The sequence below is a fragment of the Falco punctatus genome (assembly GCF_963210335.1).
Source record: "Falco punctatus genome assembly, chromosome: 3".
Taxonomy (NCBI): domain Eukaryota; kingdom Metazoa; phylum Chordata; class Aves; order Falconiformes; family Falconidae; genus Falco; species Falco punctatus.
Window position 1 is genome coordinate 90,461,984 of NC_137582.1, and position 71,631 is coordinate 90,533,614.

Here is a 71,631-nt window from a genome sequence, read left to right on the forward strand (position 1 = left end):
GATCATCTTTAAAAGGGCAGATACTGCTTAGGGATAAATCAGTCTACTTGAGCACCTAAGAGCGTTGTCTCACATTATCTCATTGGCAAAGTTCCTGAAGCTGTATTTTTAATCTGCAATTAATTGCACACTGTGGAGCAATTCTGCCATGCTTCTCAGGCTAAAGCTTTGAGGTGGCCAAGGAGAGATGAGCCAGTGGGAAGCAAGCTATTAGCCCTTGCCTACCGGGTTTTATAGCCAACAAGTAAACCACTACTATTCTGATGACATTGCACAGCAGGTTAAGTGTGTATTCTTCAGATACGCTGCTAAGGTTTTCTTGACCTGCAGGCCTCTTTATGGTGAACAAATATTTTGGCATACGACAAAACAAGAGAACTGACAGTGCTAGAAGGTGTACTAAGTGTATATGTCTTTGCAGCTGCAATGGCAGATGGCGCTTGGTCAGGGTTTGGCTAACCAGAGGCAACGAGGTGCAGCTGTGTTTCTCACTTCTGTCGTTAAACGCCCTCCTTTGCTCAATGCTTTCACAGTGCTTTCATCCCCTCCCTGGGGAAATGTGCCTAAATATTAGGTCCATTTCACAGATGGGAGACAGGAAGACAGACAGGAGAGGGTTAATCCACAGCCAACTCGCCCTTCCCTTCCTTCCCGTGCATGCTCCTCTGAGGCACCATCTTCACCTCCCCCTGCTCTGCCAGGCCTACGTATATTACTTTACCTCTTAGACATTTTATGGGGCTTCCAAATAACTGTTCCCACTCCTGAGCATCTTTCCAGCTTACATATCCTTCTCCCTCAAGCCCTGTTCTCCATTAAAGATCCCTTCCTCTGGAAACTTTTTAATTTCCTTGTTCATGTCCCCTCCAGTTGCTGCCTCCAGCCATCAGTCCTGAAGATGGAACTGCCAAAGAGATTACACCCACTGGGAATAAATACCTAAATGCTGAGGCTTAGCCATGTTTGTTTCAATTTCTACACCTTGAAAAAAAGCGCAGTGATTTCCCGTCAGTCCTCCAGAAGAGGGTTAAGATTAGGTAAACAATGTTTGAAAAGCACTTTGCAGATGGGGGAAAAAAGGCCAAGCATTTCCAGAGATCTAGTGAGGGGAAACCTTTTGTTAACTGCATGTCTCAAATCAGTTTCAACATTTCCCCGCCCCCCCCCCCTCCCCCCCCCCCCTTATAGTTGCAAGCTTATTTAAAAGAAAAAGAAGTGTTCACTTTTTTTGGCACTTGCAGTTTGAAATTCATGTTTCTGTGACATTCCTTTGGCTTTTCCCATGTTCATTTCTATGCTCTCTTAAGTGCTTAAAAAACATGAGCTCCTAAGACAATAGAATTTTTAAATAGTCAGAGTCTGATGTCCATAGGAACTGAGGGAGCTGGGAACCCCTTGGATTCATTAGATACTGGATTTAAGCTACATATGCAAGCTAGATGTTTGCATTTCAAAGATTTTTTGTTTATATAAGTATTTAAATAGGGTGTTCAGGACTGAAGAAGGGTGATCCCCAGAGATCCTTTAAAATGGCAAAGGAAGAGAAAGAAAAAATCGGGCAAAATGTTGCAAGAGCGGAAGGGATGGCTCAGGCTGGAGGGACTTGCAACTGGTTTCTGACACTGACTAGTAACTAAATTGGTAAAAAGTTAAACTCTTGACATGATTTAAAATGCAGGCACAGCACATCCTTTCCCAAGGAGCAGGAGTGCCTTTTTAGGGACCCTGCAAAAGGTTGCAACAGTAATTCATTTGATTTAACTGATTTTGCTACTTTTTCTCTGGGAGGTGATAAAGCTGGTTGTCAAGATAGATAAGAATGCTGCATTGTGGACTGTGTGCTCACAATGTTTTCCAATTTAAGCCTTCTATCATCAGGGCTTTTTCATCATCTTCAGGCAAACTCAAAGTGTTACAGTTTGCTATTCTTTTAGTATCTCAAAGTACACCAGGCATATAGAAAGCAACATGTGTCCCTGACTAAAGGAGGATTTCCTAATTACTATTTTATTATGTATCTTATTACTTTCTAGATGCTTCAGTCAATGCCTTGGCCACTGCACAAATACAGAGGAAGACTTTGTCATGGTAAAATGAGTTTATCACTAAAATGGATAATCAGGTCTAGCATAGAAGAAAAGGGAGTTCTTGAATAGAGACCTGAGGGAAACATGGTAGTCCACACTGGTCCCACGCCAGCCAGCTCTGGAAGCATCTTCTCTGCCCATCTTGGTGGCACCCCAGGCTCCATTCACGTTGTCCTTGAGGCAGCCTGACTTCTACAGGTGATGTCTTCGCTTGCAGCAGGCAATATTAGGACCTCTTCAGAAAAGACACTGAGCAACCTTGTTTGGGCAACGTTGCAAAAGTGGAAAGTATGGCTCAAGGTGGAGGGACTTAGAGATTTGGCACGTGTCACAGCAAGAAAACATCATTTGGCTAAGAGCAGTTTTATTAACGGAATGACGTTCAAAGGTCATCAAAAGGCATCTGAATCTCATTGATATCCAGTGGCAAGTATTTAAGGAGGAAGAGCAGTTGTGAATAAAATGGCACAGAGAGGAGAAAAAATGGGATTAAGCATTAGTCAGTAAATCTGGAGTTGCTTAATTGAGAAGAAGATGCTAAGAGGTTTTTTGACAGAAAAGTTTTTAAATGTATTAAATTAGAAACCAGCCTTTTACCGATGATTTTTCAGCCAGGCTTTTTAGTTCTTCAGAGCCTGAAATACTTTCCAGATTCCTGGGAAAGAAAGGGTATTCCTCTTTCAAATACTGATTGCTTTTTCTGTACATGCTAGAGAAAGCTAGGCATGGCTAACTATTATTTCAGGAGTTAGTAGATGATTGTGGATGGTAATTATATCTTGTTGAAAACATCCCTTGAGGTAGGGATGAAATGGAGGCAGGGTGAAATGGGGTAATTTGTGACCCTTCACTTGTCTTCAATTACTAAGGACAGCCTGTAACAGAGGAAAAATAAAAAAAAGTATAATAAAATAAAAAAGGCTTTGGCTTCAACCAGATGAAACATCTCTCTTTGCTAAACAAAGCACAAACATCATCACTTTTACATGCAAGTTCAAGCTAGGCATATGCTGGAGTGCCCTGGCTGAACTGGAGTGGGAATGAGGTGAGCACCCACTGACATACAGAAGATGCTCTGTATCCTCCACTTAGAAATTACTCTTCTTCCTTATCGAAAAGGAAACTCTCAGCTGCTCCTGAGACCGGGCACTACCACCAAAATAACCACAGCACCCAACCAGAGGAAGGCCTTTCATGGGAATTTACGAGGCCCCAGGGGGTGAGGCTGGAGCCTGGCTGAGCTGAGGGCAGTGCTGCCCTCCCATGGGCTGCACCAGTAGCTCCAAGGATCCATACTGGTGTTCAGTGCCCGCAGATGCTTTAGCTATTTCCTGTACAACCAGGTTTGCTCAGGGTTTGAGATTTTGACTTTAAACACCAAATTTGATGCCTTGGTCCTTTAAAAACCACTGAAGTGGGGCTATTAATTTCAGTAGGAAAAAGAGCTTATGTAGGTTTCTTTTTTTTTTTTTTTTTTTTTCTGTAGGAGGTATCCACTCAACTAATTCATTGAATTACTTCTTTTTTACAGAATAAATTTCGTGATGCTTTTTCTCATATATCCCAGTTTGTAAGCCATCCCACTTATATGCCATAAAATCCTAATAAATACATATCAGACTTAAAGAGCTTCCACAAATGTCATTATTTCAAGGCAACCTACTCATTCTTCAGAAGTGGAAAGCCAGAACTCCTCCAGTATGAAACACCTACCCACCAACAGATTTCCAATTCCCTGTTTTATTCCTGAGAGGCTGCCAAATGGAGAACTTCTGTTTTACGAGCAGGGATTCACACCTGAACCGAACACTGGACATCCCCAAAGAGCAAATAGTGAAACTTTCAAGGATAGATAATTTGAACTATGGGCACCTCAGTATAAATACATACATTGCAGGAGAAAGCATAACAAAAGTGAAGGTCACTTCTTTGGATTTATGTGGATTATCACATATATATTTATGGGTTTATATGGATTTATGTATATATATGGGTCCATATATTTATGGATTATCACAACCTACTTTAAAATACCTGAATGGCAGTGTGTAACACCTGCTCTGGTAAGCACTCCTGCATTGTTTTCAAGTTAATGCATGCAGTGGATGCAAACAAACAGCAACAGCATACCAAGGCGAGCTGAAGCTCAAGCATTTTTTGAACAGTGATGTCGTGTGCCCTGAGCCAAACGAGTTGTGTGGGGCAGAAGACAAATAAGCAGTAGCAGCTGACCACCTCACACCCCCAGCAGCACTGAGCTGTGCAGCTGAGGTGTTCGTTTTCCCACCAGACCCCACCTTGTCCACAGGCTCGTGACAGCAAGTCCCACCCCAAAGGAAGATCTCTCCTTTTCTCCTTCAGCCCAGCTTGCTGGCAAAGACCTACAGGGTATTGGCCTTGACAAATTGGCTCTGGCAGCTGCAGCCACAGTTCCTCTTCTGAGGGCTTTGATGGGACACAAGCCACGCTTGGCACAAGGGGGTTTCCCTGGCTGTAGGTGAGATGCTAAGCAAGGCTTGAGCTACAGAGAATGTCACGCTCTGAGCACTGTCAGCGACCACTTTGCACAGTGATAGCGAGAGCTGTGTGTCTAATTTGGGCAGCAGCAGATGGATCATTTAAGACAGAAAGAGACTGGCACTACCAGCAGAGCGAAGGGATAACGTGTTCCTTCTGCAGTACAAATCTCACAAGTGACTCATGACTCTTTTGCAGCTCACACTGGCATCCTTGGGCCTCTGTGACTGTGACTGCACATTTTAAAGGTCAGGATGTAGTGTTTCTTCCCTGGTACATTTGAGTGCATACCGGTGAGAATTTTGCTCTGAAGAATGTCCAGTGCACACGATGCTTCCTTACGGTTTGATTGGCAGGTTGCTTTTCTCCTCCTCTTGGCCCAGGGATAAAGTTTATAAAATAACCTAGTCAATAAACCTCTCAGGAGAGCTTGATTCCTGGATGCTCGTTGCCTACCTAATTATCATGTACATGACTGGTATCAAGCAGGCCTGGTGCTTAGACTCTTGCGTGCCTCAGCCACACCCACATTCCTCCTGCCAGCCCTCAGTTCAGAACAGATTTTGATTAACTTTCATCAGATGTTTAAGGTGGCCTGAGCCTTTTCTTCTTTGTGTAGGTGTTTAAATTTCACCGCCTTACACTTAAGGACGTACTTCATTGCTAACTAGAACAGAGACTGGTTTGGGCATGCACTTAAATGGTCTTGTCTAATGGTCTTACTTAAGTAGGGCTTGCCACGACAGCGAAGCCCTGGTGTTAGCTGAGCTGTGTGTGCAGATTGCCCACGTACAGGAGTTCATGTGCTGCTGCTCATTGTGAAAGCTCACGGTGATGGTTCACCTGTAACTCCCTGGCGTCAAGGCCATTTCACCACTGTCCATGCTGGAACATTAGAAAGCCCAGTGCTGAATGGTGTTGAAAATCCCGTTGCTTTCCTCCCCAAACCTGAATTGTCATCTAGATCAGGTAGTAGCTTTGTGTGTAAATTTCAGTTCTGGGTACAATGTACCCTGATACCTCACAATTTATACTGGCTTGAACTCCGCGTGATCAGAATCAGTGCAGGCTGTGCTCTGTGACGGGAAAATCCCACTGAGAATTTCTGTCACTGTAATAGTGTGGCCAGCAGGACCAGGGCAGTGATCGCCCCCCTGTACTCTGCACTGGTGAGGCTGCACCTCGAATCCTGTGCTCAGTTTTGGTGCACTCACTTCAAGAGGGATGTAGAGGTGCTGGAGCATGTCCAGAGAAGGGCAGCAAAGCTGGAGAACCGTCTGGAGCACAAGTTTTACGAGGAGCAGTTGAGGGAACTGGTGTCGTTTAGTTTGGAGAAGAGGAGACTCAGGGGTGACCTTATTGCTCTCTACAAATACCTGAAAGGAGACTGTGGGCAGTGGGGGTCGGTCTCTTCTCCCAAATAGCAAGCGATAGGACAAGAGGAAACCACCTCTAGTTGTGCCAGGGGAGGTTTAGATTGGATATTAGGGAAAATTTCTTCACGAAAAGGGTTGTCAAGCTCTGGGACAGGCTGCCCAGGAGGTGGTGAAATCACCATCCCTGGAGGTGTTTAAAAACTGTGTAGACGTGGTGCTTAGGGACGTGGTTTAGTGGTGGGCTTGGCAGTGATGGGTTAGTGGTTGGATTTGATGGTCTCATCAACCTAAATGATTCTATGATTCTATCTGACTATATGAAACTGCTGGTCAGAAGAGCCAATTCATGGGAATATCCCAGTGTGACTGTATCCTTAAGTCTCCTTAAATTCTATTGGTAATTTTTGTTTATTAGTTTATATGGAGAAAAGCAAACTGATACAGACTGCCCTGTGTACCCCAGGCTGGAACACCGTGCAGGTAAGGAACCTGCTCCATTTGCACAAAAGTTGAAATAGGCCCCCCTATCTTAGCAGCTTGGTAATGTTTCTTTCATACATTTCTGAGATGCATCCAGGTGAAAATAGTAATAATTCACCTTTAACAGTTACGTAAAAGAAAGACTGTGGCTTCAGTTCAGCTTCCCTTCAACAGTGAGCTGAAATTTGCAACCATGTTTCATAACAGCACCTTTATGGGCAAGCTTGCCACAGAGGCCTGGGACAGGTGACCTTTGCAAATGAATAACCAACCACTTTGACTTTAGAAATAGTCTTTCATCATGAAGTTGATCCTGGGAACACACCCTCTGCCTGCATGGAACTTATTTTTCAGTAACTTAAAACCCAAAACCTTCTAATCTGTGCTTAAAATCGTATGTGTATTTCTGCACAGCATGCTAACATAATTAGGACTATGGGTCATCTTCTGCATTTTACTAGTGATATTGCATATAAAGTCCTAAAAATGCCTGTCTTCATTCCTTAAAAGCATATGGAAAAGAATGTTATTTCTTAAACATATCTTTAGTTTTCAAATATAAGCTTGTTCAACCTCTGCTGAAAAAGAGGCCAAAAGAAAGAATAAGACAGCTCAAATATTCAAACCCCATCAAACCAGTAATAATAATAATAATAATAATAATTAAAAAATAACAACCTATTGATTTGTCAGGTTTTATTTTCAGCAAACTTCAAGTTGTCATCTTCTCAAGACTTTTTCGTCTAGATGTCAGGGCCAAAAGGTAACCCTTCCTTCTGTTTCATGGAAGGTAAGATACTGAAAAAATACACCATCATGAGATAAATGACAAATCATGAGTCGGCAAAATTGCTCCAAGGAGCTTATATTTTCTTCCAGGTTGTTTTTTTGTGTGACATTGCCTGAAGTGATTCCCTTACCTCTTGGGAGTTTGGCTGAGAGACCAGGCAATAGTCCGTATTACTGACAATAAATTAAAGACATTTGAAAACTTTGTATAAAGACACAGTTGATCTTCCTGTATTCTGGGAAAGGGGAGGAAAGGGAACAAAGGAGGAAAGGAAGCGCTTTTTTCCCTGTTTACACATCTTCTAACCTGTAGTATGGGAATCCATGCAAAGATCCTCACCGTTTGTTACAGCTTGTTGTGAAAGTGAAAACACTAATAGCAGAGATGGTAGCTGGGGAGCAGTATCAACATGACAAAAAAAAAATATTTCCTGATATATATGAATTATTTATATACACTACTCTAAATAAAAAAATATATACTACAGCTTTCCTATCTGATTTTTAAACGGGCCACAGATTAACCTCATTCACACCCTCACAAGCCAGTTTTAGCAGATCCAGAGCAATGGTTACGGAACGAATAAACTGAGAATATGAAATTGGGTTTATATGTTGTTGAAATTAATGGAAACTCTTTGCCTCGGTCAGAAGTCAATATTGGAAAAAAGATGGGATAATTTAACAAACAAAAGAAATGTATGTGAATCGTGTTGAAGGTTATGTTGTTAGTTCCTCCTTTAGCTTCAGCATTCAGTCCAGTGTCCCAGCGCATGCTTTTTATTCTTCTTAATGGATTTCTCCCTTCTAAAAGCACTGCTGGAGAAGTTTTAGGCCTGCTGAACAAAAACCCCACAATGCCGATGACCTCTTTGTAAGAACTTGGTAAGGGAGGCTTTCTACTCAAAAGACACATTGTGGCTGCCTGTACGCAGTGCAGTGACACACAAAGTGCAGGAAACGGGTCTCCTCGGCTTGTGTGTCTCGGTGTTCTCCACAGCTCATTCATCCAAACTGTGATGGTCACAGCTAGGTGTAAAAGCTGAGCCAGCAGCCTGCGGCAGCCAGGTTCACAGGAGGATCTATCAATAAGGACAACATCTCTAGATCAGCAACGAAGCCTCTGTGCACTCAGAAGGCTCTGAGGCTTTGATAATTTGAACAGGGGTTATGCTATAGAGGTGAAAAAACTGCAGGTGGAGGAAGACTCAGACTGGTCCTATTACTGCAAATCCAGCTGTGGCAACGGCAACTCTCTTGGACAGGGCACCTTGCTCTGCGGGACACGTTTCTGGCCCTTGACGGGGGTGTGAGACTGGACCCCTGCTGCACTCTTATGAGTGTCGCTTCCCAGAGCAAGGGTGCGGGGCTCCCAAACTGGCATTGCTGCCCTGCCTGCTCCCCTGCCTGCCCTGTGTTGCATCAGGATTCACCTGGCTTTTAACTCAGAGATTACAGACACATTTTTCGCTCTAAGGCTCTGTACTGTGCTCACTCTTAAGTCAGTGTGACTGTGGGCCCAACAGTCATTAAAGATCTATGCAAGCTATATGTTTTTTTAGAGAAAAACAGATTAAAAAACCTCAAGGGCAGCTGCTCTGGGCAAGTAAAATTTTATAGTAGCCTCTCCTGTTGTGCGGGCTTGTCAGTGTTCGCAAGTTTCCCCACTGTGTCCTCCTTCCATTCACAGCCCTGAGTCTCACTTTCATTTCTCCTGGGCACTTTAGTTTCAGTTCTCTTTCCACATTGTCCTCTTGCTGCCAACCCCCTCAGCTACTGAAATCTTGGAATATCTTTCTCTTCTTTTTGCTTTCTTATCCTATTCCTTTTCCTTTTTTTTTTTGTTTTTTTTTTTTTTAATTTTCCTGACTTCATGTCTTTCACATATGTTTTTCACAAGTATCACAGTTTAAGCTATTAAGAAAGGGGAAATTAAGAAGAGCTGAGTTAATCAGGTTCTTAAGCTTATTTGTGAAACTAAGTATTAGCTTGGGACCTACAACAAACAAGGATGGGCACAAGTAGTTTCTGGACCCATGGAATATACTTTCAACCATTACCCTTATACAGGTGTCATTTATCTTACCTTTCTGGATTTATGGATGGAGCAGCGGACCTTCTCTTTCTGTCATCCCCGTCCTCCCCTTGCCCCAGAATTAAATTCCTTTTTCAGTCTCTGTGATGTTATCTGTTTGGAGCTGTGTCACATTTTATTTGAATCACATATTGTTAAAGTAGGAAACATTATTTCTAACATCAGATCATTGTAAATCTGATCCTGCAAATTCTATTCAGGCTAACTATCTTTATTCTAACTACTAAGCAGAAACCTCAAGCCTTGTTTCTGTTTCCATGATTCCAGCTTGGCACATCCCCTGAGATAGTCATGGTAATTTTTCTTTGAAAAAAAAACATAATGACAATATGACAAGAACTGCTGTAATTCTAGAATTACTACTTCATAATGACAATGTAAGAAAATATTATCCTGAGGTATTATGATAGCTGCTTGGACTAATAGCTGTAGGGATCTGGAACAATTCACAGGTTCAGCCAGGCCAGCCAACAGCATAAAATAAAAAAGGACAAAATGGGTTTATTAGCACCTGTTCTTCTCCCTCTTGGTGCTGGGACCAGCAAAGAACTGCTGGCGGTCCAGGATGAAAGCGTAAAACTTGACCCATTTCACACTCCTCACTATACTCCTGATTCCACACATCCTGGAAGAAGCGGTTGACAACAGTGACAGCGCTGCTGTGATGCTAACGAATGAAGAGAGCTGCAGTGAGTCAGGTTCAAGCGCATTTCTGTTACTAGAAGAGGAACAAGTGGCAACTAGGAACGTATAAACCTAACACATTACCTGCAGGTTAGTCCTTTTAATTTTTTAAAATAAAACATATGCTTGCTGCATATATATAAAAATGCAGGACATTGTTTATTCTAAAACCACCATTTGAGACTGCTTTGTAGCAAATCTAAATGATGCGTGCAAGATTAAGTAAATGTCATGCAGATTATTATAGTTTAATAAGCAGGCTCTTTCTTTGTTAGCGTGATAAGCTACTGGACAGACAGATAAGGGGGAGTTAGCATTGGCAATTTACACTTGGTTGCTGTAAGCAGTTCAAGGATGCTGCTTTGCATAACTGTAATTAAAACACATTTTGTTCTTCAGTGTGTTGTCCCGCAAGCCATGGGCTCGACTCCGATTTCAAATATACTGTCTTTATGTACGTGTGGAAACCAAAGTAAGGAGCATTGCAACTTTCTGATTACTCAAGAGTACTGCTTAATCTTGTAATTGTAGGCTCTTCGTCGTCATGGATCACCACAGTTTGGAACAGAACAGGAGGAATGAGAATGGAGCAAGCCTGCTATTTCAGGCCACACTATCCCTAAGCTGTTCTGCCATACCTTTTTATGTAATACTCCCTGTATTTCCCTGCTGCAAAACAACCCGGTAGAAAGCCACATGATACTGTACAGCAGTAATTTAAAAATGGGACATCTTACAATGCCAATAGTTTCAGCTGCTTTGGAAACGTAAAAGCCTGTAGCAGCCATGTTTCAGTGATGACCATTGTTCCATTGGCGTGGGTAAATCCGTGTGCCCCTGCACACCAGAGCCCAGCCTTCAGTCAGCACCTGGCCTTATTCGAGGAGAATCTTTCAGCTGCACAATAGGGAGGTTTGTTCCTCGACCGGCCTCAGGTGAGCTGTTGAGCTGCTCCCAATTGCGCTCGTTAGGCACACGCGAGGCCGAGCCAGGAGCCAGGCCGCGGGCACCGGCCCGCTGGGGGCGGGGGGCACGGCTCCGTGCCCGCGGCCACACCGCCCGGCACACCTCCGCCTCAGGGCGCCGCGACGGGCCCGGCCCAGCCCCCGCGGCCCGGGGTCACGCACCGCCGCTCTCCGCTTACTAAGAACCGAGAATCGGCCCGGCCGAGGGAGCGAGGGCTGCCTCGCCTCCAGGACCCGCGGCACGGCGCCGGCCCAGCGCGGGCGACAGCGAGGCCGCGGCCCCGGGCCCGCCCTGCGGACGGAGCGGCGCCTGCGAGGGAGGCATGCCGGAGCTGGCGCAGAGGGCACCGGCCCCGGGACCCCGGCTCGCCCGCCCCGGCTGAGGCGCGGCGGCTGCCGCATGCCCGGCCCAGCGCGCGCAGTTCCGCCCTGCCCAGGCCCCGGCGGCGGGCGCCGCGCACGCGGGCGAACGCGCTGACGTCGGCGGCGCTGATAGGCGGAGCAGCGCGCCCCGGCCGCCCCCTCCCGGCCGCGTCCCCCCGCCCTGCCCCCGTCGGCAGCTCGGGCTCACTCCGCGCCGGCCGGGGCCGCGAGCGCCAACGGCCGCCTCCGGCTCTGCGCGCGCGCGAGGGCCGCCGGGCGCGCGCACGGGCGCTGGGGAAAGCGGGGGGAGGGGGAACCGCTGCAGGAGCCGCAGCCGCCGCGAGCGAGGCCCGCCCTTCCCCCACCCTCCCGCCCACTCCCCACGCGCGCACACGCCGGGACCGTTGCCCCTGCGCGCGCCTCTCCCGCGCCGGCGGGCCCGCGGCAGCATGAGCGGCTCCTCCTGACCGCCGGCCACGCCGCGCCGCGTCCCCCGCCGCCGGGCCGGGCCCCCTCCCGGAGCCGGGCCCCGTCGGATGCACGCGTCCCCCCCGCGCCGAGGATGCTGAAGATGAAGCTGCCCCTGAAGCAGACGAGCCACAAGGCGGCGGCGGCGGAAGAGGCGGCGGCGGCAGCCGCGGGGCTGGGGCTGAAGGAGCCCGGCGGCGCCCTGGACTGTCACCTCCAGCTGCAGCAGGTGCCCCGGGCGCCGGCCCGCGGGGGCGCCGCCGCGGGGAGGGGGTGCGGGCTGGAGAGGCCGAGCCAGCTGCACGGCTTGGGGCCGGGGCCTGGGCCTGGCCCGCCGCCCCCCCCCGCCGCGCTCCCCGCTCCGGGCGGCGGCGGGCCCGGCTCGGCGGCGGCCCGCACCGACAAGGAGACGGTGTACGAGTGGTTCGGGCTGGTGCTGGGCTCGGCGCAGCGGCTGGAGTTCATGGTGGGGCTGCTGGACCTGTGCAACCCGCTGGAGCTGCGGTTCCTGGGCTCCTGCCTGGAGGACCTGGCCCGCAAGGACTACCACTGCCTCCGCGACTCGGAGGCGAAGGCCAACGGGCTCAGCGACCCCGGGCAGCTCGGCGACTTCCGCGACCCGGCCGTGCGCTCCAAGCTCATCGTCTACCTGGCCCTGCTGGGCTCCGAGAACCGCGAGGCCGCCGGCCGCCTCCACCGCCTCCTGCCCCAGGTGGACTCCATCCTGCAGAGCTGCCCGGCGCGGCGGCCCCCGGCGGGCGCTGCCGAGGAGGAGGGGGCCGAGGAGGAGGACGTGGTGGTGGTGATGGACGGAGCTGGAGAAAACGGGCAGGCCGGCCTCCCCGCCGCCCAGGGCCTGGGCTTCGGCGCGCAGGAGGAGCTGCTCCTGCTCTTCACCATGGCCTCGCTGCACCCGGCCTTTTCATTCCACCAGCGGGTCACCCTGCGGGAGCACCTGGAGAGGCTGCGGCGGGCCTTGTGCGGGGACCAGGAAGAGGAAGGCTTCGGTCGCCACCAAGCCCAGGTAACGCCGCGTCCTGGTCTCTTCCCGCTGCGCCATCTCATCAGGCGGTTTCCTCCTCCTTCCTTCACCCCCTCCCGACTTTCCAGGAGCTGAAGGCGGCCTCTTGCCTTTCCCCGAAGCCCCCCGTTGGGATGTGGCCCCTCCCGTCTCGCCTCCTTACTCGTCCTGCCCCCCCGCCCCCCATGGCAGTGTAGGCCCCGGCCACCCCCACCAGCTGCTGTGTGGAGTGTCTAGTACGAATTTCTTGTTGTGACATAACAGTGCCTGACTGTGACGTAGTAGAACCGGGGAGGCAGGGTTTCTTTTTCTAGCCTGCCATGCTTTCTGGAGCACTGCCTTTTGAACCCTGCCTTGCCGGAGCCCAGGGTGCCGTGCACTGCTGCAGCTTGACTGGCAGCCTCGCACGCTGTAGGCCACTGAAGAAGTTGTATGATGCAGGAGTACAACTGACAAGCTTGACTAAACTTGTGAAAAGAATAGTAATGCTATATAGAAACCGTATGTTTTAAGAAGAGCGTTCTGTAGCAGCTTAAAACAGTAGAACACGTTGAAATAGTTTTTATATGGAACCTGCACTCCTCCCTCCTCCCAAATGAGACTTAAGCTTGGACTTGGCAAGGATCAGGCAGCAGTTAGGGGTGAGCGGCTCTAAGGCTGGTTCTCTGAAAAGCCATCTTCAGTAGGGTGGCTGATGAGGTTTGGGAAGGGGTGGTAATCATTCTACTAAAGCTGCAAATTAAAATGTCACAGCTGGAGCTTCTGTTCAGAGAAAAGCTGAATTTCTGGGTGTCTGTCAGGAAACAGCAAAGCACATCTTGAAAGCAGATGTGCCACTTGTTGCTAGAAGGTGGTTGTCACCAAGAGTGAAGACTTTCAGTGAGTGGCACTGAAGCATTCTCTTGTGCAGCAGCTGTGTTTAAACTATGGTTCTCCCCCGGTGCCATTCATTGCTGCCCTCTTGGTGAGCATTGACTTTAAAATCTGCCCCATATTTATGCAACCAAGACATCATCTTGGAGCTCTGTGGGTTTTGGTCTATAGATGGCCTCTCATGTAAAGGGGAAGAAAGGGCTGGAAGATAGGTGTTTGTAATGCTGTTCAACGGAACGCATCAGGTTTTCATCGGATGCGTAACAGAAGAAGGTACAAAACAGTAAGGGTTGTTTTTTTTTTTTTTGAGTTTTGTTTCCAGGTTTACTTGCAGTGCTATCTAGTTCTGCCACTCCTAGAAAACCCTTTTACATTGACTGCCATAGGAAAAGAATAGCTCCTTTACCAAGCAGAGAAATGTTTGGCAGACAGGATATGTTCCTGAAGAGTACTCAGAGGAGACAGGGATGACTTTCTAAGCCTTCAAACACACAAAGTAAATGCTTGTATAATTTTTAAGGCCAAAGCGTATTTGGCAGGTGATAAACTAGTAGGTAGACATTATGGTACTGAAATCATAATGAATTCATAGCAGAAGTCCAAAAAGTGTTTATTTTGGCTCATTAAGTTGCATCAAGTCTAGCTCTATCCCAAAATGAATCCTGGAAGTCTGTCTTTAGGGGAAGAGGATTGAGTTGCAGGAAGTTGTAAGACTGGACACTGTTCTTTCTGGATTTAAGGTGCTAGTAACTGGAAACATACTTCCTGCCTGAAACAGGCAAATCAGTCGTAGCTGCTCAGTGTGTCCCACCAAATTCATTAGGAGATGAGGCTCTCGTGAACTACTGAAATTGAAGTCTGCTTTATGCAGCGTCCTGGCTTTAGTGTAAAAGCAGCTTTCCAAGCTGTGGTGGTTTTGTTTACTCAGGGAACGCTGAGAGACCCGAGTCAGCTTGGCTGAACACGCACATCACATATTCTCCAGTCCACACAGGGCTGAAACAGCATCCCTTCCGTAGGCTTTTTTTTCCTTTCTTAATGGTTAAATTGTAAATACAGCAGAGCCTCTTCTGGGAAATAATGGCTGATAGAGGGATTGGTGGGTTTCTGCTGAGTATTTTCCATTCGTGTTCCCAGGGGACGGTGGGACCCTCACAGATAGGACACTGGAGGAAATGGGAGTTAGTGGCACAGTTGAAGACTTCCCTGACTAAATGCAGTGGTACTGTTAAATTGGACTTGATTTAAAAACCTGTCAGGTGTCCACAGTCTTTTCATTCTGCTTTAATCTCTGAAATTTGAGTGCCTTCAGGGCTTTGCATTTGTAAACTAATCAGTTCATAAAGACCTCTCTGAATTTTCCTTCGGCAGGCCTCGGGTCAGGAGGGCCGGGCTCCCCCTGTTACGATAACCTGCCCGGCTCCGTGCAGCTTTGCCTCCCGCCCTGGGGCTGCTGGCGGTGCCCGGCGCCCACCGGCCCTGCTTCCCGGTGGCACGGGAGGGGCCCGGCGCGGGCGATTCCTGTCACGTTTGCAACGGCCACACCTGAAGAAAGGCTTGAACTTTCTCCTCCCCTGTTAAATAGAGACAGCCAGGTTCTGCGATGGCCGAAGAACCGTTACCGGCGCAGGGACGCCCCAACCCGGAGAGCACCGTGCCGGCCCGGAGTCGGCCGGGGGGAGGGGGTGACCTCTCGGCTTTGTTTGCGGGGAGGACAGATCGATCATGGCGCCTCCCCGCCCCGTGAGGGCACGGCCCCTGTTCCCCTCCGCCCTCTCCCGCCGTGCCGGTGGGGGCGAAAGGGCCGGGCCCCGGCGAGCCGCCCTACCAGACCCTTCCCCGGGCAGGGATCCGGTGACTAATGGTCACAGCTGCTTCCCGCCCCCATTCAAGATGGCGGCGGCGGAGCCTGCGCTCTTGGTCACGTGCCCGCAGGGCGGTTTCCTCCCCGTCCCGCCGCGGGGGGGGGGGGGGGCGACTTCTGTTGCGTAACGGGAACGGTCTCGCCCGTTCCGCACCGACGTAGCGGCGCGTGGGCTCAATCACGCGCCGGTCCCGCCGGTTGGAGGGGCCCCGCGCTCCCGGCCGTCCAATGGGAGGGCGGTGTGCCGGCGCGTGCCGCCCGCCGCGGTGGGCCTGGAGCGCCCCCGGCCCCGCCCCGCCGCGCCCGCTCGGAGCCGCTCGGGCTTTGGGCCTCGGAGCGGGCCCTGCCCGGGGCGCGGGGAGCTCGGGGCCTTGGCGGGAAGGTTTTGCGCCGCGGTGTGCCCGGTGTATCGAGCAGATAAAGCACACGAGCAGCTCTGTGCCGAGCGGCCGCCGGCTCAGCTCTGGGCTGCCCTGCCGTGACCCCCGGGCGCTCTCAGCTCGGGCTGCTGAACAGGCTGGAGGGGGGTCATGTTGTTCGCATGACCCGTGAAATACGATGCACCTAGGGCAAGCGGCAGTGATGTGAAATCGGCCTGCAGAGGTGATGGAGTTTGGACCTGGAATTGAACCAGGTGGTTTATTTGTCAAGTTTAGATTGTGAATTCCGTATGGCAAGGGCTGTGTTACTGCATGTGGCACATCCAGCCTGGTGGCTTGGTTTGAGGTTTCAAGGAGCTGGAACATTTACCTATAATGAGCAGAAGAACTTGCGAGGTTCACCTACAAAGAATTTATGGGTGATTTACTAGAACATAAAGCAGTTTGCTTTTTCCCGTGATTAGGGTTATGTTTTCTAGCTAGGATCTCTGTGGTCTGGTAAGATTAAGCTCATGTTACAGTCGCTTCTTGACAAAGGATTAATAGGACTGCTGCTCATTTTGGTCTCCTATTTTAATGATCCTTGAAGAACTTGGTGTTTCTTAGCGATACCTTTTAACAAATTGAGTTGGAAATGGCTGATGGAGTCAAAAGTTGTGAGAGATAGGACTGTTGGAGTGTGATGGATTGCCTTATAATTGCATAAACTTTGCTTCTTAAAGTGTTCTGAAATACTTTTTACTTAAGGTAGAAACGCTTGATACTATTTGCAGATTTTTAAATGTAAGTAGTTTGTAATAGCACCTTTTGGAAAAAAAGTTATCAGTGCATTAAGCTGTGCAGAATGTGGACTTTGAATCTATAGTTGAAGTGTAAGAATAAATCGGCAGCCTTCACATCCATAAGTCATAAAACAATAATGTGCAAGGATTCTGGTGATATCACTATATATATTGGTTTAAATAACAGAACACATAGCTTAATTCTTGCGTTGATTATATTTGTTTAGTAAGTGCATCAGTATCAAAGCTGTTTGGCATTATTGCTTATCTTGCTCCATCCCATCCAAAATCTGAGATCAGAATGCTGAAATACCGAAAGAGGCCTGAATATTTGCTAACATAATAAATGTGGCTTGCGTTAGACACTGGAACATTTGATCAGGCATACTTGTCAGTAATAAAACTAAGGTTCAGTTGAAATAAGCAATCTCCTGGAGATAATTGTTTGCTAAATAATATTATAATTAGCTGGCTAGAGGATTCTTTACAGCGAAAGTCTCTACTTACAAACAAAGGGAAAGTTTCTATTTACAGAGTGTTTTTCTTAGTAGGCTTCTATTTATAGGATGTTTTGTCTGCAAATTGGAAGAGTGCTTTTATAATTGATCTTCAGTCACTTGCAGCAGAACAAGGTAGTAGAACTTAATTTTGGAGTCTCATAGCTCTGTGAGAACAAAAATACAGGCAATCCCATTTTGAAGCTGCAGTGTATTCTTTTTATTTTTACAGAGTTGAGTCTATGGAAAAGTGTGCCTTCAGAGTCTGGTTTAAATAAGAGACAGGAGGATTAGAAATGTCATTTTACTCTTGGCAAAGATCTTTCAAATGCTGGTACGCTCCAGGAAAATACGAATGTTTTGCAAGTGTTGCATACTGAGAGAAAAAGTATTCCAGCTCCCTCAGTGAACCAAACACCTTTGTCTCTGAACCAGAATTTCTCTGACTCTGAACAGAAGTTAAGGATTTCCAGAAACATTACTGGAAGTCTTCTGGAAGGGAAGTCATAACTAGATGAATGACAGTGCTTAAAATGAAAGACTTCTGTCTAAACGTGCATGCTAGGGCTCCAGGAAATTGCAGAGTAAAAACTTGCACTGCTTTTGGTTGTTTCAGTCATTTAGCTCTAAATAGTGTTAGACAAGTTTGTAGCCTTGCCCGGAGTCCCTTTATACCAGGGTTAATTAGCCTCTCACTGTTTTCTGTGCTGTTTTTTTCTCCAATGTATTAAATGAACACTAAGGGCATTGAAAATACACCCATGACTTCCTAATGCTTGCACTTAGATTACCGTTGTTAAGCTGTAGTTCGGTTTTCAGTGTCGCCAAGTGCTGACTTGTAAATAGCAGGATCTCACTGGTCTGGGAGTACCAAGGAGACTCAGCTCTTTCTAAAAAGCTGCAGAAAGGAACGCAGACAGCAACAGTAAGATGGCTGTATCTACGAAACCACTGAAGTTTGTAGGGTTCTGTCTACTTAAATCTCTTGTCACTTCATTTATTTGCCAGTTTCAATGTCTAGCCATAGCTGTCCTAGAAAACACTACAGCTAATTCTCCATTAACTATATTTAATATTGAATGTCTACTTTTCCTCCAAGACTTGGTAAATTTCTGCAGTATCCTCCAAGTCTAAGGGTTTATACTTTCAGAGACCAAAGCTTGCAGAGGACAAGCTTAGAGATCTGGCTGGAAACTGCATTCCTTCATGAGCTTCTTGCCTTTCCTCAGCCTCTTAATCTTAATCTTGTCCTTTTTGGAAGAAGAAAGTAAAAATGCTTTTAATAGTGAAAGGAGATTTAATGTCTTGGGAAGTGTCTTAAGAGTGAGATAAGAACATGACAGAGAGATTTTCTGTTGTTCGGAACTGCTGCTCTACATGAAAGAATACTTTTAAACTGCTGCTTAGATCTCTTCAGTTCAAGAACTGGACAAAATGATGTATTACCCTCTGCCAGTAGTTAAAAGTAGTAATGAAGGCATCATCTTTACTCAGTACTAATTGTACTAGAGTTCACCACTCTTAAAGGACAATTGTTTTTTAAATCTTTCTGTCACGCTAGACTGTTGTGAGAATATTTTTTTAAATCAGTCTGAACATTCAAGTAATTTTCTTCTCATTCACTCGACAGACAATTGTAACGGCACTGACATTATATGAAGTTGTAGGATGAGCAAAAATTGGCAGTGTGGGAACTTCCCAACTGGTACATTGCTGGCTTTAGCTTCAAGTTCTCTCCTTTGTCATGGGCTAGCTAGGCTGGACTGAAACTCTGGTTTAAGTCCTGTTAAAAGCTCAGATGCAGATGAGACTCAGAGAAAGAATGTGCCGTGTTTCTAGCGAACAGGAGGTGCAGTGTTTCCTCAGCACTGTAAATCACTGCTGTAGCTGACATATCTGGTACTTCGAGTGTAATCGCCAGAGGCCTTGATAGCTGAAGTTGTTAATGCTGTGTAAGAGGTTGGTATGCCCTTTGTCTCCAAATCGTCATGATTTCACAGTGCTACAAGTTAGTCAATATGTGATTGCTGAAACTGTCATATGTGTGCTTTTCCTCCCTGAATCAGCTGATGTTTTTTCAAAAAGTTTTTGTCTCCCTCATAGAGTTTTGTTGCTACCTCTTACAGGTGAGCTCTTAAAATAGTTTCAGTGAACAAATATGCTTAAAGTACTCTTGGACAACTGTGCATTCTCTCTATGCAGTTTGGCTTACTAGGTATGAGTTAATAGGGCAGTTGTGCATTATCCACTTTAACTAAATGTTCAGCCAGTTGGGCTTTTATTTTGCACATTATGGGATTTTATGTCTGGTCACAGAACCACAAAATTACTCAGATCAGCTGGGACCTCTAAAGGTCATCTTGTCTTCCACCTCCCACTGCTTAAGCAGGGCCACCTGCAGCTGGCTGCCCAGGACCATGTCCAGATGGCTTTTGAGTATCTCCAAGCATGGAGAATCCACAACCCCCCTGGGCCACCTGTGCCAGTGCTTGATCACCCTCACAGTAGAAAAAGTGTTTCCTGACGTTCAGAGGGAGCACCCTGTGTTTCGGTTTGTGCCCATTGCCTCTGGGCCTGTCAGTGGGCGCAGCTGAGAAGAACCTGGCTCCATCCTCTTTGCACTCATCCTTCATATGTGTGTATATATGTTTTTATATCTATAAGTCTTTTTCTGCAAAACTACTTTCTAGCTGATTAGGCCCCAGCCTGTGTGGTGTTTGTAGCTGCTTCTCCCCAGGTGCAGGACTTTGTGCTTCCCCTTGTTGAGCTTCATGAGGTTCCTGTCAGCCCATTTCTCCAGCCTGTGGTTCTGTGCATTCTATAAGCATTATTGTTCTGGAGGTTGTTTCTGCATGTGAAAAGACAAGTTAACAAGGAAGCATTCAAGTAGTTTGCTGGCTGTGGCTGAAAGAGAGATCTTTTGTCTTAGATCTTTAGGCCCATTCTGTTCTTAGTCTTGTAGGACAGCTCTCTGTATCTCAAATTAATTGGACAGTGACATTGCAGAGTTCCAAGCTTGCAGAGTGAAGCATAAACTTAGCAGCAGTGTCAACTGGGCAACTGTCTTCAGTCTTGATCTTGCATTTCACTAGCAGCTTGTCCAAAACAGTAGTGGATTTTTTGCATGGGACACGATCTGTTGATCAACAGTTGTCAACATTAAACAGATTTTGAAGCATTGCTGCACTGTATGTTTGCATTTGTGAATATTAAGTGCATGCATGGATTTCCATGTAAGTGTAAGATGACATGATGTTCTATCTCTATATCCAAGCAACAAGAAGAATTAGATGATGGGGTGTAGATACAGTTGCACAGTCTTGAGTCAGGCTTCTCGTTGCCGCTTGTGGCCAAGAGAGGGTTCGGTAGCACACAAGTATAGCACACACAGTTTCAGTTGATTGTTGCTCCTTAAGAGGGGATGTTTAGCCTTTGTGCTAACGTAGCTACAGAGCTAGTATCCGTGTGTTGCAGTTGTGAAGCAATAAAGGTGGCAGCCTGTAAGGATTGTTTTAAGCAAATCGCAGCACCGCATCTATTAATGATTATTTTGATAGTGCTCAAATTTCTTTAAGGTACAGGTGCTGTAGTTGATAACTCGAGTTAGACCTTGTTTATTCCAAGATGCCTTCTTTCATCTGCTTTTGTTTGCCAGTTCCCACTTATACATGAATGAATGAGCTGTGCCAATTTACATCTGCACAGCCTGCAAGGCTAAGTAGTGCTGTCCCTAACAGCACATTTACTGAAGTCTTGCAGAAAAATAAGCTTTCATATTTGGGCATGTAGAACTAATCAAGCTGTCCAGCTGCTGTAAGCAGGTTTCCCTTGTTAGTGCTCATCATAGCTGATGCACGAATAGTTCTTTTATGAAAGTGCAGTGCAAACATCAGAAGACTTGTGTGCATCAGTCACTTGCTCATGATGATTAGTAGGCTATCCAGTAACAGATTTCATTACACGTTGCCAAACCAACACCAGCATGACATTTTTTGATTAGCCATCTATGTTAATAGGAGGCAGAGTTTGAACATCTCTCCTGTGTAGACTAGCTGAGATTTGCTTAGCTCACGTATGTTAGTTATACAAAGCAACATCCTGCTGAGCAGGATGGCTCTCCACTTCAGACATTTGGTGCTTATCTTTATAGACAAGTACCCCTAGACTTCAGGAGAGCAGGAGAGCAGACTTTGGCCTCTTCAGGGATCAGAGTACCACGGTATAAAGCCATGGAGGGAAGAGGGACCCAAGAAAGCTGCTTAGTATTCAAGGATCACCTCCTCCAAGCTCAGGAGCAATACATCCCAACAAAGAGGAAGTCAGGCAAAAATGCCAGCAGGCCTGCATGGATGAACAAGGAGCTCCTGGACAAATTCAAACACAGAAAGGAAGCCTGCAGAGAGTAGAAGCAAGGACAGATAGCCTGGGAGGAATGCAGAGAAATTGTCTGAGCAGCCAGGGACCAGGTTAGGAAAGCTAAAGCTGAAGCCCTGAGAATTAAATCTAGCCAAGAATGTCAAGGGCAGCAAGAAGAGCTTCCATAGATGTCAGTGATAAAAAGACTAGGGAAAATGTGTGCCCTCTCCGGAAGGAAATGGGAGACCTGGTTGCCCAGGATGTGAAGAAGGCTGAGGTACTCAACAACAGTTTTGCCTCAGTCTTGACCAGGAAGTGCTCCAGCCATACTGCCCCAGTTGCAGAAGGCAAAGGCAGGGACTGGGAGAGTGAGAACTGCCCACTGTGGGAGATGATCAGGTCTAAGACCATCTAAGGAACCTGAAGGCGCACAAGTCCACGGGACCTGATGAAATGTCTCCGCAGGAGCCGAGGGGAGCTGGTGGATGAAGTAGCTAAGTCGCTGTCCATCATATTTGAGAAGTTGTGGCAGTCTGGTGAAGTTCTCGCTGCCTGGAAAAGGGGAAACAACCCCCATTTTTAAAAAGGGAAAAAAGGAAGAGCTGGGGAATTACAGGCCAGCCAGTCTCTTCTCTGTGCCTGGCAAGACCATGGAGCAGGTCCTTCTGGAGACTATGCTAAGGCAAATTGAAAATAAGGAGGTGATTGGTGACAGCCAACGTGGTGTCACTAAGGGCAAGTTGTGCCTGACAAACCTGGTGGCCTTCTATGACATGATTACGGCGTTGGTGGATAAGGAAAGAGCAACTGACATCATCTACCTGGACTTGTGCAAAGCATTTGACAGTCCCAAACAACATCTTTGTCTAAATTAGAGAGAGATGGATTTGACAGGTGGACTACTTGGTAGATAAGGAATTGGCTGGATGGTTGCACTCGGATTGTTGCAGTCAACTACTTGACGTCCAAGTGGAGACCAGTGACTAGTAGCTTTTCTCAGAGGTCAGTACTGGGACTGGTGCATCTTTGTTGGCAACATGGACAGTGGGATTGAGTGTACCCTTAGCAGGTTTGCTGGCGACAGTAAGCTCTCTGGTGTGGTTGACATGCTGGAGGGAAAGGATGCCATCCAAAGGGACCTTGACAGGCTTGAGAGGTAGGCCTTTGCGAACATCATGAAGTTCAACAAGGCCAAGTGCAAGGTCCTGCACGTGGGTCAGGACAATCCCAAGCACAAATAGAGGCTGGGCAAAGAATGGATTGGGAGAAGCCCTGAGGAGAAGGACTTGGGGTGCTGGTGGATGAGAAGCTCAGCATGACCTGGCAGTGTGCGTTTACAGCCCAGAAAGCCAACGGGATCCTGGGCTGCATGGAAAGAAGCATGGCCAGCAGGTCGAGGGAGGTGATTGTCCCTCTGTGCTCTGCTCTCCTGACCCCCACATGGAGACTGTGTGCAGCTCTGGGGCCCCCAGCGTAAGAGGGACATGGACCTTTTGGAGCAAGTGCAGAGGAGGGCCGTGAAGATGACCAGAGGGCTGGAGCACCTCTCCTCTGAAGTCAGGCTGAGAGAGTTGGGGTTGCTGAGGCTGGAGGAGAGAAGGCTCCGGGGAGACCTTGCAGCAGCCTTCTAGTACCTAAAGGGGGGGCCTGTAGGAAAGCTGGAGAGGGACTTTTTGCAAGGGCTTGTTGTGATAGGACGAGGGGGAATGGCTTTAAACTGGAAGAGGGTAGATTTAATTTGGCTATTGGGAAGAAATTGTTTACTGTGAGGGTGGTGAGGCCCTGGAACAGGTTGCCCGGAGAAGTTGTGGATGCCCCATCCCTGGCAATGTTGAAGGCCAGGTTGGATGGGGCTTGGAGCAACCTGGTCTAGTGAAGGGTGTCCATGCCCATGTCGAAGGGTTTTGGAACTAGATGATTGTTAAGAAGGTCCCTTCCAACCCAAACCATTCTATGATTCTGTGATACAGTCCGTGATACAGTCCCAGGAGACATCTCAAGCAATAGGTGGGTTTAATGTGGTTCTTGCTTTCAGCCGTATGAGGAAAGATGTCTTGGATACAAAACTCTGGTCTAGATTGTGAGAGCAGACAAATTTTAGAGTGCTCTCTTAGCCTGATTCACTTTCAAGGAGAGATGTAGTTAATCCTCCAGCCTGTCACAAAGATTGATGCGATTATCTAATTACCTGGCAACTGGTTTGGGGCCACCCACATTTCTTGCTTCACTGTATTTTAGTCATCAGCAGCACTGCAAGCTGCAATAAATCTTTGTATGGGAAAGCCTTACGGTGGCAAAGGCTTATGCAAGAATTAACCTTACATTTGCATGTGTTGTGGAAATACATTTTATTCATTGACGCGCAATGACTAGCACAGTTAGCACTGTACAGCCTGACCATCAACAGGAACTCCTCGGCAGCCTACCCAGTTATAAAGGACTTGGGTCTGTAGTGTGACTGACACCAGGCAGCAACCCACAATGTCACATTTAACATTCGTTGCCCTTCCACACTGCCTAGACTTTCCAGTCCCTTGTATGCTGGATTTGTCCGCTCTGACAATGCCACTTGTATTGTAGTTCCTTGTGAGTGTTTGATGTAGGAATGTCACAGTAGCTAACACCAAATGTGAAGACTTGTGATGCCACTTAAGATAGTGTGGTGGTTTGACCCTGGCTGAATGCCAGATGCCCACCAAAGCCACTCTATCACCCAACCGGACAGAGGAGAAGAAATAAAATGTAAGGCTTGTGGGCCAAGATAAGGACAAGGGAGATCACTCAGCAATTACCATCACAGGCAAAATAGACTCAACTTGGGGAAATTAGTTTAATCTATTTCCATTCAAATCAGAAACAAACCCCTTCCCCCTGCCTCTGCCTTCTTCCCGGGCTTAACTTAATTCCCAGTTTCCTCTCCCCCTGAGTGGTGCAGGGGAACAGGGAATGGGTTTCAGTCAGTTTGTCAGACATTATTTCTGCCGCTTCTTCCTCCTTGCACTCTTTCCCTGCTCCAGAGTGGGATCCCTCCCATGGGAGATATTTCTTCATGAATTTCTCCAATGTGAGTCCTTCCCACAGGCCTCAGTCCTTCACAATCTGCTCTGGAGTGGGTCCCGTCCACAGGGTGCAGTCCTTCAGGAACAGATTGCTGCAGGGTGGGTCCCCAGCAGGTCACAAGTCCGGCCAGCAAACTGCTCCACCTGGGCTTCTCACGGATCACAGCTGCCTTTGGGCATCCACCTGCTTTGGTGTGGGGCCCTCCCTGGGCTGCAGGTGGAGATCTGCTGCACCTCCACCGTTAACCTCCATGGGCCGCGGGGGACAGCCTGCCTCACCATGGTCTCCACCACGGGCTGCAGGGGAATCTGCTCCGCTGCCTGGAGCACCTCCTCCCCCTCCTTCCTCACTGACCTTGGTGTCTGCAGAGTTGTCCTCCCATAGTCTCACTCCTCTCTTCTGCTGGTGCAGATTTTTTTCTTTTCCTTCCCCTTCTTAACATGCTGTCACAGAGGCGCTACCACTGTCACTGATGGGCTCGGCCTTGGCCAGCAGCGGTTATGTCTTGGGGCTGGCTGGCATTGGCTCTACTGGACATGGGGGAAGCTTCTGGCATCTTCTCACAGAAGCCATCCCTGTAGCCCTGCCACTACCAAGACCTTGCCATGCAAACGACCCTTGCAGGCTGCAAGCTGTAAGGCAGAGCTATGACTGACTTGGATTACCCAACTGTCTACCTGCTGGGTCCCACTAGGTATTGTGAAAGCTGTCGTTTACAAAATACATGCAGTATGTATTACTGGTTTAACTTTCTAGGTGAAGAATTTTTCAAGTGAATAAGTTATGGATTTTTTTTTTTGCAGTTATGATGATTTATAAAATCATTGATATCAGGACTTGTTTAAATACAGGTTTGAACCATGTTAATATTTTGCAATTTAGAGGGAGCCTTCAAATGTGGATGTAGTTTGCCTGGTACAGAATGCTGCCATGGATAGAAATGTAATCATTCTACAGTAATACTCTAGAAATATTTGAACACTGTTATAAAGATAATGTGTATGCTACGTGAGAAGCACTTAGGAGGTGTAGCAGCAATATTTAATGGTTCTTTGACATGAACTGAGCAGACTACCTCTTTGAAGTAAATCTTATTTTCATACCTCTCTTCTAAAATCTGCTTACAGTTTCTGTGACTTCTTAACTAGCAATTATTTATTAGAATAGATTGTAACTTATTTTTTCATTTATCAAAACAAGTAGCCTGACTTTGATTGCAAAAGGTCTGACTTTAAATTAAACTGGGTTTAGATCCATTTGTGATTTTCTTAAAGAAGTAATTGATTAGGTGGAAGTCTCAGCCTGTTCCTTAAAATGAATGAAGCACTGCCTTCAAGCTCTTAGGCTGATGATTTCAGAGGTGGAAAAGGACATCTTAGAAAAGTAAACCAAACTGAATGGTTTGAGAGCCTCTGTCAGAGTTAATCCAAATGTCTGTCATCTTCTACATGCAGTGTGGAAGATATCAAAGCTGCTTTTAGCAAAGCCTGTGGCTGTAGTTTAAGGAAGACCTTACCTCTGCCAGAGAATTGACACTGCAGCTTGGTAGAAATCTTGGTTCAGTTGTTTGATTTCATGTCAGGAAGACATTCAGTCTCGTACCAAAATATGTGCTAAATTTATTAGCTCACATAGTTTGGACACAGCTAGTTAATCATAGTAGTTCTTTTTATGGACAGTCTTAAATGAATCACAGTGTAAACAGGGTAACTTTAATGCTCAAATGCCAATTTTGATTCAGTTTTCTGAATAGTGTGTCACAAGGAGTTAAGTGAAGTACTTGAGTTTGGTTATATCCAGAGTTGCTAAATGTCTGACAAAACAGTATCGATGGGAGTTTCGAGGCGATCTGAAAGCAGCTTTCTCCAGAGCGTGCTTGTGGGTTGTTTTTTTTTTTATTATTAAACTAAACTTGGAAATTGCTAAAGCTGTTAAAACGTAATCTCATTGATACACAGCTCTTTCCCTTTCTTATTGCATGTCTGACATTGCGCTCATAATTTATTTGGTGTTTGAAGCATGAAATACAGTTTTGATCAGTGAAGTTTGCTGAGATTGTTTACTGGCTGACTAGGGACTGACGCGAGTTTTATCTTGAGGAAACAAAGCATGATTTGTATTTTAAATCTGATTGCTTTGAAACCTGAAATTACTGACACACCATGTAGAACACAAACTGTACACTGATATAGATGAAACAGCTAAAATGTCATTCAGTTCCTCAGACCATCTGTAGTGCAGTCTAAAGGCACATGAATGTTCGCTTGCTAATTGTGTACTGCTGTTGATATGACTGATGAAAGTCAGATTAACAGTATGCCCAGGGCAGGCTTGATGCATGTGTGCTTACTGGGTCCTAAATGAGTTGGATGTATTGTTAGGAGTTGCCAGAGTTTGTGCTCACGCTACAGATGATGTGAAGCTGGTCTAGTAAGATGGAGCCAGCTTTGGTTGGTATATCTGTCAAATCTGAGGAAGTTCATTGAAGAATTCACAAACTGCGAGGGGACTGTGATGTCTTTTGACATCTCTGTGCTTCCTCATTCTGGTCTGCCTGTTGTGACAGTCTTGGGGTCCTCTGTACCAAAGGAATCTTGGCTGCTGGTTTGTCTCATCATATTGCACAAGTCCTTCAGGAAAAAAAGAATCTCATATGTTCTGGCATTTATTTCCAGAATCTTATGCTTCCTGTATTTAAAAATAAGAGTACTGTCTGAAAATCTGTATTTTTCCTCTACCTGTCTTTTATGAAGGTTTTTCAGTGGAGCAGTTCCACTCTCATCCTGAATGAGAGGAACAGACTTTGAACTTTCAATATACATCTGCTCCCCAAAGTATCCACTTCTCCCAGGAATTTTATTTGTTTTGTATAAATACTAATAAGATAGGTATTTGTTTACCTTCTAGTTATTATGCAGACCAGTTGCTAAATATTTGTGATGCATTGGATGTCCTCTATTTAACTTGCTTCTTTTGAAAGCTTTTCCAAGAAACCTACCCTCTGTTTTAGCTTCCAGTGCTTTGACAGTATTTGGTTGATTTGTGGTGCTAAACAGAGAACCACCTCTCCCCCTCTGCAGGGCTGCTGCTATCATCAACGTGTTATTTGCATGTTGATGGCATTTAGGTACTTGCTAAGCTCATATGTTATGCTGCTTGTTCCAGATAAATAGCTGTGCCTCACTTAAAATAGGTGAATCCAGAAACACTCTGTTGTGGTTTAACTCTATCCAGTAGCGAAGTACCACGCAGCCACTCACCCACACACCCCTGTACCCCTCAGAGGGATGCAGAGGAGGATTGGGAAGGAGTACAAAACTTGAGGACTGAGATAAGAACAATTTCATAATTTAAATAAACAATAATAGCAACAATTATAGTGAAAAGGAGGGAGAAGGGGAGGGGGAGAGGAATGAAATCCAAAGGGAAGGGAGAAAAGAAAGAAACAAGTGATGCACAATACAGTTGCTCACCACCTACTGACCGATGCCCAGCCAGTCCCTGGGCAGTGATCAGCAGGCTCAGCTAACTCTCTCCAGTTTATATACTGAGCATGACATCCTATGGTATGGAATATCCCTTTGGCCAGTTCGGGTCAGCTGTCCTGGCTATGTCCCCTCCCAGTTTCTGGTGCCCCTCCAGCCCTCTTGCTGGCAGAGCCTGAGACATTGAAAGTCCTTGACTTAGGATGGACATCACCCAGCAACAACTAAAACCATCAGTGTGTTATCAACGTTGTTCTTATGCCAAATCCAAAACCACAGCGCTGTACTCGCTACTAAGAGGAAAATTAACTCTATCCCAGACTGAAACCAGGATGCTTGCCAGAAAGTTCCAGTAATTCCTGGCTCTTTGTGGATATATCTTTTTAAGGCAACATGTAATTTCCTTGAAGCACGCAATTACACAGGTCAACAGGCCAAAACAGTTGCATCTAAAGTCTTTGGACATTTAAAAACATTTCTGAATTTTAGCTTGCTTGGTCAGTTTGCTTTTTAACAAGACCTGGTCATTGAAGAACATGTAGATTGATACATTAATGTTTTGTCTTAATTTGGGAAAAAATATATAGGCTTTTGTTACCCTAGAGAAACCACTTGAAGTCCATGCTCATCTAATGCTTTTCTCTAATTTATCATTGCTAGCCTAGTTTGTTCTTTCTTATTTATGTTACCTGTCTTGTGTGATTTCCTGTTCTGTCCCAATATGTGTTAAAACAGTAGTAATTCTTGGCATATAACTTTGAAGTCTGCATGTAAATTGGGGAGATGAGCTTTCAGTCTGTGCTTTTGTCTATGGAAGAGAGGGTGTTGGTGGCTACTGGTTGTGTTCTGAATGTTTAGTTAGTAAGAGGTGCATGGGTTTAGTTATTAGGACCATATGTTCTGATAGACTGTCTGAACAGTAGTTATTCATAATTAGCTATGTAGAAGAGGTGGCAGGCTGAAGATACAGGGTATGGATATAATTGAGAATATGTTTAGAGTATACTGAGTAGGTAATGTCACAGGTTAGTAATTGAAAGAGTTTACACTAACAGAAAATTAGCATTGAAATTGTGAGCTAATGATCTTGATTCATCCAGCTTGAGATATGCTAAAGGCACACATGTCCCTCACCCTGTTCTGTTCTTAAAATAAGGTCAGTGAAACATGGGAGGTTATAGCTGGCTATAGTTCAGTTCAGGAAGAACTGAAATAGCCAATGACTTTTTGCCACTGTCAAGAACTTCAGGTTTTTCTCCTGTAGACTACTAAGTAAGGAACCTTTTTTTCTTTTTTTTTTTTTTTCTTCCTTTCTTTTTTTTTTTAATTTCTGCTGTTTAGGGCAAGCTTTTATAATATACATTCTATTAAGACGCTTCCTTTTTTCCCTTCTCAATTTAGAATGACTTCTCCCATAGTGACTGCATGTCAAGTAATGAGGCCAGTTTGCTAGAACGAACCACAGCACCTCATGATGGACTACCAGTGGCTTCCCATAGACCTCAGCGAGAAGGTAGGTTGTCTGAGGTTTCTTCTGACGAACACTTTAAGGTTTTTTTGAACACTAAACTCTGCCTGAAGTTGCAGAAATCTTACATCTGTCTTGCTCTTCATTTGAATGAGAAGCTGCAGTGATTGGTAAGTATAATAGCTTCTCTGCTGCCTACTTGGTCTTTTCTTTATTATAACAATTTGTCATTCTTGTTAGTTGCTAAATACTAGTGACTGCATGCATGAAAATTGATTGCAAATGGAATTCCTCCTGGAAAAAAAAGGTGGGATTTTGAAGAAAACAAGGAAATTTAATGCGGTTGTGTTAATGGTGTGTAGATTTGTTTTAAACAAAACTAATCATGAAGATACTGTGAAACAGTCAATAGCTTTTGCTGCTTGATTCAGTTGTATTTGATTAGTCCTAAAAACAAAGAAAAAATTAGGAGGTTTTATAGAAGTGGTTGTTCGGAGAAGTGAGAGGGTTTCCGTAGGAGTCAGTCGTCTTTTGGCTCTGTTGGGGAGAATGAGAACAAGGCTTCAGAGCGTAAAGAGAAGTCTTCTGTGCAATTGCCAGCACAGTTTCCTCTCTTTGAAGAAATGAACATTATTGAAAACAGATTTATTCCTACCCTTTTTTCTCCCAATAAGATTAGCAAATCACTTGTCTACTCAAAATTTGTCTACACTATCCTGCAGATAGTGAAGAGCTGGCAATCTGGGAAAACTATTGCTATTCCTTTTGTCCTCATAAATGTTCTTTTTGTCTCTACTGTGGAGATTTAATTACACTTTGAAGGCATGCAATTTGAGAGGTTTAATTCCTTGCAAAAAAACCACAGAGAAACATCATGGCAGATTATAGACAACAAACCTGTTTCAAATCCTTTTACAGAGTTCAAAGTGTTCATATTCACAAATTAGAAACACAAAAAGGAGACTGTCTTTAGCAACGCTCTTGAATTAAGTAACAAGCACAGAAAAGTTGAATAATTGAATCTAGGGAAGAGCTTAAATATTTCTCAGCATTTGTATTATCATAGTTAGAAACTACAGTGAAGGATCAGAATAATTTTGTTGTATTTGCTGTATAGGTATGTGATAGAGAATCCCTGCTACAGGAATCTTCTTACTGGGTTAGAAATAGCACTGGTAATAGAACATGGGTTTTATTCTCAGCTGTGACAAATATGATTTTTAGGAATCTTGACTTATGCTTACAGTAGAAGCAGTGTCATGTGTGCATGCCTGACTTAATCATCCTGAATGCATGTGTTGTGTCCAAAATAGATGTAGAGATGTAACACACCTCATTGGGTTGTATATTCAAACATTTCTTCTCGGTCTAGCCATTTAGAATGTTTAAAAAGTAATTGTGGAAACTGAATTTTAAAGTGATCTGTTGAAACTGTGGAACTGAAGCTATGCAGCAAGCAACAACACTGTAATTACTTAGTGTATCACTTACTACACTGAAGCATGCAACATTAACAAAAAGAAGTTAAGGGAGCTGAAGGTAGTACATTGTGTAATAAAATTTCTTTATACTTGAGGGCAAATATATTTAGCATTGAGAACATTCAATAGTTTAAAACAAACATAATCCCATTAGAAAAGAAGTTTGTCTGTGAATGTTAATAGTGTTAGTTTCTGTAATTATGTATGCTAAATATATGCATGTAGTGAAATGCAATTTAAACCACTATTCTCAGTTCCAGTCATGGGAATCAACTTTTTAATTAACTTGAGAGTATTAACTCAGCTGATGGTATAAATTTTAACATTGGCTGTTAAGAAACTTTACTGCACCAAAACTTATGCCATAGTACTTTTTCTAACAGTGTTTTTATCTATACCGGACCAGCAAAAATTAAGGACACTGAACATTTGGCTTTTCATGGTATATTGATAGATTTTATTGTCTGGTCCTTAGCTCATCTCAGATTTCTTTGCTTTGTAATAATTAATCCTTGTTAACTGATAAAAATTAATTTAATTAATTGATTGTCTAGTGCTCCAACTCCCAGGTAAAGGGTCACAACCAGTGTACACCAACACACTTAGTGTCTGTCAGTCTTTCTACTAAAAGAACTGGAAGCAGTATCACTAGGTTTATATGCTGGTTTATTATTTCTTTAAGGAAATTGCCAATACTTTAATTGTCTAAGAGAACTAAAAGTTCTCTTAGAAATGGCATATGTGAGGGGGACGATACTTTAGTTGTAACTTTAACAAAATTCATTGAAGACTTTTAAGTTAGATGAAATGATAATGAGCTAATCTCCAAGGTTGTGGTCAGGCCAGGGAAATACTTTTTAGAGAGCAAGGATCCACCTGCCCCCTGCAGTTTCTTACAGCAAAGTAGCATCTGAGAAAGAGGGGTTTAGTGAGTCAGTAAATGGCATACAGTCATTCTCAGAATGGCTAGGTAAATAGATACATTTTCAAACTGCAATTTTGGCATGGACAATAAGGTGTTTTTCTTTCAGCTGTACACATTGAGAAGATAACCCTGAAAGGAGTACCAAGAAAAAGGGCTGACAAACATTTGGAGTACACATTCAAAGTAAGCAAATAACCTCCAGAATATTAAAGCAGTTGTCTTCATGATATCTGTGTATTGTAGATACATGCAGCTTGTTTCAAATACCTGCTCAGAAGGCAGTTTTGAATTACATTAAGGTCTTCAGAGATATTCTTGGAATTATCCTACAGTTCTTTTGGATTCTGTGTGCAGATCAACTTTTTTATGTAATTGTGGGCATAAAGTGGGAAGTTGTAAAACACCAGCCATAGCTGGGTCTGTGACATCACTTCAGGAAACTTGGCTTTTGCTAGTTTGGGGAAAGCATTACAAAGAATTCTAAAACTAATTGATATTTGCTCAAATGGCATAGGAGTGCGGTTCTTGTGTCTACAGCCATATATATGGCTTGGATTCATATGGTTATCTTGGAACTCTTTCACCAACTTTTACCATTAAGAGGATGGCTCCTGTGGTATTTGACAAAACTGGGCATTTGTTTGTTTTGGGGTTTGTTTGTTAAGGTAAAAACAAACAGGCTAAAAATGTCAACAGACTTGAAGGCCTACCTAGTATAGTTCTTATGTATTATAATAGCCAGAGGCAACATACAAAACAATTATGTGAGTGAATTTTAAACAGCTTCTTACTACTTCGGAAAAGAAGCTTTCATTATTGAGCTCTGGTATTAAAGGCTGTAGGTGTTAAATAATAGCTGCTAAGGCCATTGGTGGTGATGTTCTAATTGAATCACAGGAGTGATTTCCTTAGCAAGGACTGACTAACATTATGAGTCATTTGGCTAGTAGATGTAAGTCTGGTAGTATACCAGGTTTGAACATAGAGTTAAATTTTATCTTTTTTTCCCCAAACGAAAGAAACTTTTAGATCAAACGTTATAATTGGCCATTTGATATGGGTCATGGGAGCTCTCTGAAGAGGCATTAAAAAAATGGCATTTTGAGACATGGATAATTGATGTGTTGATCCCAGAGTTCGATATCATATTCTTTAAATGGATATGAATTACAGAGTTATTTCTTTTCTGGTATTACTAGGAGTTTAAAATTAGAGTTAAATTGACATGTATACTATTTCTGTTTTTGAAGTAAAGTAGTGGCAACAGATACCTTGTTGTTGTTCATGTCTGAAGGTGAAATTTGCAAATTTCTGCACTCTTCTTATGCTGAGGACAGTAGTGTGCAATGTAGCCTTCGAAGTCTTCAAGGTTAACTTGCCCAAGTATTTCAACCTTGTCATAGATCTTTTGTCTGAGTAGTCTGAACCAAGTACTAGGTAAAATACAAAAGTTTATACAGAATGTCCATATGGATTATTAATATTTAAAGTCACAAAACTATTTTGAAAATTCATCGTGTAGACAGATTTGACAGTGGTTTTGAATTTCTTTGTTAAAGGGGGAATGTGGAGATATTCTGGGAAGTATTTGAGTAAGCTTGAAACTCCTCCACCTCAGTTCTTTTAGGAAAGAGTTTCCTCATCTGTGCAGGTATATACTGTGATCCTCACTGCAGATCATTTTGTGCTTGCTCAGACACTGCTTTTTTTAAGGTTTAAACAGCAGTTACAGTCATGGCTTCCCAACTGAGAGCACTAAGAGTAGCTGGCATTTCTGGGAACTAAGCTGAAGGCAGTTGGTGTTTGATGTTATTCTGTCAGCCCTTGGGAGTAAATGAATGTTTATAATTACCATGTCCACTCCCATTACACAGAATCTTCCCATGCATGCAATGGGAACCTTAAGCTCAGAAGTGGTCTTAGAGCCAGGCAGCACTCATCTAACCAAGCTTACTTATTTTCTTCTCAAAATATGCATGTGAAGGTGCTGGTTTACTACTTGCATGTTGTGTCAGAAAAATAAACTACTGAAATTTTATACAAGCATATACCAAGATGCTGTCTGATTCTTCTTTAGTACTTGCAGTACTTTTTATGAATTGTATTGTGCAACAGCAACTATATGACCATGTAAGATTCAAGCCTGAGGCAGATAGTTTTTTTTTTATAGGTAATGTAAACAGATACTTCTCTTTTTTATTTTGACTCCCAATAATGTCAGTGAATGCTCAGTCCAGTATATCTGACCTACATCGTTTTCTCTGGTACCTGGGGGTTGCAGTTAGTGATGTCTGATGCAATTCCTGTAATTACAAAGCCTTCTGCTTGGCTTCTTTCTGAGTCAGGAAGCCAGTAACCTTCAGGAACTTCACTGCATTCACCTGAATTTCTTCATACTTCTTTTAGCCACAAGTAACATGAAGGTGGTCTTAAAATATACACTCAACATTAGTGTATGTCTTTGAAAAAGTACACCATTGTCTCTGTTTTGCCTGGTATTTAATTGTCTGCAAGTGTTAACTCTTATACTGAGATGGTCAGATTCATGGAAATGTTAAGGTCAGCTAACTGGTGTGAAATCTGGAAAAAAGAATCCTTCCTCATTCTCTTTTCCTTTCTTACTAGGTAAACTGGTCCGATCTTTCAGTAACATGTGTAACAAAAACACACCAGGAGCTTCAGGAATTCCTGCTAAAAGTATGTATTGAAATAGAAGAGTAGTGTTTACACATCAGGTTTATAACGCCAAAAGTAGTCTAGGACAGTTGTGATATCTGGGATTTAATTACAGAAGCTAAAGTATGCTACCAGATTTTTGTACTTCACAATTGTATTAATCTTTTAAATCACGTATATTGTGATGGAGCAGCTTGACAGATGAAGAAGCTCAACAGAATGTTTGGGGAGTTTCCCAGGAGGAATAATTTTGTCTCATCTGAAATTGCTGTTATAATTTTAATTGAACTACCATAAAACTACCAGATGAGTTTTTAGTATTCCTCATAGAGTTAATGTAGGTACAAGCACTGATAAATGACCTTAGAGTATTGTTTGTTGTTTTTAATTAATGAGGCAGAGCCATGAGCATAACAGTTCTCAATTTTACTGTTGTATTCTTCAGTAGAACAAAGGCAGGCATATTCACTATCACAAGGAGTTAAAATTGAGGAAAATCTAGCAACTACCTGTGCGTGTTTAAAAAAAGTGAATGTTCTCTAAGTTGTTCTCCCCTCTGCCCCAAGCAGGGAATGCATTTGTGTGCGTAGGCCACACATAGACCCCATGAGTGTGATGACCTCGAATTGTGTGTTTCGTTGCCAGTGTCTTAATATTTTGGGTTCCACCTATTCTGGGAAATTCTGTATTTAAACTCCTCACTGTTCAGGGGATTAATGAAAAAGCTGTTTTGAGCATAATTTGATGGCATCTGGTGTTCTTAACCATAGTGTTAATTGCAAGTGGAAAGCCAGTTACTGTACAAAGGTCTTGTTCACTCTTTCAATGCTCAGCATTATATGCTTTCCAGCATTGTAGAAATGAAGCAGTGAGTATTCACTGTTGCTTTAATCTAGTTGGAATATCTAGTCCCAAGAGTTCCCAGACCTTGGTTTGTGAGGATTTGAATTATGGATGGCATGTGTGGTTGCAGATGGGGTGTCCCACAACATAGGGTACATGCATCTGCTCCTGAGGAGAACCTTAAAAGCAGGGCTGTCATACAGGATCCCATGCAGCTCTGGTATGAGTGACCAGCTGCATGCCTCCTGTTCTCCTGCCTGTAAAGCAAAGACAAACACCAGATTCTGAAGTGGACTCTCTAATACCTACTTGCTGCCAGCAAGAGGAGAAGCCAGGAAAACAGGATCCAAAATATAGAGCCGTCCAGTTTGACTGATGGCAGCTTTTCAGATGTGGAATGTTCCATGTCCTGGCTTGACTGCTCCAGCAAAGTCTAGATATATAGAAGATGGGAAGGACAGCCACAGGCTGTTCTGTCAAGAACATGCACAGCTGAGTTTGTTTTGGTTCAGTAGCCTTAAGTAGAAAAGAGAGAATTGTTGAATCAAGCAGGATAAAACTTATACAAAACACTGTAGAAGTAAGAATGCTGTTCAGTTCATATGCGCTTGCAATTTAGCCAGTCTGCATGGCATTGTTAACTAGTACGCTCTATTTCCTAGCAACAGAAAGACAGGAAAGAAGGCTCAAAATATTTGTTAGGGTTGATAGGAGTAAGATAACTGTAAAAATTGTTTCAGAATAGAAGCATCAATGGGAAAAACTAAGGTAGTAAATGGAATAACTTTGATAATTCATATTTAAAGAGCACCTTCTCTTGGGTCATAAGCATAAAAAGTTCCTTGCGTGTAGGAAATTACCCCTAATAAGCTTGTAAGTAACAAGGCTGTCTCATTACCTGAAGTTAAGAACTTAAAAAAGTTCTGGTTGTTTCCAGAGACAAATTTAAATACAAAACACCACGACAGGAGGTTTGCTTATCGCCATGCTTCTGCAGTAGCTTTTTGGTACCTTTTGGTTAATACTATTTCTTAAGTCAGAGTTCCTCAACAGCGTATATAAAAGCCAAAAAGGTCGGTTAAGAGCAGCTGCCTTAAGCACTTCTTTCTGTTTTTTAGAACTAATACAGTTTAGGTGCTATAACACTGTACTAATCTGATACTAACAGCACCTGTCTGTCTGGATTCCAGAAGTTCCCTTTATCTGTGTTACCAAGCAATTATCTATAGTGTCTCTTTATTAGTAGCACTTCATTCAGTGAAAGGATTACTTAATGTTTTGCTGTTATGCTGCTAGCAGGATGAAATATCCAGCTGGCACTCTGGATTGTGTGTATTCCAGATATGCAAGAGGAAGATACTGTTCTAGTGTAAATTACTTAGTGCCGTTGATTTTAACTGATGGCAGGTGTTAACCAGATTAGCAACACAGGAAAAAAAAACAGTTTGCTATGGCAGTTTACCTTGAATTGCCCCAGAATTGAAAACTTTGTTGTTGTTATTAATATAAATTAACAAGTTTAATCAACTTTAATGTACTTAAGTACATTACTTTGGAAGGTTTAAATGTGAAAAATCTTTGTTCTAGGGAATATTTTTCATTTAAAATAGACATGCTCTTCAGTAGCAAGAATTTTGCCTTCTGAACTATGACATCAGAAGGCCTCACTTCGTAATACTGGCACTGGAAGCAGTTACAATGACTTTTCATAAGAGGTTTCAGTGTTGATGGCAGCTGGAGAGTGGCTTGCTGCTATTGATTAATCTCAGTATTGCCCACGAAAGTGTAGTGTATTATATAACTCCTTTCTACCCATTTCTTTGAAATAATTTAATGTAGCTAAGTTATGATAGTAAGTACAGTGCATTCAGTCCTCCCTGGTAATTTTTTAATGTTACTTTCCAACCTACTTTCTGTGTGTGAAAGATTTAAAGAAACAAATCAAAAGAGGCAGTAAATTACTATGGAAGGGAAGATGGTATTGGTAATTTCTGAATGTAGTTCTCTCAAATAGAGCTTTAAATTGTCTTAGACGTGGATTTGATGTCAGGATTTACAGCAAAGTGTTTCTCTAGCAAAACTAAATTATGATGATTTGTTGTACCTTTGGTCTGTAAATTACCTTACTCAAACTGGAACAATAGACTTTCTTGTTGATACCAAAAGGTATAAAGACTAATGGTGAACGAATACGGTCTTTAAAGTGTCGGCTACTCATTTTTCACATTAATCTTTTTCTCAGCTCCCGAAGGAACTGTCTTCTGAAGCATTTGACAAGACTATTTTAAGAGCACTAAATCAGGGTTTTCAGAAGAGGGAAGAACGAAGGCATGCTGATCTTGAGCCCATAATCAGGTAAATATTGTAGCAAATCCATCACCTGAAAAGTGATTTAAATCAAACTAGTTGGCTTTTAGGGACAGTGGAAATTCTGCTGCCTAAAAGCAATTTGTGAATGGGCAGGCAGTGAAAACAGATACTCTTGACACTTTTTTTCCTTTAAATTGAGACTTTTATTAAACTGTAATGAGTTACTTCTTCGGAAGTAATCTGAAAATATTTGTCCTGAGCAGCAGTATATAGCAATGATTGGCACTTCTGCAAGGGTCTTACCTCCGTTATACAAGATTACATTTAGAAATACTAGAAACAGTAACTCAGAGCACACATGTTCTAATTTTATGACAGGATAGAGTGAGATAACAGATTTGGAAAGAATAAACAGTGATAGTGAAACGTATATAAAATTAAATGTAGCTCACACATTTGTAAGAAAATGGCCCTTACCTCATAACCTACTATTTAGTGATGAGAGTGCTTGCTGGTATGTGGGATGTGTTGGTTAAATTCTGTAACTCAGAACAGCAATATGAATTTGTATGTGCCTCTTTCTTTTTTTTCTTTTTTTTTTTTTTCCCCCTACAGATTCCTTGTTACATTTGTTCTTTTCTGTCAGGGTTGTTCAGCCTTGTTCAAAACAAATTATTCGTCAGATTAGGCAGTATCTCAAGTTAGGGTACTTGTTGAAGAATCAGGCACCACTTTTTGAGCTCCTGCTCAGAACGTACTATGGGTCCAAGCATATCAGGTCTTTGAGTTTTGTCTTAATAGCTTAGTTAAAGAAGATACAGAGCTGCTGGTGCCTCAGCCTTTTCCTTCCCAATTCCCTTTTCTTCTGATAATATTGTCTGTCTTTATTGGCTTGATTGTCAAGCCAAAACCTAAATCTGTGCAAACAATTTTGGCTAATAAACATTCTGGTTTCAAATTAACAAACTTGTTAAATAGAGGTTGACTGAAGAGAATGTACTACGGTAATACAGAAAGGTTGTGAAGCCTCACTGCACAATAATTAGAAACCAAGAGACTGAGGATAACCTTGGAACATATCCAACCGTGTCATAGTATGGCTCTATAACTACAATTTGCAAGTTACGTTTTGATTATACTAGAGTGCTACATGAATAATCTCATGATAATAGCATTACTGTGTACAAATTTAATTTTCTTAAGAGTGTTGGTTTAGCATAAATATATACTTATTTGGAGGTCCTAAGTATGCGCCCAGTTCCCAAAAATTGCTCTCCCTTGCCCCACCTCCAAAAAAATAGAGCTGGATAGTGTTTCCTGGCAAGCAATAACTGAAAACTTGTTCTGGCATGTAAAAGCCATTCATTCTTGACCTATTTTCTTACCTGAAGCTAGTAGAATTTGTCACAGACCCCTTAAGAACAGACTCAGACCAGTGCAGAGCAATGTGGAGAATCCCACTCTTTGTGCTCTTAGAGATAATTATGAAACTCAAATGCTGACATTATAGGTGAATTAAACTTTGTGTTTAACCAAATAAGTGTGTTTGAGGAAGAGCTGTATTGTATTGGAAAACTAAATGTGTTCTCAAAAAACCCCAGCTTTTTATGAAGTCCAGTGCTTTTTGACTCAGTCCAAACTCTGATAAATTGTTGCAGGTGGCTAAAATGTTTGAATTGGGATGGCTTAAAAGCACATGTCTTTTACATTAAAAAAAATTCATCATACCAATTTCCTGTACAGGCTGTTACACTGGCACTGAACAGCAAAGCTCAGAGTTTGGACTTCTTAAGAACTGACCGCTTTGCTTTTGAATGTACTGTAGTAGATTTTTGTCTTCTTTCTATGGAATATTACTTACAGTTTTACGAATTCTCACTTAAATTTCAGGCAGCTATTTTCAAATACATCACAAGCTTTTCTGCAGAATCAGAGAGTATACAACTTCTTCCAATCAATTTCATCAGAATCTTTGCACACTCACAGTAAGAAATATTCTGTTTTATGTAACAGTCTATAAAAAGCTATTCTTTCTGTTGTGTCTAATTACAGTTTTGTAATTATGTATTCATGTTACATTGTATTCTACTGGTCATGTTTGAACTTCCTGCCAATGAATAGTTGCTTCAGCAGATATTCTGAGATGCAGATGCTTTTGACAGTGGGAACGGGCTATGTAGCATCAGCTTGTGTTTGGTTTTTTTCTTTCTTTACCTCTGCACCATCATACTATTAAAATAGGTAATTATGAATTGAGTAGGTGCAACAGTTTGGGACTTTTTCCTTTTAAAAAAATCTTAAACTTTTGAACAAGAAGCTTGAGCTGACCCAAAAAATCACATCTGTCTTTTATTTGGTTTCTTTTATAGATGAACCATTTGTCTCAATACTTAAACTAAGATTCATTTTGGATACATAGTACATAAATGATGGGATAGCCCTAATTTCACAACATACAGAATCTTGTTCAGAGCATTTGAATTGCAGAGATTCCTTGGTGGTCCTCTTACCTACTTGTGCATTAGAAATTGTTTGTGCGACCGAAGCTTAACTTCTCTCTATGGATGCCTTAGGATGTGATCTTCGTTTCTGTTGAATCTTTTCTTCTTTCAGTACATGTTATAGTTAAGGCACTGACTGTGAGGCCACTGCCTTCAGAAGTTGCAGAAGATCTTTGTAAGGAGTTGAATAAATTAAAGAGTTTTCGAACAGACTACTCATAGGAGCTTGGAAGAAAACAGAGGAATGATGGCTGACTTTAATTTGAGATGATATATGTGATCTGTAACAAATGTATTCTTTGCATGATGAGATAGGGCATTGTGATTAGGATAGAAGTTGTAGGTAATTTTGTGACTTTTTTTTTTTTTTAAGTAACACTTGGGACATTCTTACATGGCAGTTTCATGAAAATGTTTAGTTAATGGTGTCCTGGATGGTTGTGAAACTGGCTGGAATTTACTGCTGTGAAAATTCTGACAACTCGTGTTGTATTGAAAGGTTGCATGTGTCTGTACATTACATCTAGGTGAGAAAGACTTGGAAGTGCATTGTTGTACACGATGATAATTTGAAATGGTCTGAAAAAGAACCAGTGCCGGGTTCCATCACAACAGACTTGACTGGGTTAGTGCAGGGCAGAAATTACCTGCAGGGTAGGTAGATCAGAATGGTAAAATGGACAAATGTCACTTCTGCAGGAAGTCTTACAGATTATAATGTGATCATAAATGGGAGATAACTTTAATAATAGTAAGTAAATAATTGGGTACGTGAAAGTTCAACAGGATTTGTCAGATCTAAACTGCATGATAGATAGGATAAGGAACTTGAATTGTTTGGCAGAGAGGAGGAAAGACTCCAATGGAAGATGACTTAAGTCTTCAAATACCAGAGAGTCATGATGTAAACAGGGTGATCTGATGGACAAGATAAAAAGGACTGGGCTTAACTTATGAGGATGACTAGGACCAGGGGCAGACAAGAATCCGGTGATTACCAGACAAGTCCAAAGCAGCGAGGCAGGTCTGAGGTCAAGGCAGAAAAACAAGTCAGTAGGTTGCAGTTAAGAACAACATCAACAAGGGACATGGTCAGTCACAAGCATAGCTGCAGTGCACCCGGGCGAGGGCCTGAGCTCTCAACCCAAAGGATGGGGACACCCTGGATGAGGCCACTGCCAGTTCTTTTCCCAGGAGTCTCACCCAAAATTAAAGAATGGCACTGTATCGGATTGAATCTTGAGCACAGGCAGGTGAAGCCCTTGGGAGGACAGGGGAAGAGGTTGCAAAGCCCATTGGTGTGGTTCAGGATCCTGACATTGAGTTAGATATTAGAAGTTTCATGAAGACAGTGCAATAAATTTAAGCATAGTTGGTTTTCTTTTGAGAAGGGGGACTGGGTGGCTTGTCTGGGGTAGCTCACAATCACATTTCCCATGATGCAGGATAACAGAAGCTGTACTAAGACAGAAGTACTCACCCTGCTCATGGCCAAAGTCACCACAATTAAGTGGCTCATGATTTTTTGGGGTTTTTTTATTGATGGCCTCTGTGTTTTTCTAGGTTTCCTGTTTGTGATTCCTGGAATCCTGCTAATACTTGCAAGTTAGCCCATGGTGGCGTATTTCAAATGTGGTGATAGTGTTGGGGGAGGGGGAGGAAGTGTATCTTTAAGAAAAAAAATCTCATCGTAGTTCTCAAATCAGATGTGCAGAATTAATTGGCAGACAAAGCATTTGTGGCTTAAATTGGTCTTCAGTTGCTATTTAGATTTGGGGATAAAGGTAATATCTCTTCACAGAAATAGAAAAATACTCTTTCTAAAGAATATGGTTTTAGTAAAACTTGTGTGGAAATAAATTCTGTGTTCAGTGAAGGGTCTTTATACCTTAAATAATACTTGGGATCTCACACTGAATAATATATTCAGTGAGCATAATTATGCCACCATGGTTCCATTAAGGAGGAAATCAATGACACTTCTCCAGGTTGGAGTAGACTTCTGATTCCAGCAGGCTGTATTACAGCATGGTCTCTGGGGACTTAGTATCTTCAAAACAGACAACATTCAGAAGGATCTTCCTATCAAAGTTTCAAGCTCCTAAGCAGCAGCTCTCAGATGCTTTTACCTGCACTAACTTGGAACTTTTTGAGAGGGAAAGAGTAGACTCACAGAGTTAGATTCATTTCCAAACTTAAGTCTTTTTTCAGAGCAGGGCAGTGCTATTTTTGCAACAAAACTGTAAATATTATTGCCACTTCTTTTTACATCCTGTCTGGCATAAAGAAGCAAAAATTGTGCATGGAGACTGTTAGATGCACTAGAAGACTTCAGCCCAAATTAGGTCTCTTTCAGCAGGTGAATGATTTGATAATGGAGGAGTGTAACTTGTTGCAGAAGAATTCTAGTAACAGTTGTTGATCTCCTCGCGTTTCCTGCTGTAACACAAAAAGATTATTAAAAAAAATTTGAAAGGCAGGATAATAGGAGTATTTCTAATACTATCATCACAATCCGAACCTTTTAAAATGGCACCATAGCTTTAAAATTGTTTTGCACACTCCTTTCTTCAAAATAAAAGTATCTCCATAGAGCCTTTGCTCTTGGAGATGGCCTGCTTTGAAGAAGATGATGTTCAAATTACTGCCACGGGCAAACCAGTAAGTTCAGTCTTCCATTTCCCCAGCTTCCAGTTTAGTGCAAGCATTCAGGAACTGTCTAGTTGTTCAAGATCTATAAAGTTACTACGTGAACTTTATTCTCTGCAGGTAACTTACAACCCTCTTTGAAGACGGTTAAGGCACCAGAACACTTCAAGGAGGACAGTTCAGAAGCTTCAAGTCAGGAGGAAGGTAGTTGTGTACTCAAAGGTGGTTCTTCTCTGAGAAATTTTACCACACTCAGTTCTGGAAATCATACAGTTGACTGATTTCTTCATTGGTACAAAGTTGAGAGATGTGGATGAAATCTGCTATGTAAATGAAGAGTTTTTGGTATACTTCCAGCAGTTTCCTTAGGAGGTTGCTATATAATTCAAGGAGTGGGAGTGTTCGTAGACAGCTCGGAGGCAGAAGTTCACAGCTGTGTTGAGCAACCAGGAAGATACATTCTACAGTTTACTTAAGCCAAGATTGTTTGTACCTTTTCATGTCTTTACGTATTCTTCAGTTACCAGGGTTCAAAGTTGAGTACACTATTTCAAGAGTGGCAGACAGTTTTGTATTTAATGTGCCGAATTTGTCTAGCTTTTAGTTTTACACAGAAAGGATGTTCAGGTTTCCCTCTTATTCTTAACCTAGGCTGCTTTTGTACTCTGGACTGTTTGTAAGGACTGTTTGGGACTGCAGTGAGTATTGATTACAGTCTGAAAGCTGGTGTTTTCCAAATACCTCAAAAACAGTTCACATGAGGAAGCAGCGGCCCAGTGGCTGGTCAGTAATTTCATTCTGAAAGGAGTGGCAAGCTAGTTTTGCGTTCTTTTCAGTAGCGAGCAAGTATAAGGTATGTGGAAAGGATGAGAAATGGGACTAATAGGTGAACATGGACCACTGAACACTTAGACTGACACCACTGTTAACCCCGTTACACATCAATAACTAATAAGAAGCTTGCAGTTGATCTTATATGCAATCAGTTATCCACATATGCAGTTCAGACAGCTTTTCATTTTTTAAAAAAATCATTACTATATTCTTCTTTAGAGTTCAGAACACACCAGGTAAATTTACAGTATATTTGGAAATTGCCCAAATAGCATTTTGTATACTGTCCTCAAAAATAAAAAAAGAAGGCATTCTGAATGCATTTGTATTATTTTAGTGAAATGCTATCAGAAGTTTAAAAATTGTGATTTTTTTTTTTAAGTTTGTTTTTTCAAATCATAATTTGGACTTATGTGTAGCATTGAGGAGTTCAGGCAAAAAGGTAGCTACCAGGAAGGCCTGGTAGTTCATCAACAGGTAGAATTAAGAAAAGTTGCTGCTGTTAAAATTTAATGGGTGCCTCAAAGAAGAGTTGGCTGTGTCTCCGAAGTTCTTGTTTCTTGTTTGAGGCAGTGTCGCTTTTTGTCATGTGTAATTTGTAAAGCTTTACTTGCGTAGTGAATTTTGAGGTTCAGAATATAATACTTCTGTCTAAGACTTGTCTTCATTCACGATTTGGAATGTGTGACGTAGTTCTGAGATGGATTTTAACAGTTCAGAAAAAATTACAAAATTCTGTATTTCTCTGACTGAATGCTTTCTTCTCTCCATCCTTTCACACTGGGTGATACTCAGTCATGCATTTAGTCCTTAGGATTAAATACAGAGGTGAGCAAACATAAACAGTTGTTATAGTTGCTATTTTTCTGTTTCATTCTTTTATGAAATGGAAGGTAAAGAGTCTTGATTACACTGTGTACAAACTGATCTGTCTTCTATGCAACAGTTACTTTCAGCACTGTAAATTAACCCTAGCGTATTTAACTATTTAACAGGCATGTCTTCTACTAAGTGTTGGGTAGTGATGGGAAGATGAATTTGTTGAACTGATCTAAAAGAGGAAATAGGAATTGCTGTTGAAATTATGCTTTGTTTAATTTTTTTCCAGATGTAATGCAACACACAGCAGTTCACAAGAAACATAATGGAAAAAGTCCTGTTGCCAAGTAGGTACTAGAATGTAATGTGACCACACTGCATTTCTGAACTTCATTTTTCTAGTGCTTTGAGAGTATGAGTTTCCTTCTGGATTAAAGGTTGTTAGTAGGGGTTTTGTTTGATTGTGGTGGGGTGCTCTTGTTGTATTTTGTGTTGTTTCAGAGGCATTATTAACTTAATCTGTATTAAGAAAATATTTCACATTATCATATTTATAAGTCTTTTTTCCTGAATTTTGTAAGTCTTCTCTGCTTGGGTAGATATTTTGATTTGTGTTTATAAGCCAAGTAACATAAATTTGTATTACATGTATTTTTCCCATGTGCATGCGTACACTAAAAATTTGCAGTGCTGTTGATTTTAAGATTTTCTTTAGTGGCTTCAAGGATGACCTCGTAGGAGAAGGTAGTCCGTTCTTCCCCTTGCTTAGTAGCAAAAGCATGTAAACCTTGCTGGTTTATGTCCATTGTACATTAAGGTAGTTTATTGAAGTTGAGAGGTTGGCCCCTGTGAACTTCAGAAAGTTCAACAAGGCCAAGTGCAAGGTCCTGCACGTGGGTCAGGGCAATCCCAAGCAAAAATACAGGCTGGGCAAAGAATGGATTGGGAGAAGCCCTGAGGAGAAGGACTTGGGGTGCTGGTGGATGAGAAGCTCAGCATGACCTGGCAGTGTGCGTTTACAGCCCAGAAAGCCAACGGGATCCTGGGCTGCATGGAAAGAAGCATGGCCAGCAGGTCGAGGGAGGTGATTGTCCCTCTGTGCTCTGCTCTCCTGACCCCCACATGGAGACTGTGTGCAGCTCTGGGGCCCCCAGCATAAGAGGGACATGGACCTTTTGGAGCAAGTGCAGAGGAGGGCCGTGAAGATGACCAGAGGGCTGGAGCACCTCTCCTCTGAAGTCAGGCTGAGAGAGTTGGGGTTGCTGAGGCTGGAGGAGAGAAGGCTCCGGGGAGACCTTGTAGCAGCCTTCTAGTACCTAAAGGGGGGACCTGTAGGAAAGCTGGAGAGGGACTTTTTACAAGGGCTTGTTGTGATAGGACGAGGGGGAATGGCTTTAAACTGGAAGAGGGTAGATTTAAATTGGCTATTGGGAAGAAATTGTTTACTGTGAGGGTGGTGAGGCCCTGGAACAGGTTGCCCGGAGAAGTTGTGGATACCCCATCCCTGGCAATGTTGAAGGCCAGGTTGGATGGGGCTTGGAGCAACCTGGTCTAGTGAAGGGTGTCCATGCCCATGTCGAAGGGTTTTGGAACTAGATGATTGTTAAGAAGGTCCCTTCCAACCCAAACCATTCTATGATTCTATATATGCTTTCAGATATGAAGTAGATAATGTGAATTTATCTATTAACATATTTTGACCAGAAACTTTAGATATGTTTGCACATAGTTGTGCAATACTTCAACTATATTAAGAGAAAAAATGGATGCAAAATTTATTGTGGTTTACAGTTTTGTTCTCTGTTGTTTTATCTGTAGAATGTATTTATCTTGGGGGGGGAAAATTACCTGGAATTACAATAATTAGAATATAAACATAGCACAAAAGTGTTGATGATGGTTCACAGATCTTTTACAGAAAAGATTCCTGCGAAATTACCGGTTGGACAACTTAGTGATTTGTTTTATAACCCTCCTACTTACTTTCAGCTTGCATTTCTTCAAGAGGAGAATGTCATCTTAACAAAATCTCCGATTATACTAGTGGATATATAACCTACTATGAATTCATAAGAGTGGCAGCCAAACTTACTAGCGTATAGTTACATCATTTTCTTATTCAAAGTATAATAAAGTACACTAAAACTGACAGTAGGAGGGCATGGGTTTGTACAGTATATGAAAAGTGTATAGGTCTGTGTGCCCTGCTGACTCTGTCAGAACTCTGACTGTTTTTTCAGCAGTCTTTGTTGACCAGTGCCCTCAGACCTAGTTAAATATTGCTTCTGACCAGCTGCTAAGAGAAGCTTCAGTGGAAAGAATTATAAAGTCCAAAGTAAATGCCAAGTGCAACTCCCCTTTCCCAGCACTACTCAAAACTAGCAATCCTGAATGTAAAAATATAAAGCAAGACACCTATTTTGAAATTCAAACAAACACAACTGCAGTATGATCTGTAAGTAGCATGCTTTCCTTTTCTTAAATATGGTGAATTCTGAAATAAGGATTACAAAGTAATTCCAGGTTTGATTTTCATGATGAGGAAGAAGAAAGGTGAATTCGGAATACATTTCTATCTGGAAAATTTCCCCATGTCTAGTGTGAAAAAGCAAACAAAAAGACTGTTTGAAATATCGATGGAACCTCTTCTCTCAAGTACTGTTTCCTACAAATTCTGTGCTGAATTTTGCCTCAAATTAAAGTAGGCGAATGAGAAAGGAACTTCAGTTATGTTCAGATCATTAGTATAACTTTAGAGCACAATAACTCCTGTAATTACATTTTTTAAATCTCTTGAGAATTTGTAGAGCTTTCTGAAAGCAAAATACTGCAGTTTCCCAACGTGATGCAAAAAATGTGCGTGTTGGTGAGAAAGCCTGCAAGTTTGTTCGCAGTGGCATAACTTTTGTTTTTTCCTTTCAGCAGCACTAGCAGTGCAAAATGTTCTTCACTGGATAGCCTTAACATACAGCACTCTGAGCAAAATGGGGTAATGGACTGGAGAAGAAAAAGCTGTATTGTCCAGCAGCTCCCAGAGCACTGTACAAACCTACTTGACCAGGTGCGTTGCTGGATTTTCTTTACAGTAGTATTCTGAGGCACTTCAGAAGGCTGTCCACTACACATGATTAAATTTAGGTTTAAAAGATGAAGAGCCCTGCTAAAATTGTACAAATAAGTGACAAAGTTCAAGTTGCTACTGACTTACCTGGATTAGAAAAAACTCGTAATTACTCACCACTGTCTTAAAGTTACATATTTTGTTTATGAATTTGTAAATAAAATTTCCCAGGAGGTTATAAGTAATCAGAAAAGTCTGATGTTTGTTTCTAATCAGACACTTTCCTATTACTGTAACATATTGTCATCAGAGAGAATTTCAGAATGCCTGGGGAATTTCTGTGTTATTCCAAGGAAGAAACTAGAAGCGCTATTAATAACTAAACCATATTCATCCTACAGTAGGGACAACAGGTTAATATTCTTTCTATTTTATCTGCATTATCTAAGTAACTTAAGTATTAGTCTTTGTTGAAAAAGTTAATAGCAAGATGCATATAAACTTTGTGAGATTTGTGTCTCTTCAGTAGTCAATTCTGGTGTGAGTATAGTTGAGAAGAATATTTATAAATAAAATCATCTATTGAAATTGGGAGAAGGAAGGTTGCTCAGTGCTTATATCTGAAAAGCCTTGAACGTTAGAATTACCTAATACTGCTCTTACTCTAGAGAATTTGGCTATTGATTATTATGTGGGGAATAGCAAGCCAAACAAAAACAGTTTCTTCATTTCACAAAGCAGGATAGTGAATTGAGATTTGCTTCTAAAAAGCAAATGGGTAAACTGCATCAAAGCTTGAAATATTGCAAGCTTGATGCAAGAAAAAAATTAATATGCTAAAAAAAAAAAAGCTGCTTCCTATTTAAAGGATGTCCAAATACAGTATGTTTAGCCAGAGATTATTTCTGAGTTTTCACAAATTTTACTCCTTTGCCAAATATGAGATATTACTAGCAGCTAGTAATAGTATACTTAAAGAATTATGCACGTTATGTTTTTTCTTACATGCTTCTAGGCTGTATTCCAGAGTTTAGTTTAGCAGCAGGCTCAGGTTTAAGGCTGTGTACCTGCTTTGTCACTATGTAAAAATAATTTTCCACATGTATTTCTCATCCCCCAATCATCAAAGAATTCCGCTTAAATCAGTTTTAAATTCTGTAGCCTCTTAAGCCTTGTGAGTAGCCTTTTTAGCAGGTATGTGATGAAACACATTTGAGTTTATTCTCAAGAGGAAAGACAGCATGCAAAACAATAATATTCTGACATCTTCAGAATATTTGCAAGTAGTAATTTGCTGAGTATTTTGCTTGTAATGGCATAAACACAAAACCAGACGCGTTATTCTAAAGGCCAGGATGCACTGTACAAGTAGTTGTTTGTATGGTTGTAACACCTGTGAGCGCCCTAGTCTTGGACTCACGGACCTTGTCAGTCTGTAAAGGGGGGGGGGGGGTGTTGGCTTTTGTGATACAAATTCTGTTGTTTGACTTGCATCTTTGTATTTTCTGTCTAGCATACAGCAGAAAAACGTCTGTCTACAGTAAGCAAGAAGAAAGGAAAGCCACAGCTGGAAAAGTAGGTTTCCAATGTAACCAGTAATCCAGAAACAAAGTGTAATGCATTCACTTTGATAAACAGAGTCTACATCAATTAGGTGCTTTGTTTTGCTGTTGTGAAACAAGAAATAACATAGTGTGAAGCCAGTCTACATAAAAATCCTTATTTTCTGAAAAGAAGTAATTTGAAAAATAGAATGTAATTGTACACATTCATTTCTTGAAATGTCAGTTGTAATTTAGCAAAAAGATAAAGGAGCAGAACTAGGTTCTTAACCGGTATGGAATTGCTTTTTTTCCCCGTATATATTTATTTGAAAGTTAAAAGACATAAGGCTGTCCAGAAAACACTCAAAATCAAATAAGGATTGACGGCAACCTTTAATATTACCCAGTGGGTGGTAACTTGCTGAAATACTTTATCGAAGATAATCTGCACATCAGAGAGCTTCAGAAATTCCTGTGGCCTACACAACACTGCATTGTGAGGAAGTGAAAATATTTCCACCCTTTCCTACTTCCAATTTGACTTTGCCATTTTGTTACTCTCTAGCCAGATGCTTTTATGCTGGTCTGGTTTGTAGCTGCGTTGTACATGTCATCGTTCAAAGATGATTTCAGTATCAGCTGCATCATTTCTTTTTTTGTGTTTTCTTTTTTAGATCTATATTTATAGTGTTTAGTAACACTGCTTGCAGTTTAGTTCCTGGTATCCTGCACTAAGAGCCTTTACGTATTTATTACCTACATTTGTTGTTACACCTACTAAATATAACATGTCTGGCCTGGAGTCACTGCCTTTGTTTACAGTGGCATTATATGTTCATTCATGGTTGGTTATTTGTGCTCATACATTTGGAAAAAAACCCATGAAAATTATTTACACAGGGAGAAAGCAAAGAAAACTGACTGCCGGTTGAATAACAGGACTAATGGAGTTAGAGTTGCAGCATCACAGCACATCCGTACAGGGACGGCAAAAGGTAAGATGGTTTTTGGCAGGTTGTTTTTAGGAAACAGAATTTCCATCTTTGCTGGTTTATTCATTGTTCTGCTGTAAAGGGGAAATCGCAAGTCCAAAATCTGTTTTGTTGCAAGTCAGCATGTTGGCTGTCCAGTCTGTTCTTTGACTTGCTGTATAGAACGTGCTAGACTCAGTCTACTATATGCAGTTGCGCAGGGTGTGTTTCTTTTTGTGCGTAACTGGAAGAATACTAGTGAAGTCTCCATAAGTTGCCTTACATGGAGGAGTAGTTGCAGAAACAGTTACCGTTGAACTACTTCTATATAAAATTTAGCTGTCCGAGTGTGTGGAGGTCCAGCAGTTCTCTTTGCAGCTTACTAGTTTCTTCAGCTGTTCTGGAATGTTCCATGAGGAACCTGTATAAAAACCCTCTGGTGCGAACCATTGCTGAACTGTAGTGTGTAAACCAAGTCACTACTGAGCTACAACACGGAACTGCGTGTGCTACCCTGACAGGGGTTTCAAGTTTGGGTAATCCAACAAAATCCAGTGTCTACGCCAAGGCTTGTGTATATCAGTCAGTTATAAGACAAAATGGTGTTTGTGTTCTTTCAGTAAATTGAGTCTCCAAGCTTTATCGCAAATTTCTGAAGGGCTGCTTTACCCATTGACTTTGCCACCTTGATATTTTCTGAGCTCCCAGTAGTGGTTGAGCCTCTCTGATACTTCGCTCTCATGAAGAAAGCCAACAAAGAACTTGCCTTTTTCTACACCACCTAACTGGCATAAGTGTTGAAAAGACTCTTTCAGAGTGCCTTGTCTGGCTCTTGCTTCCACTCGGGGTACAGTCTTGATTAAGCTTTCATTCTTTCTTCTCATTGCTTCTCACCTTTGGGAGTTGCAGGTGGATTGAATTATTGTCGTGTTTTGTGTGCAGTTTTTGTTACCTTCTACAAACAGTATTTGAGTAAAACTTTTAAGAATTTACGGTTCACAAACTTAGGAAAACCAGGACAATTTTAGAAAGCTGTAGCTGAGGTCTGTACAAGCAGAAAACATGCTCTACAGAACAGCTTTGCTGCGTACTTTTTTGATTGAGTGCTGTTCTTGCTGGGCAAAATGCGCTGAGCTTACTGAGCTTTTACGAACGATGATAACTGTAAGAGGTGCAATTTTGTGTGACATAGTGCAAAGTTAAATAGGGAATGCTTCGCCATAGGAGTTCTGTCTGCTTACTAGCCACTACTCTGCAGATGTGAAATTGCCTGCCTGACGATGCTGTTGGGCAGTTAAGGCCACTTCAAGAAGAGACTGCAAGCCACAGAGGCTGGAGGCAACCAAGTCCTGTCAGAGATGAGCTTTCTGCCTGTGTGTTTGTGTACAAACATCAAAATGTCTTTTGAGAAAAACTATTGGAGACATAGTCTAAAGAAAAAAATCCAAGTTGCAGTCTGAATCTCTGCCTGGTTTTATATAGCCAGTCTTGGTTTGAAATGTTCTATTTTGAGGCAGTAACTCTTCAACTGCATCGTGTTTCCTTCTGGTTTTTTTCTCCCTATTTTTAGCTTTTCTGAGGCATTGGTTAGTTACACTTGTAACTTTGAAGACTTGATACTTAGAAATTAGCACTTTAGACTCTCGCTTTCAGTGATGTGAGGTTGACACTGCTGCTCGAGGTTATATTAGATATTTAAAACACTTGTTAAAATAATTTGACCAATGACGGGTTTAATCCAGGAAATTATTTCAAGAATTAAAGCATTTTTGATGATTTCCTCCAGCCTGTTCAATTTGCAGTAGCAACAATAAATTGTTTAATAAATTATAAATAAAATATTAATTTATTAGAATCAATAAAATAAATAGTGTTCTAATTTTTGTCCTGGAGTTTAGCCAACGAAGGGTTTGGGGTTGGGGTTTCCTTGAAGCTAGTGTCTGGCGTACATTCTGAGAGGGGGTGGATCTGTCTTATTCCTTCACCTGTGAGGCTGAAATTGTAAACCAGAACATACTAGCTACCCACCCTGAAAGCTGGTTTCTAGGAAATGAATTTCCCATGATCCCGTTCAGAATTTCGAAAACAATTTTACACTTTTTTTAGTTCATCTCTTTTTTTAAAAAAACAGGGTTTTTTGGTAGTTTGCTTAAAGCGCTTTCTGGAAGAGTTAATCCTAAAAGGTGTATTATTTTGATGTGGCTTCCTGAGTTAGCTTTCTGCCTTTGCTGGTATGACCAAGGAGTATTACATCTCTTTGAATGGAAGTGTTTGGCTGCTACTATTCAGAGGAAATGGCTGCTCAGAGAGGCTGTGGGGTCTCCTTCCCTGGAGACATTCAGAACCCACCGGGATGTGACTGTGCAACCTGCTCTGGGTGAACCTGCTTTAGCAGGGGGCTGGACTCAATGGCCTCCAGAGGTCCCTTCCAACCCTGACCATTCTGTGAAATAATTATTATTGTAGTGCAGTTTGGTATGAGCGTCACAAAATTTACGAAGGGTGATCATTATTTTCACAACTCTGCATTAAATATCATTTTTCAATGTTACCAAGGATTCAATCATTGCAAATTTAAGGTCAAAGACCAGTCCTGAATGCTGGGAGTGGGAATGCTAGGAGTACGGGGCACAGATGCAATTAAGTAGGAACAAACAATAATGTAAACTAGTGTGAGATGTGAGCAAACCAAAATAACCTCACTTGCGTATACTGAGATTAAAAATAAAAATGCCAATTTTTATTTTTAGATCTGAATTTGGATGCTGGATCTGGTCATGATACATGTGGAGAAACATCATCTGAAAGTTACAGTTCTCCTTCTAGTCCACGACATGATGGGAGAGAAAGCTTTGATAGTGAAGAAGAAAAAGACAGAGGTTGTATTTATGGAGAGTGTGCATGAATTTTTATATTCCTAGACCAATCTCTTCCTTGTATTAATTTTAGTTAGTGTCCCAGTTTTATTGGCTGCTTTTATTTCTGAACTAGCCACAGAATACATTTTGCTTTGTAGGTTTCATGACTGGATGGTTTGAAAGCTTCTAGCAAATAGTAGAACTGTTTAAATACTGCTGAGTTTTAGACAGCTACATACATGTAGTAATTTTCTGACCTCTGGTGTAGCCCTGTCGAGAAATTTCAGCAGTACAATAATGGGAAAATCTTTGGCATGAAAGGGACTGGGTTTATGCTGAATTATGTGTGGCAGGTCTGAGAGGTCCTTCTTTTTGTATTGACAGTTTAATTTGCTACTCCTTCCGAATATGTGTAAGCTGCGTTAATGTCTTTCTAGGTAGATGCAAATTCCTAATTCAGTCTGTGTCCCACTCTTCATATTTGCAGATATACACAAGTCAGAGACACCTTGATATAGGCAAGCGAGGGGGATTGACCTAGCTTGATTTGGATGAATGAAAATATCCCCAAGTTACTGTAGTTCAGGAAGGCGTAGCTGTCATTTGTGTCGTCAGACTTGGGAAGTTTTGTATGGGTAAATGAGCCCTGGGCATCGCTCTGTATTGTTTTAGATTCATTCGTGTGACTGATAAATGCTTTTGTCTCCACAGATACAGACAGCAATTCTGAGGACTCTGGGAATCAAAATACAACCAGGTTTACAGGTTACAGTGCTGTCAGTTCATCAAATATGAACAAATCATCTGCTCGGATCTCTTCAGTGAATAATGAAAACGGAAGCCTTTCAGAAGATCCCTTGAATGCAAAGTTTCAACATATTTCCTTCATGCCTGCCTTACACTGTGTGATGCACAGCGCTGCCCAAAAGCCTGAAGCGGTTGTCCCACCACCCATATCTGCAGATGGTAAAACAATGGGGATGCTCGTTACCACGCCTGTTGCTGTCTCGCCAGTGAGAGAGTCTGCAAATTCACCTCCTGGTGGAATGGGCCCAGTGACCTCTGGTGAACCTGAGAAACGCCTTGAGCTGATAGCTTCCCCTTTGCCAGTCCCATCCACTTTCCTTCCACATTCTGTCCAGCCTGGTAGCCCTGCTTTGCATTTGGCAATACATAGATTGAAAATGCCCTCTCCACAGGGGTCATCGGAAAGTTGCACAGTTAATGGACCACAGCAGCCAACAGGAAACTTAAATATCGGATCACCAAATACTGCCTTTATCCCAGTCCACAATCCAGGTAGTTTCCCAGGATCCCCAGTTCCTACTACAGATCCCATCACAAAACCTGCATCCCAGGTGGTAGGACTGAATCAAATGGTGCCTCACATTGAGGGAAACCCAGGAGCAATCCCTCAGCCTACCAATCTAAAGGTAGTTCTTCCAGCAGCTGGTCTCTCCACAGCAGCACCGCCACCTCCACCAGCCTCATACGCTTTGCCAGGCAGTCCTCATGCTAGCAGTGTGTTGCCTAACCAGAATACAAACGTGCTAAACACTGTAGCAACTTCCTCGCCGCCTCAGTCAGCTGCTTTAGGTGTTGGTCAGGTCCAGTCCACTGTTCCTCCTGCAATACCTACACACACGCCAGGCCCTGCCCCTAGCCCGAGCCCTGCTTTAACACACAGCACTGCACAGAGTGACAGCACATCCTACATAAACGCTGTTGGAAATAACAACACTAACGGGACAATGTTACCTCCGCAGCAGTTGGGATCTGGTCCTTGTGGTTCTTGTGGACGTAGGTGTAGCTGTGGGACCAATGGAAGCCTTCAGATTAATAGCTATTTTTATCCTAACCCACTTCATGGACAAGTCTACAGAGTTCCATCTTTCTTCACTCTGCCATCACTTTGCAATGGCAGCTACCTCAATCAAGCACATCAAAGCAATGGAACACAACTTCCTTTCTTCCTGCCTCAGTCTCCATATGCAAACGGGCTTATGCATGACCCAGTGATGGGGAGCCAAGCCAACTATGGTATGCAGCAGATGGCAGGATTTGGGAGGTACTATCCTGTATATCCAGCACCTAACGTAGTTGCCAACACAAATGGGTCGGGACCCAAGAAGAATGGGAACGTTTCATGTTACAATTGTGGTGTTAGTGGACACTATGCGCAGGACTGTAAGCAGTCATCCATGGAGGCCAGTCAACAAGGTAATCATGATAACTCCCAGCGGACTTGCTTTTGAGTTTAACAGTTTCTCTTTACCCTTTTGAATGTGCTGTTTCTGGTCTTGCCGAAAGGTGTGCGTGTGTGCGTATGTTTTGTGTAAATGGTTGTGCACTAGTGACCTGCTCTAAAACTGCAAAGTATGTTATCTCTGCCTGAAAATTTTGTAGAACAGTGCAAGGGAATGGAGTTCGCAGAGTGAAGTTGCAAATGAGTATGGTTTGGAGCTGGGAAGTCATACTGTATTGGTCCTAAATTGTCATTCTTTTTTCACTGGCTGGTTTTTGGCATTATGTTGAGACTTGCATGTTGTTTCAATTTTTTCATTCCTGTTTAGTGTTTTTTTGGAGAGAAGTCATTGGCAAAAAGCGAAAGATATCAATTGCTGTCTATGATACAAACTTGGATTCTTAAAACTTGTGAGAATTTAAAAAAAAAACAACTGACTGGCCATTTGATAACTTTTCTAAAGCTTACCTTTGTACCATCAGCCATCCTTGTGTGCCCTATCATGCAATACATAAATGAAACATGTTTTAACTTTTCAGACATGTTGCAGCACAAAGGCAGAAACAATTGGAAGTAAAAATCAAAGGAACGGCTTCAATCTTGTACGCCATTTCTCTCTCCATCCAGAAGAATGGGGGAGAGTGCAGTGTTTGCATAGAGCATAAACCATTTTTGATTCTTGGCCTGTGCCCATTCTGACTTTACTTGTTTGATTGGACAGGGACAGGAGAGACGAACCTTGTTAGGGGTTGTCTTTTCTTTGCATTTTTCCAGTCAAGGTAAAGTCCTACATCTACGGTCGATACCTTTTTTTAAACATACAGGTTTAGCAAGCAGATGAAAGAAAATAGCATAAAATCTTAGGACCTACTTTAAAAGGACGGGAGGATGATAGTGCCTTTTGACGAGCATGTCCATTTTGATACCTTGTAGTGGTTTTGTAATCCATTTTAATTGTGAGCAGTGACTTAGTAGTTCTCTTTCCTGTTTTAGGCACTTACAGACTGAGATACGCACCTCCCCCTCCCCCTTCCAATGATACCTTGGATTCTGCAGACTGAAACAAGTAAACATTGCCTACTTAAACTGAAGCTTGGGAAATTGAGGGAAGGTGTGTGCGGGGGGAGGTGGGGGGGTTGGTCTTGTGTTTTGGGACATTCCCGGTTTTATATTCTTTTGGTATTTTTCATTGCTTTTGCACCTCTGTTCCATACAAAAGAAGAAAGCTGAGTCCCTGGTCTCCTCCTGGTTCTACAAAAGGCTTGCGTAATGCATGTAATTGAAACACACAGCCAAACAATCAAAAAGAGCATTCGAACCATGCTTTTGCACTGAAGACTTGAGACATGTGCAATGTTTACTGCATTTTTTTTAAAAAAAAGTCCTCTGACCTCTGACATCACTGGTGGAGCAGCCATATGGTGAAAGAAGAAACTTGGTCATGTTCCCCACCACAATCTTCTTCCCTCCCTCCCTGTTCTCCTTATGCTGCTGTTTTATTTTCTTTCCCAGTTTGTCCACATGGATTTGTTGGACTTGCATGAGTGTTTAGCAGTTCATACAGACCCTGCCCGTACTCTAAATTAATGCTCATGAATTGAGGGGAGATGTTCAAACGTCCTATTAGGAGAGTCCAAAGGAACACGCAATCCTGTACGTGTACTATATGTGACAATAATATATATACACAGCTCTTGAGAGTCCCAAATAAGCGAAAATACATAGAGCAGGAAGGGGATGAAACTGTATGGACTGGAACAGATTTAGAAAAACAAATGAGCTTAAATTGACAGATTTTTCTTCCATTGTAGCTTTTTAGCCTGTATGTTCAGCAACAAAGGTGACAAAAATGGTATGAATGTTGTACTCGGTGTGTTTGCATTTGTAATGAACATTGACAGCATTTTTTCCTTTTTTAAAGCTATTCTACATCGTGTCAACACAGAATGAACATTACTTGATTGAATATTTTTTTCCTAAACTATTACAGTGTTGCATTGTACTTAGAATGTAAATGTTTTATTTCAAACTGAACAAAAGCTATGGTTTTCTACAAAATAGTCAGGTATTAGTATTAGAACCTGTCTACCAAATAGCAAAGTCACTATTTTATAACAATTTACCACTATGCGTAATTACGGTATAATGTGAAAGACTGAAATGAGTGTTAAGATGGTATTAATCATGTCAGTATCATGAGTAAGTAAGTTTAATGCTGCTGTATTTTTTATTTTATTTTTAAAAGCCAATATATGTACTAAATTGCTTCCAGGTAATATTTGATTTCCTAAAGTGCACTGAGGTTATCTGGAAGATGAGTGTATTTTTTGACTGCTGCATCCAACACCGATGAAAAACTACCACTGTATATCCATAGGGTTTGGCATTCCTCACAGTTCATGGCAGAAGTGTTTTTTCTTAAAATCAGACCTGGTGTCCAGTAGAGGGATGAAATAAAATCGATCTTTGGTTCAGCTGTCTAATAAATTGCTAAACAAACAAAAAACTTGAAGAAAAAAAAAAAGCTTGATTACTACATTTCTTCATAGGTAGCATTTATATTTATAGCACCAGTGTACATTTTGAAACTTTTTTCTTGGAGGGGAGGGGGGAAATGGGGAGGGAGGTAGATGAAAGCTTTAATTTAAAAAAAAAAAAAGTTTAAGTAGTAAATGAAAATTATTTTGATTAAAATTTTTATTTGATCTGGGTATTTTTGGACCACTTGAAATGAATGAACTGCGTTTGAGTTGAAGTGAGGGTGTTAAACCACCAATGGACTTGTATTGTGAATTACCTGCCAGTTGTACTTTATGGAACTTATTTTATGATTTAAAATACTGTACTGTAAATAGGAGGTATGTTACCTTCTCTTTATTTGTATGTTTACCATATACTTTGATATTTGAAATGTACTGGAAAGGTCACTTATATTTCTAGAAGAGATTGGATTTTATGCAACCTTTTTCCTTGAATTAACAGCAATAAAAAAAAGAAAAAAAAGTACCTGTGTGTAAGTGCTGTGCTTTGTCACTGAGAGCAATGAAATAAGTGCGATGCTCTGCCTCTGGGTATAGGTGTGGGATTGCAGAAGGTTTTGGCAAGCCACTATTTTGTTTGGAATCTGTCAGACAAAGCTGAGAGTATTTAACTTGAGGTAAAGTCAGTCTTCTATCTGAAGTCAGGATAATGTATCTTGATTAAAACTTCATTAAGATAGATGGATCTCCTGGAAGAAAGAGGACAACCTTGTGGATAGACCCAGGACTTTAACCTGGGCTCTTTGAGAACAGTTAAGCCTGTCTTGTATTCTGATGGCTCCTGGATTTGGGGCTAAAACCCAGTTTAAACATGCTGGGTTTGACTGCAGTGCAACTAATGTGTGTGCTGGTCGTGGCGTAACTGGAAAGTGAGATCTGTCTGCTAAAATAATGGAAGGACAACAGGAGTTGCCAGGACGAGGGGCTTAGGAGTGTGCAGATCACAGCTGAAGAGTCTGATGCACATGTAGTACCCAAACGTGCTCGGCTAGTGCCGAGAAGGAGAAAGGTACCAATTACTCCACCATCTCACTTGACGGTATAGGCAGTGCTTCTGATTCCTACTGCTTAGCAGCGACTTACAGAGCTGAGGACCGCAAGACTCTCTTAGATCTTTATCCCAGCTTACTCCCCGGAACACCCTGCTGCCTGAGAAACCAGCTAATACGATGAGAAGGCTCAAAGCTGCCCATCAACCCAACCACTTTTGTTCAGGCAATTCCTGTAATAATTGGGGGGGTGAGGGGATGGTATTGACCCCAGGTGTCCTGCAGGCATCATCATACAGCTTCCATTTCTATAAATGTTCTGTGTCCCCTCCCTGGGCGCAGGGGGAGTGCATACACCCATCCAAGGAATTTGTGAATTATTCTGTTACTCTGGAAATGCAATCCGCTATTTAGCGTGCCATCTGAGTTGCTGACATTCTTGTTTGCCTCCATGCTACAAGCAACCCCGACCTTACCAGATCCTGGTTGGATCTAGCAATTAAAAAATTTTACAATGTGTCCCTTCTGGCGCAGCAAACACTGTAAGATGCCTCGTTCTTCTGACGCGTGTTTTGCTGGAGGCCCAACAGCCCTCACACCTAGCTGTCCTCTTTGGCTGTGCCACAGCTATCTGGATGATTGGGTTCAGCTACAACTCAATTCTAGAGAGGGATTCTCTTTCCCACTGAGTGGCTTGGAAACAGTTTTATGCCCTAAAGATAAATGAGACGCCCCTAGGAGCTGGTTGGCCCAAGCAGCTACCCAAGCTGTCCATGAATGGTGCCCGGGTGCTGCCCGGCTCCAGGGTTGTGGCGTCTGCTGCAGTGCTGCTGCGGGTGGAAACGTCGTTTGTACAAACCCCGTGGTTCCTAAAAACGAACGATGAGGTGGTGATGCGCACCGCTTGCTTACAAGCGAACACACGGCCTCACCTTCCCAGCTAAGCGACCTCAGGGTGGCAGCGGTGGCCTCATGCCTAGGGCTTGACTTGGCTGATGCTGCTGGAGAGGTGAAGGAACAGAAGGCGGGTGCGTTGTGCCGAGATGGACAGAAAGTAAAAGGTGCAGAAAGGTACGCTGAGAACTGCAAACCCAACCAGTGCCAAGCGACCCGTGCCACGCTACTTCAGTGGTAGAGAGATGGAAGTACCATCATCACTGGGTTTGGTTTTGCTCGTGGCTGCGCCGGGCGGTGTGCTGAGCCGAGCGGGGCCTCCTGCAGCGGCTCTCCTGAAGCGAGGTGGTGTAAGCTCTGTGCAGGCCGGAGAGCGGCTTGGGCAGACAGTGCTCGGGGCTGGTAACTACGGCCGGTAGAGTCAGGTACAACATATATCAAGGGCCTGTGGACTGCACTTGTGCTTGGGAGGAGGAAGAGGTGTCCTGAAGGTGTGTCTGAGTTTCTGCTAGAGCTGAAGCGCTCCCTCGGCGAGGTGGGCAGGCTCCAGGCACTGCCCTGCGGACCCGTGCTCCCGTAGCAGGGGAGGGGAGGGGGGCAAAGCACATCCCGGCGTTATCGTTACCGCAGGGAGAGCGTGTGGCCCCGCTGCCCTGGCCCTGGTGGACCTCAGCTGCTAATCAGGGCAGGGAAACGGCGTTCTAGTTCTGATCCAGCCTTTGAGCTAACGGCAGCAGACACTCCTGTTCCTGAGCCTGATTAAGCTGTGCATTGGAGTGGGTCAGAGATCAGAACGTATGTGGTCAGGCCCAAAGGCCACCTATGCCTCCATCCTGTCTCCAGCAATGACCAGTAGCAGGTATTCCAGAAGGTACTTTTAACACAAAAAAGGGAAAGGCGGGCGGTAATTACTGCAAACGTTGCCTAGCGAAATGGAATGAGCCTCCTAAGTTTATCTTCACAATAGGTGGCAGCACGACTCTACCAGTGGAACAGACAGGGAGGCACCGTGTAAGCTTCAGTTTAATTTGGTTTTAGCATCTTCATGCCCTTAAGTATGATGGGGGATTTTTTTGACCTGTGATGATGCTTTCTGTAGGGTTTTCTCATGTTCATATATTTTCTCACATGAAGACCATACTAATTGTTGTCTTTCAAAAAAAAAAAGCACGCTAAATGCATGTCTGAAGCGTTCACTACCTAGAGCTAAAACACCCAGCTCTCACCGTGAACGTCAAAGACCCAGAGAACTGCAGCCAAATGTGAAAGCTGTGTCTTAAGAACTACTGAGCATTAAAACGGTTCTAGATACTTGTGTTCATACGATGAGGAATGCCTTCTGAGGACCATAAAGCCTTTTTTGCAAACTAGAATAATTCCAGAGGGAGTCTGGTTATCTTTCAGGGTAATGTCTCTTTTTTATCTCTCTCTCTACTTAGTCTGAAGGTCCACAGATTAGATATTTGTCTGGAATATCTCATGCTCAGGAACATGCAGTCCAAGAGATGGAACATAATAAAGTCATTATTTTTAACATTGATACTTGCTCCTTGACTAGTGTAAAGGGTCACTGTTGTATCAATGGGTCAATAAAACAATGTACAAAAGTACAGGCTGAAAAAAATGTGCTGAATTTGGTAAAAGGGTAGGATAGCTGTATCTTAACCATTAGTACATTCGGTTTAGAACCCTCCTCTTTGATCTAAAATTGCCATTTTTATTGACTTCTAAAGTATGGGGTTTTTCCTGAGACACAGGATGTTGGTGACTGATAAAAAGTTAACAATTAACTCCTACTGATGCTTATTGGTGTGACTAAGGAAAAACGGGGATCATGGCTTAAAAAAACTTATTTGCCATTTAAGTTTGGTGTTAAAGTACTGGTTAGGGACTTCTTAGGGAAAAAAAGTATTATACATAATAAAACATAATTTACATAATAAAATAGTACATTAAAATGGTCTTATTTTACATAATTTGTAGTTTGAAAGTTTAAACCACAGCAATTTCAACAGCTTCAGATCTTTTTCTTGGTTTGACTGAAACTAAGTTTTGAAACTGATGGCATACCTAGGTAGAGTACTCAATATAAAACATAAAAGTAATTGTGTTGCTATTAAAATGCTCTTTTCCTTTTTTTAAAGTTATTTTTTTACAGGATATGCACATGTCCCAGCAAAAAAGCAGACAGCTTAGCAGTGGCAAGACTCTGGATGAAAAAACATCATGGAACATTAATTGCTCCTTCAAGACCAGACTGACTCTGAGGTGCACATTGACAAAGACATCTGGGTATTTCAGACTGAGCGTGTACATCCTGGCCTCTGTCAACATACAAAAAACCATTGCAATTTAAAGATCAATAATGTGTGAGGAGGGGAGGGGAAAGCAACAGCAACACCAGAACAATACCAACAGGCGTTGGGGTGTGCTAGAGGTGAGGCAATTTTTACGCATCGCTCGATTTCTTACCACAGCTCAGATCCATTTCATTGCAAAGAACTTCAAAAAGCCGCTGCATCTATTTGGTACAAAACCAGCTGAATTCTGCACTTCACCACAGCACAGTTGACCATACCAGAGATGTAACAGAGGAGACGGGCACTTCCAGCAACCTACATATGGCTAAGTTGTGTGGGCTTGGAACAGATTATAATAATACATTTAAAATCTTACAGTGTTCATATATCTTACGGCTACACAGAGTTGTCAGCTAGCTAACGTGCCCTTCAAAGTGTTGTCTCCCTTTGATTTGTTTTCCACTTTTATGTGTTTGACTTTTTTTTTTTTTTTTTAATTCGTCTTGCTTTTGCCCTGATTACCCTTTTAAAGTCTCTTTTACAAGCATGCTAGAACCATGCACATGATGGAGGGCCACTTGAAATGCTCTAATCTATGGAATGCAAACTCCCAAACAATAATATTGGAGCCTTGCTGATCCAAAATAGAATAACCTGTGCAAGGGGGTGGCTACTTCAGTGTGTGTACCAATACTTGCCATTGCAAAGGTGGTTGGGGTCTGCTGGGAGCTGGGACTTCACATGGCACTTGGAAACCATCACATTTTTCTTCCTTTCTAAGGAAGGGTATCTCATTTCTAGCATGTTCTCGGGTGGAAGAGGCAAAGAATGGCATGTTAATTCAGAGTTAGACAGGAAAACCAATATGCTTGGCTACTCTACAACTACAGCCGGCTGCCCAAAGGCTGTCTCACCTCCAGTATCACTGGAGAGAGCAGCCACCCTGAGACGTGATTGTCCGAGTCAGAGCAGTCTAGCAAAGCGGCTAGAGACTTGTGGCAGCGCGTTCCTGAATTTTGTTCTTGTCCGTGGAAGACAATATTGTAATGCTTTTATTGCCATCTATCGCCAGCAGGTTCCTAACGCCGGTGCCTGTATGGGACAACCAGAGGGACAGTGCCCTGCATCACTGCCTAGCACAGACCTGGCAGGTTCACAGCAGCAGGGCAGTGATCTCCTGATCAGCCCTCTGCCCTCTGGCTAAGGACAAGGGGATGGTTGCCCAAAACCTGGCACAGGATTTTAAAAAGGATGCTGACGTTCAGTTTCTGAAGTGTTTTCCAGGCATCTGGGTGAACTGGGTTTCCATTTGCACCGGCAGAACATTTGCATCATTTCTGACAAAGACACGGAAGCAGGAGGCGTTCAGCAGCTGGAAGATCAGTTCACTTCAGCAGTGACCATCCTATGGCGTATGGGTTACATCTCAACCCACATTTAGGTGGTGACCTGCCCTGGCCTTCCTGCTCTTCCCAGAGCACCCCAGACCCCTCTGGGCAGGGCAATGCCACCTCCTGACCAGACCAGAGGCTGGTGTGCCCTGCAGCCAGTTACTCGTCAAGCAGTTTTTGATTTGCGCGTGGAGGGGTGTGTAACGTGCTGCACACAATGGCAGAGGAGGGGGTGCTGGGATCAGGAGCCACAGGGGGGACCAGGACTGCTCGGTGGTGGTCTGCCCTGCAGAAGCTTAATCTCCCAACTTCAATCTTTTCTGCGTTTTGTTTGGTTCTTAAAAGAAAAACCTTCCTAGCCAGTACCTTCCTGCAAACGAGCACAGTAAGGTCAAGCAGCCCGACAGTACCAATGCTGTATGTACCAATATATATACCATATATACCGATGTGTAGAGCCAGCGTGGGCACCCAGAAAGTCTAATCACTTATGTGGGCCCTTACTTTGCGCGTACACACCCCACAAGCCTTCATGATTATTGCCTTAAAGTTTCATCTTTCAGCTCCTCAGTGCACGTCTTTAACCAGTTTTAGACCACTTCCATATTCAAAAGCCTTCAAGCCTTCGGGCTCTCTGAGGCAGAGGGAAGGCTACGGGAGCTTCTCCCCTCCCCACCACGCATTGTCACTCACCCCCTATTTTTCAGCCTTTCTTTGTTTGGAAATGTATCTAATTTCCGTCTGAACTCTTTAAAGCTCCTAACTTCCATGACAGACGTGGGTAACGTATTCCATATGCTCGCTTCCCTTTGGTCGGCAAGCTTTTCCCGTCTCTGCCTCTGATGGAGGGACATGCCAGGCTCCTCCTGTTGCCACTTGAAAGCTGGGAAGCGCCCTTGGTCCTTTAATAAAATTGAATCAAATTAATTTCACTTCAAACACTTTCTCTTGAGCTGCCCACAGCGTTGCTTCGCTCTGCTTAGGTGTTTGCATTTCGCGCCGTAATTGTTTCATCCGTGCCAGGGTATTATTTTTACAGCTGGCTGTGCCTTTGATACGAGGAAACGTGAGAGTTTAAAGGCAGGAGAGGGAGCGATGGTGGGGGAGCCGCCGCAGCTGGCTGCACCATCCTCGAGCGGGGAGCCGTGCCTTGCCAACCCGCTGCGCAGAGCACCAGCGGGGTGTTTTTTCAATAAAGGACGAGGGGAAAACAATCCAAAGCTAAGGCAGAAATGAACAGCTGGCATCGTCGGGGCCTTGGGAGCACTAATAGGCCCTAACGAGCCTGCCCAGCCCCCCGTGGGGCCTCTACCCGTCCTGCTCATGGCCCAGCAGCCCCAGTTCAGCTCAGCTGGGGCCTTTGGTGCTTGCTGGAGCGATGCTGTCTGTGTGCCTCACCCCGGCTAAGTGATGGAGAGGTCTTCCCAGGTGGGTCTCAGACCCATGTTGGAGGTATCCCCCTCTCCTACTGCTCCTGCCTGGGCCCCAGACCTGCGCCATCACTGCACCTGATCTGGGGCTCTGGCTAGACCCGTGCCCAGCCTCTGGCCCTGCTGGGGGGCTGCAGGGTGGCTGGGGTCACTGTCCCTTGCGGGGCAGCCTTGCTCTCCTGCAGCTCCCTGGCAAGCGTTGTCTGGTGTCCTGCAAAGCTCATCTCTTCATCTCGCCTGAGGTCCCTTCCACGTCGTACTGTCTGAGAACCCCTTCCAGGTGGGAAACGTTTTCCTTCTTACTGGTTCTGTGCCAGCTGTGGGGCAAAGGACAGTGGGTGGCAAATGAAGAGAGCTGGAGGTCATCCCGTTTGCAGGAGATACCATTTCGTGTGCTTCATAATTGCAGCAAAACCGAAGAGCAAAACACAGCTGGGGAGAGGGAAGAAGAGATGGAAAGAACCAGACTAAAATGTAGCTATCAGAATCACTAGGTGTTGTTTATTTAAGGCTGGTTCAGGTTCAAATTCAGTCCCGGGTACTCTTGAACTAATTTCTATCATGCAACAAATGAAAAGCCAAAGCAACGTGGTGCTGATTGAGCCGGCTGTGTCTGTCCAGTGAAGCAAACAGGGTTTAGCAGCTACACTTCTATGCGAGTATTTTTTCAGCGGTACAGAAGCCATTAAACTGTGTGGTTATGGATTTCACTGCTCATTTGAGACCTATTAAAATAAGGTCCAACATAGTGTGCCTGAGGCAGCAGGCACAGGTGAAAGAGGGCAGATTTTGCACCGGACTGCCATTGCCTTATCAAAGAAAGCAAAATACATTTCTCTAATTTACAGATACCACAGTCCCAGCTAAAAACTCATTTGCCAGCACTTGTCGGCACTCGGGGCCAAAAATGTTATTCTTCCCTCCTTGAGACAAAGAGCAGCACTAATGTGAAGGCAAACATGTTTTGAGTGAGGGCTGGTTTACTGCCAGAGATGTTTCAAGTCTACAGACTGCTTGTTCCCAGTCTAGAGCTTTGCCTGCCGTGTGTTGTATCTGCGAGGAGCAGAGCAGGTCCTGGTGGGCTCTCCCAGGTGGGGTGTGTGGAGAGCACCTGGAGCAGCAACATGGGCTCAGCTGGGCACAATTCTCCAAATGAAAGACAAGGTCATTTGTCCCTTCATCCCTCTTTCCGTTTGTGCTGCCTGTTGGGTCTTCTCTCATCTAATTTTTGGCCTCGAACCCTACTGTGCGACCATCTCCCACGATCTTCCTTGTACCTGTTCACTTCCAGTGAGGCAACGAGCCCAGCCGCAAAGTCCCCACCTCCAGCTCTGCCCCTGGGCGTGTTGGGCAGTAATTTCTCTTCTCCAGTTGTGCCGTTTTCCTGTGTTTTCCATCAGTTTCATCCCTTTGCAAATGCTGTACTATGCTGTTTGTCTGCCTCAGTGCGTCCACAAAGACCTTGCTCTGTCCTGTTTTGGTTTGTTTGGTTTTTTTTTTATTCCACTGGCTGTAAGTTATTTCTCAGCTATCTTCTAATTAATTTAAGTATTCTTATTCTGCAGTGTTTATTTTAGCATTGTGTTATGTTAGGATGATATCATGTTTTGGCTCAAAGAGCTTTAAAGTTCAGAAAACGTAACTGGGGACAAGCTCGCTCTCTGGATTAGTTTTCTTCTGGGCATCAAGCAGATTGGCCTTGTCTTCTCAAGCATGGTGAGCATCAGTTACAGGGGGAGACAAGGCTGGCCCATTGTCCAGTGCATGGGATGCTGGACAGGAATGCAGGTGTGGTTTCTGTTCCATGTGGGATTTAAATGGAAACTGGGGTGCAGGTGAAGTGGTCACTTCAGTGATCACTGGAGCTAAGTGGGTGGCAGGAGGATGGCTGGCCTCTGCCCTAGCATGGCACGAGGTGGAAGTGCACGTGTATTCAGGATTCTTCTACTGCCCAAGAGACCAAACCAGCGCTGAACCTGGCTGTGTTACAGCCCAAGGGAAACGCGAGGCTCAGACGCGAGCGGTGGTGGAGGTCTCACCCAGCACAACAGGCAGATCTCGGTGGCTCTGCAGTGCCCTTGTCCTGCTTCCTCTGCCCGTAACGGGCTGATTCTCCTCCCCGAGGTATTCGGGCATTTACTTCGGGCAAAGGACCTCTGAAGCCACCATCAGTGTTGGGGGTTGATGCTTTCCTCCCTTGATAGGCTTCTCTCTTCTATTAAAACCAAGCCCAACAACGTGCTTTTTGACGTGCTTCTCCTTTCCTCTAAAATTTAATGTCCTCACACTGAAGTGCCAGCTGGAAACAGGACAGCAATAAAAAGCTTCCACGTGAACATACACAGACAAATCACGAGCTAAGAAATGCTGTTCACTCCTTCCCTGCCCTGCCCTCAAGGTGCTGAACAGCTTTTGCTCGTGGACCTCTGCAGTTCCCACTGCCTGGGATCAGCAGCTTCCAGGGAACACCTGTGAGGTGGGATCGTGTCTGTCTCCTGCCCTGACCCAGCCAGTCCTGCGAGTTCCACAAGTCCCAGATGTCCCCCAGGACTATGTTTCAGGTGGTGACCTCTCGTATCCCACCACTGATACATCCAAGTGCCCTCCATAAGCATGCAAACCGAGATCTGCGGAACATCCCCTTCCTAGATTCATCATGACAAATCCTTAATGAGCCACTGTCTTCTCCTGTCCTACTTAATGCTGTATCTGTTATAGTATAGACAGGGGGTCGGATTCAGTAGCCCACGCATAGATGTCTAGCATCCTTTGAGAAACCTTGGCACACGCCAGCAGGCCTCCAGCTGCCTCTCCAGGCATGTGCATGTCTCCTGTACGGCTTGAGCCTTATTTTCTCTCTGTGTTGCTGCCACAAGTAGCTGGGGGTGACTGGGGTGGCAGTGAGACACCCAGGTGCTGGCAGCTGAAGGAGGCCCTTGCTGCATGTCATTTACAGTGGGAGTAATGGGCATAATTAACAATTACCAATTGATCATCAGTTTTTATCAGTTCCCCCCCTCTGTTGTACTGGCTACAAGTGGAACCATGTCTGAATGGAGGCACATCTGCTAGCTGAGCTTGGCACTAGTGCTTCTGATGGGACTCCTTTCTCCCGCTGGTGTTGTGCGCTTTCCCGTTCTCTTTCTCTTGCTTTTTCCTTCTCTCTGAACATGTCCCTTGTGAGAGTGTGCTCACAGCCACATGCCTTACTCTTTGTCCTGCTCAGAAGGAAAGGTATCCTGCTCTGCAAGTATCCAGCTGCGGTGTGGGGTTTTTTTCCTTGTCTTTCTAAGCTTACAGACAGGGCCTCAAGGATGTAGCTACAGTATATAGAAGGGTCCTAAAAATCAAGTTATCTGAGCACTTGAGAAGTCTCTATAATTACTTCCATCCCTCCATGAGACACAGAGATGGTTTTGTCCCCTGTTGCACTGATTGTAAACACCGGTACGAAGCTGAAGGCATAAATCATGTTGTCCGCAGCAGGCATTTGCTCCGGGAGAAATGCAGGCAACTGGTGTCAGGAGCCCAGGGCCACATCCATGATCCTAAACCAGCCCTGTTGCCTGACTCTGGGATGGGGTGCACAGACACCCCACAAAGCTGACCCCTCTGCCCCAAAATGCATGGTGGCCCCCCCATGCTGCCTCTTGAGCACCTGCCCACGCCGACCCTGGGACCACTGCCCAGGTGGGTGCTGCTGGGCTCCATCAGGGCAATGCTGTGGCAGGTGCTGCTGGCGGACCCCGGTCCTCTGTGTGCCTCCTTGACCCATGTAGGTACATCCCTGCATCCTCAGTGTAGCTGGGGTGGTGGTGGGAAAGTTAGGGAAAGGAAAGGGTGGGATGAGAGCACCCAAGTTAGATGCCAAATGCAAGTTCAAGAAAGAGCATGAATCCTCTCTTTCAGAGGGAAAAAAAAAAAGGACTGATGAATTATTCTACAGGCAATTATGAGAAATTTCTTGATCAGTAGCCCTTGTCCTTATGGTAGATTTCAACTCCCTAGACATCAGCTGGGAATATCGTACTGCTGTGACAAATAGGTCTTGGAAATTTTGGAAGTTCGTAGGAGAGAACTTCTTGTCACAGGTACTCGGTGAGCCAACTAGGATAGATGCCCTCCTGGACTTGCTGTTTGTGAACAGAGAAGAATTCATGGGGGGGTGACGGTAGGTGGCTGTCTTGGCCACGGTGATCATGAAATGGTTGAGTTCAAATTTTTCAGTGTAATAAGGAAAAAGGACAGCAGAGCTGCTACCCTGGACTTCAGGACAGAAAACTTTAAGCTATTCAGGGAGATATTTAAGTACAGTAGCCTGGGAATCTGCTTCTGAGGGCTTAGGAGTCCATGAGCGCTGGTCAGTCTTTAAGAACCACCTTTGAGAAGCACAGGAGCAGGCAATCCATCCTGTTGTAAGTCACTGTGGCGGAAAGCAGCTGGAGAGCAGAGGGAGGGAGCGAGGATGGAAGGCTACCTGTGCTGAAGCCTGCAGGTAGTTTGACACTGTGTGAGCTGCTCTGGCTCATCTCGGTGAGGCTTCTGCTCAGAAATCTGAGACAGGTGACACCAAAATGAATTAATTCCCTGCCTTAGACCCATCACACTAACTTTCTCCATTGTTGCTGTGTGTGTCGACACAGCTGCCGCGAAAGGGTCGGTGCACGCACTTCAGCTGCACCGTGGGTAATGAATTCGGTACCTTCTCTCCCAAACCTAGTCCACTCTTCCCCTCTCTGAAACCTAAAATAAGAAAAGCTCCTTTAAGTGACAAAACAAAAAAATGAGAGAATAGCTGCTTTGTAGACAAAACTGGCTGCTCTCTCTTAGTGTAAGTTGGTGGCTGGCTTCAGCAAGGGCTTCCAAAATCTCTTCCTAAGAGCAGAAGGGTTGTGCCTACAGGATGCACAGGCAGCTCCGCGGTGCGCGTAGCCCAGGGTGCAGCGCAGGCTGTGTGAGCTTGGCTGGCCAGAAACAGACGGCAGAGTTATCCCTCCCCGCGTGCATCCCTTCTGAACGGGGAAATGAGTATGAGAGTAACTGGCTTATTTTCCGTACTGCCCCCAGTCTGTCTCCCAGAGGGGTTTTAACGCTTTTACTCATGACAATTGCTCCCGCAAGTCCTGGGTTGGTGCATTGGTGAGCAGGAGCCTCAGCTTTCGTTTGCTTCCCATTCCGGGTCCCTCCGCCAGCACAACCCTGCCCCTGCCAGGGCTGCTTCCTTGGCTGCGTGTGGTCCTTGTGCTGAAGTTTTTTATTTTTGGTTAACATCAGAATGGAGCTGTGGAATAATTGCTCTTTCACTCTTCTCTTAAATAGGCCATGCTGCTCATCTGCATAAATGTTCTCTTCATGCTTCTTGTCACTCTGCCTCGCAGGCTTCCTTGGAGGGGAAAAAAACCCAACCCACTTACTTTTTTAAAAAAAGATGCCTTTTCTTCCTCATGAATTGCACTTGCTCTGTATGATAGCCAGCAACTGGCCCCAAAGGATGAATACTAAGCAGCCTGGCCAAGGGGCAATTCAGCTATAAGACATCCCGTGTATCCGGGGCTGTCCTGGAAGACCTTGAGGGCAGGGGGTGGAAGCCGGGGAGGAAGGCCACCGTGGTGGTTCCACCCTGCTCAAGCACTGGACCTAAAGCCAAAGCCAGGTTTTAGCCACTGGTGTACAAATCCCGGTGGCACGGGAGGACGAGCCGCAGATGCAAGTCAGTCTTGTCCAGGATGAACGCTTTTGCTGTCAAGCTGTTCAAAGGGAAACATCTCAAGGCTGAAGTGCGCTGGTGTGCACCAGCTCCTGCTCCAGAGGCTGGCTGCATGCCTTGGCTCGCCTCAGACCCGCAGGGAGGGTGGAAAGGATGGAGGGAGCCATGGGGGAAGGGTAGAGAGGAGCAAGACAGGCTTCGCAAAGCTGCCCACCCCTTGCCTGCCTGCCCAAAGGCAAATGCGACCCTCTCAAATGAGTTAAGATTTGGCCATGGACTGTGCAAAGCTCTGGTCCTACCACAAAGCGTAGCACCAAGGGTTTTCTCCTTCCTGCTGAAGTACTTGCCTGCAGAGATCACACAAGCGATCATATCTAATAGCATTTATGTGACCTGATTATCTATCAGAATAAAAGCCAGCACAGCTTTCAGTGCTGGTTAGCTTTTATTGCAATGTTTTCCCAATGCACAGAGGCCACCCTGAAGGAAATGCGTAGGGAAGACTGGACCGTGCTCCGTGCTGGGCTGAAGCCCGCGTTATTCTCACAGAGCCAAGGTGCAGCTTGTTACAGGGAAAAAAAAAAATAAAAAAAGGTATAACTTGGACCACTGGGAAAAAGGAAGCATGTGGAAGAGGGAGGATACGTGTGGAAGCAGCACCCATGCCTGGAGGGATGAGGAAAGCAGGGTGCAAGAAGTTGCTTGGCTTGCCCATTACTGCATATTTGGAGGAAAAAAAGGAGTGGCACGAAAGAATGACCTGAGATCGCTGCCACAGGCTGCGCCTTGCTTACAGGCATTGAGGTAAGGGCAAGCGTGGGGTTTACATTTTAAAATGGTGAAGAGGAATGTAGGGGCTTAAGAGACATTCTGAAACCCCAGTCCAAGACTGCAGCCTCTACCATCACCTGCAGCTCACTGCAGACTTCTGTTCCAGGCTGCCCTAGTTCCATTAGAGAGGTAATTAGGCTGATTTTGTCCTGCTTCTCTCAGTAAAAGGTTGTTGTGGAGCCTCCTTGGTCTGACGATTAGAAAGTAAGAAGGTGAGACGAG

The 71,631-nt window shown here is 43.6% G+C and overlaps 1 protein-coding gene across 4 annotated transcripts; it reads left to right on the forward strand.

The window, feature by feature from the left end:
• The first annotated feature begins 1,182 nt into the window (after window positions 1–1,182).
• On the forward strand, window positions 1,183–58,333 carry ZCCHC2 (zinc finger CCHC-type containing 2). Of its 4 annotated transcripts, none has more exons than XM_080377804.1 (14): window positions 1,183–12,848; window positions 29,544–29,655; window positions 32,123–32,199; window positions 34,642–34,713; window positions 37,778–37,890; window positions 39,736–39,830; window positions 43,116–43,199; window positions 44,938–44,995; window positions 47,571–47,709; window positions 49,223–49,284; window positions 50,154–50,248; window positions 52,975–53,103; window positions 53,794–55,302; window positions 56,321–58,333. In XM_080377804.1, the coding sequence occupies exons 1-14, from the start codon at window positions 11,919–11,921 to the stop codon at window positions 56,386–56,388; spliced, it is 3,543 nt and encodes a 1,180-aa protein (XP_080233930.1). In that variant the 5' UTR covers window positions 1,183–11,918; the 3' UTR covers window positions 56,389–58,333. The 4 variants fall into 4 exon arrangements, with proteins under 4 accessions (XP_080233930.1, XP_080233931.1, XP_080233932.1 ...); XM_080377805.1 differs by having other exon boundaries at window positions 47,574–47,709; XM_080377806.1 differs by lacking the exon at window positions 43,116–43,199.
• Window positions 58,334–71,631: the final 13,298 nt, after the last annotated feature.

Coding starts and splice junctions, on each gene's coding strand:
- ZCCHC2 (XM_080377804.1), top strand. CDS start 11,919: ATGCTGAAGATGAAGCTGCCCCTGAAGCAGACGAGCCACAAGGCGGCG. Junction 53,104..53,793: donor TGAAGAAGAAAAAGACAGAG/GTTGTATTTATG, acceptor TTGTCTCCACAG/ATACAGACAGCAATTCTGAG. Junction 55,303..56,320: donor CATGGAGGCCAGTCAACAAG/GTAATCATGATA, acceptor TTCCTGTTTTAG/GCACTTACAGACTGAGATAC.